At 42.6% G+C, this 72,089-nt stretch overlaps 2 protein-coding genes across 2 annotated transcripts; both read left to right on the forward strand.

Annotated features, from left to right (window-relative positions):
* Positions 1-680: 680 nt before the first annotated feature.
* On the forward strand, positions 681-31,465 carry ENTPD3 (ectonucleoside triphosphate diphosphohydrolase 3; the record flags this gene model as incomplete). The annotated part of the gene is made up of 10 exons (XM_079712196.1): positions 681-720; positions 4,072-4,199; positions 11,844-11,961; positions 18,002-18,152; positions 20,286-20,445; positions 21,373-21,606; positions 26,442-26,714; positions 26,912-27,022; positions 27,999-28,136; positions 31,229-31,465. 10 exons carry the CDS (start codon positions 681-683, stop codon positions 31,463-31,465), a joined length of 1,590 nt encoding a protein of 529 aa, XP_079568322.1.
* A 32,182-nt stretch (positions 31,466-63,647) lies between these two features.
* Positions 63,648-67,293, forward strand: RPL14 (ribosomal protein L14). Its single transcript, XM_079712544.1, has 6 exons — positions 63,648-63,685; positions 64,203-64,304; positions 64,888-64,982; positions 66,506-66,605; positions 66,697-66,750; positions 66,964-67,293. Exons 1-6 carry the CDS (start codon positions 63,683-63,685, stop codon positions 67,243-67,245), a joined length of 636 nt encoding a protein of 211 aa, XP_079568670.1. The 5' UTR covers positions 63,648-63,682; the 3' UTR covers positions 67,246-67,293.
* The last annotated feature ends 4,796 nt before the right edge of the window (positions 67,294-72,089 follow it).

A 72,089-nucleotide genomic window follows, 5' to 3' on the forward strand; every position in this document is an offset into this window, starting at 1 on the left:
GCGAGCCCCACATCCTCGGGCGGTGGGGAGGTGGTCCCCGCCGTGCCGGGAGAGGTGGACAAGTCTTTACCAAGCGCTTCCTCGGGTCCGGAGATGCGCTGGACGTTTGGATGCCTTGGCTGTGTGGAGACGCAGCCCAGCGTGGGGCCTCCCATATCCTGGGGCGCTGGATGCCGGGGGCCCCGACATCCTCTTGCAATGGTCGCCAGCCAGCAGCCACAGATAACCGTCCTGGGTCTTGAAAGGGCGACCTCGGGCTCGCGGGCCGCGGACACACACACAAGCCTCCCTTGCTGGTGTGCTTTGAAGAACAGCCCTTCCTCAGGTTGTGAATGTTCATAATAGGTGGAGAATTTGTTCTGCCCCGGGAGGTGTGTACAGGTGGGAAAATCTGCAGGAGAAGCTTGACTTCTTAGAAATCTTTTTGAGTTTAAAATTCAGCAAACCCGTTCTTCTTCCTTTCCTTGCATGGGGGGTGGGGGGAGTTGACCTTAGAATGTAAGCCCAGCTTTGGGTCTGTCTTGGAAGTTCTAGGTTCATCTGTCCCCCAGAAGGTTTTCCTTCGGTAGAAGTGAAGTGGCTTTGTGTTTTAACACGGTGCAAGTTTTTGGAACTTCGTAAGTCAGGGGCCACGGAAGCTCTGTCATTCTGTGTTCTCTCACCTGCAGCTGGAAGGAGAGATGTTCACGGTACTGACCCGCCAACCTTGTGAGCAAGCAGGTTAGTATCGCTCAGCAGGCAGCAAATGTGATTTTGTCACATCACCCAAGAATCCCAGCTTCAGCCCACAGCTCTTCATCCATGTCCCCAGCAAATGACGGTTTAACCTCTTTGGTGTGAGACTCAGTCTCTCACCGGGCTTTCACCACCGGCATTCCACAGATAAAAGTAATTCTTTTCGTCAAAGCAACACAAAACAAGGACTAATATGCTTGTTTCGCTTAAATGGTTTTTCCGGTTTGCATAATCCATTAATTTGGCCCTTGTCGTTTCCCTTACCCAGCTGTGTGTAAGGTCTGCTTTAGAATATTGTTGATTTTGTGATGAATTGTAAAGCGCTTGGAGTTTGCCTCTCTTTCCATCCAAGTGTTGTTTCTGGCAAGGCGCCTACAGCATCCCCCCCGCCCCCACCCCCGCCATGGGTCAGCGTTGTTACCGCTGATACTGCAGGCACATGTGTAGAATGCTCACACACACACTCACACACACACTTCCAAGCTTGCCCTGCCTGCCTGCCTCTGGAGCACATTTTGGAGTTGCTCATGTGGAAGCCCAGAAGGGTCTGGCCTCTCCACTTTCGGGAGGAACCTGGTAATTACAGTGTTTGTCCAGCCCTAAGGACAGCACAGCTCTAGGCTGCGTCCCCTAAATCAACGAGACCTGGTCTAGTCCATTTTGCTTTGTGATAGGCTTTTCTGCTGGGGCAAGGGTTTGCTTAAGGTAATCATAGCTTTTTACCTGAAAACTGCTGAAGCACAGAGGACTTAGGAGGCCAGCCTCCTGGCTGTGGTCAGGAGACTGCTTATATATCACCCCCACTCCCGCCCCATGGACAGATGTTCTTTAGTGGTGCCCCTAAATTGGGTATTCAAAACACTTTGAAATTTTAACACAATATACTGTAAGGTCACACATACAGACTAACTTGTTACATTCCTTCCAAAGGACAAGTTTAACATGGCAGATTAAACCTCTACCTTGTCTTGTTAGGGAAAAAAAAAATCCCTTAAACTGTAACTGACACTGGCATATGCATTGTTTAAAAGGTGATGCAAAAATTTGCCTCTGTGGATAAACCGGTTTCTGTCTGGGTCATATCCTTTGATCTGGAATCACAGAAAGGTGATCCAGGACCCCTTCAGGGGTTCTTAAGGTTAACTCCACAGTGGCTGGCCTCCCTCCAGGTGCTATGAGAAATGATTCTGCAATGAGTAACTTGGTGTACAAGTCATTTAACACACTCCGGGCTAGTTCTGTGGAATAAATTCCCAAAAGTGGGATTTTGAGGCAGATGGTATACACATTTGCAATTTTGATAAATACTGACAAGTCCCCCTCCAGTTCACTCCCAGTGACAAGGGAGGAGAATTAAGGTGTTACATGACCACTTTTGACATCAGGAAGTGTCTGTGGCAGCATCTATACTGCAGGGGAATCAGATGAGGTGGTAAGAGTTGGCTGTTCTGAGCTATTGAGACCCACTGCATGACTGGCCTCCCCAGGTAGGAAGCATTGTGATGAGATTGGATATTGAGGCTGAATCTAACTCTATATGGTAGTATATACATGCTCTTTTTTTTTTTTCTTCCAAGAAAATGTCTCCTAGAAATAATGAAGGAGTAGTAAAGCATAGGTTATGATGATCTAAAAGTATATGTTCTGGAATAGGACAGGATCTACCCCATTGCTATTCAGTTGAACTTTCTGTGATGGTAGAAATGTTGTGTAGCTACACCACCCAATATGGTAGCCACTTCAGGTTACTGAACACTTGGAATGTGGCTAGTGAAACTGAGGGACTGAGTTTTTAAATTTTATTTCATTTTAATTAATTTACATTTAAATACACAATTAGTGAGAGAAATATTTGGATTCTCTGAATTCAGTGATCTTCCTGTTATGCTAGTGTTTATCATATTTCAGCCATTTGAGTGTCACCACTTATGTTTATGCTATAATAGTTCTACCAAGACTATTATTTAGTCAATATTTTAATTAAATGTCTTTTTATCTTTTTAAAAAATTAGGTATAATTTATATACAGTGAAATGGATAGATCTTGTGTCCCTAAATTAGGTATTCTTGCCTTCTGAAAGGATTATGTTTTTAGAACAGGGACAATTTATAAGAATCTTTTTTTTAAAAAAGGGAAATTGTACCTAAGGAGCTGGTTTGCTTTGATTTTCAGTTTTTTTCCAAAGAACTTTGGAAAATTTGATAAATTTTGAAAAACGCACGCACCCATATACCCCACAATCCTATTAAGATGTAAGAGCATTTCCATTACCCCAGAAAGTGCCCACGTGTTCCTTCCCAGTGGACCCTTGCCCCAAACCCCCATGTAATCACTGTTCTGATTTCTGTCACCTGCCTGTTTTAGAACTTAACATAAATGGAATCATTTCAGAAAGTTTCTTTTCTTTTATTTTTTTTAGTAAGTATATTTGCTACTTTATGAAATTTTCACTAGCCCACTGATTTGTTAAGACCCAAGTAAATATTTGCTCATAATCATCTAGTTAAGAAATATTAGTTTAAATTTAATAAGTAGAAATAGTCCATTATGATACATTATATATTACTATATAATGCATATAATTATATAATTACCTTTATTCAGAAGCTATATATTTAGTTGAAGACTATTCATATGCTACATTTTTTCTTTTGCTTTTAAATGGATATAGTTTACATAGATAGATATAGTTATGATTAAAATACAAATACCAGAGATTATATGACCACTTTGGGAGGGAACACGTGGATTGGGGTCTAGTTACTCTTTGTTTGTGAAGATGTAGGGGAGACCCTATGCCTTTACTATAGACACAGGAAAAATGACTGAGGTTGAATTCTTACTGGGAACCCACATATCTTAGGAATTCAAACGTGTTACTATTTGCTTGATGGTAAGTCATCATGTACTGAACTTTATAATAATTGATTACATCTGAAATACAATATGAATTTCTTTGTATTTATCTGAGATTATTTTCAAATGAAATGTTATATCACCTGCTTTAATAGAAAACCCATAGTTTTCAAATCTACATTGAAACAAATGTTATTGTAAATCATCTCAGGGATGACCAGTAATACGCATAACACACTTTGGGAAATACCAGAGAACTAAACCATGCATACCCTCCCCGCAAACACTGGTTAGTCCACTCTTTGGAGGAAAGACAAATGGGTATTGAGCCCAGTTGCTGCTCTAAAAGTATTGGTCTCACTAAAGCCAGAGGAAGTGACATGCATGCGGTTAAGCACCCAGTCCACAGATTCTACAAAGAAGGCCAGGACCTTGTTCCCAATTCCCCCTCATGTGTCTTCCGGGTCTCCCCATTTTAGGCCTCAAGGCCCTCTCCCGAATTTCAGCCATCATCGCCTTGGTGGTCTTGCTTTTGAGCATTGTGGTGCTTGTAGCTGTCACACTCATCCAGATTCACCAGAAAGAGGTTCTCCTTCCAGGACTGAAGGTAGGTGTGAAGGGGTTGGCGTTGAAGGGAAGAAATGGGCTCTGACATCAATGATTCTAAACTCATGAGTTAGAAGAGAAGAAAATTCTTGCCCCTTACCTCTAGCTGGAGCCAGGGAAAGGTAGGGTAAGAACCCAGGGAGAAAGACTGGACATGCTGGGTTTGTGATGTTTGAGGTGAAAGACTGATAGTGGTGACACCTTCTCCTAGGACTGTGAGGTCTTGCTTTGACTCCTGAGTGTTAGAACCAAAGCTAGACTCTGTAGCCAAGAATTATAGATGGCTACCAAAGATTTACCAGCTTGTCAGTTCCTTCAGATGACACAAACTTGCTCATGAGTGAAGACCAGGAGACCCAGGCTCTTCTTCTGGCCTAGCCTGGGTAAACAAAATCAAGGACCTGAAAGGACTTCTTGAGTCGTGTTGTGCTACCTCTGTTGAGTCTAGAAGTATGCCATGATCCCTCTGACTCTTTCCCCCCCCCCCAAAAATTACTCAGGACCTTATGCTAAGTTCCAGAAGCCTCTCTCAGCTCTTGATAAGTCCATCCCCAAATGGATGGTCTCTGGTAGGCTGAGAATTGTATGTATCCCTTCTGCCTTGGCTATTAAGGGTGAGAGGAGGTGATCCCATGAGAGACTGTCAAATGAAAGGTGAAGAGAGTCAGTGAGTCCTTCAACCTTTTTGGGTAGAAGTCAGCAAACTTTCTCTGTAAAGGGCCAAACAGTACACATTTTAGGCTTTCAGAGCCGTTTATACTCTCTGTTGCATATCTTCTTTTTGTTTTTGTCTTCTTATGACTCTTTAAAAATATGAAAACCTCTCTTAGTTGGACAAGGGCCATAGGAGCCATGTTATTTGAATCTCATTTAGTATCTATCCTTGACCTTAGAGTCCTTTCTACATCTTCCTGCTGTTAGGGAGTGTTCAATGGCTATATCTGAAATAGAGGTTTTTAAAAGGTAAAAAAGAAACTAATATTGCCTTGGCTGCGTGGGTGAGTTTGCTCTACCATCCTGAGTTCACTTTTCTAAAGGATTAAAGTAAAATCTTTTTATTTATTTATTTTAATTAATTAATTTATTTTTTTTGCCTTCACCGTGCAGCTTGTGGGATCTTAATTCTCCGACCAGGGATCCAACCTGGGGCCCAGGCAGTGAGAGTGCCAAGTCCTAACCACTGGAACACCAGGAAATTTCCTAAAACAATTTTTTTAAATTTATTTATTGTTTTTGGCTGCGTTGGGTCTTCATTGCTGCTTGCAGGCTTTCTCTAGTTGTGGCGAGCAGGGCTACTCTTCATTGCAGTGCCGGGCTTCTCATTGCGGTGGCTTCCCCTGTTGTGGAGCATAGGCTCTAGGCATGCGGGCTTCAGCAGTTGCAACTCTCAGGCTTAGTAGTTGTGGCTCGCAGGCTCTAGAGCACAGTCTCAGTAGCTGTGGCACATGGGCTTAGTTGCTCCGCGGCATGTAGAATCTTCCTGGACCAGGGATTGAACCCATGTCCCCTGCATTGGCAGGTGGATTCTTAACCACTGTGCCACCAGGGAAGTCCCTAAAATATTTTTTAGATAATGGAATTTGGTTCTTTTATAAGGTATTTTACTTAAGAATCTCAGCCCCCCATGAATAGCATGAATAAAAAAGAAAAATAAAAAGCCTTATGCAGCTGTCTAATGGTGAGAGGAAAACAAATTATCTGGTTGTTCAAAGACATTAGCTAAGGCCTAGAGAATCTGTTTTGCCAAGTTCCAGGCACTGCCTTCTCCTATAAACTATATAAAATCAGGATTGCAACTAGGGGAAATACCATCCCCTTACACTTTGTAAATTGCTATTCAGTTGAGTGAGCATTTTCCCCTGAATTATCTCACTGAACTCTTATGCCTACTATGGAAGGTGGACAAGCACTGTCACCACCATTTTGCAAGTGAGGAAACATAGGTTTGACCAGTGGATGGCAGGACCAGAACTGAAACCCAGACCCTCTTGTTCCCACGGCTCTCTTCACTTACTTCCCCCTGTTCCTTGATCCTAAGTTCTGAACAGGGAACCCAGGAGGAGACATTGGCCTCTGCTGGGAAAACACATCCTCCTTTGCACAGGAGGGAAGGAGGGAGGATGGATGCAGAGGCAGGAAGGTGCTGAACTGGAGGAGGGACGTGCCTCCCAACTGGGAGGAAGGCTGGTTCCACTCTTAGACCCCAGTAACCATTCTTAGACCCCAGTACCACCCTTAGACCCCATAAGTCAAACGAACCAGCTCTAGCTGCGTTCCAGGTATATCTCTCCGTGGGACAAGGGAATGTACCCACCAAGAGTCGTGCTTCCCTTCCAGAACATGCTGTGGTGCCTGGGACCCCAGAATCCAGGGTCTGTGTGGGCCTCCTGCTGAGGGCAGACCTCACCACTGGTCTGAGGGGTGGCAAAGGGGCAGCTGCTTGCAGGGAAAGTAGACAGAGCATGGGTGTGGGGTCTGAGCTAGCCCACCCTCTACAGTCAACATATAGGTGCATGAGGCTGTTTACTCTATGGATTTGCCTGGGGATGGGAAGAGGACAGGTGGGGGTGGGGCAGAGCAGAAGTCTTCATTTATAAAATTTTCCCTCAGGCCCTTTAAAAGTGAGGGATGAGCTGGTTAAGGCAGTTGTTTTGGGAGATGAGAGGTAAATTCAAACTGGAGGGATATGGAGGAATTAGAAGACTTGAAGAGTAAACTGAGTACAGAAAAGTGGGTCCCCGAGCAGTATGGAGGGCAATGTTGAAGGAGGAGACCACACATGTTTAGTTCTGTGTCAGAGGGGTTCCCCTAGTCAAAGATGCCCATGCAAGATGGTCATCTGGGGGTGACCCCAGGAAGAACTGTGGGGGGATGGGAAGTGAGACAGAAGGGAAGGCAGCCAATGGAGGGGCTATTACCCATCAGGTTACCACTGTGGGCAGCTGGAGCTGTCCTGCTAGGGATTTCTGGGAGCCAGTGCAGAACTCTCACCTCAGGGGTGTCCTCTGCCATGGGCATATAGAACATCTGCCTCACAGTCATCCTACTCAAGGGTGTATTTACACACCAGCTTCCATTAGTCATTGGTTGAGGGCTGCTCCCTGGGGAACAGCTCTCTAGTATTTCTGGCATATTGTGGGCTCAGGTAGGTTCAGCCAATGGAGACAGCCTTCAGGCAGGTAGAAAGTGCATGGTTGGACATCACAGTGGTAAGGTCTGAGGGCTTGTAGGCAGGGAACCCTCAGTGACTGTTCCCTGTAGATAGATTATTATTATTCCCATTTTGAAGATGAGAAAACAGAGGAACAGAAAGGGCAAATAGCTTCCCACAGTTACACAGATTGGAAATAGCAGACTTGGCATAGAAGGAAGAAAAGAGAGCAGAGAACATTGGCCTTAGACAAGGGTTTGGAAGGGCCAGTAGACGTACCCTCACCAATTAGCAGACAGTTCAGAGAGGGGTTTTTTAATCTCTTCAGAATCTCGCTGTCAGGCCCCAGTTGTAGGGGGACAGGAAGTTGTATAACACAGGAATATTGGCCCAGAAGGCCCATTCTGCTTCACTGAGTGGGTTAGTTATAAGAAAAGACAGATGTCCTGGGCCAGTTGAAGCAGGAGCAGAATGACAGCTTGGAATGGGGCATTCCACATGCAGCTTTTCTCAGGCTGTCCAGAGACCTTTCCTTTTGTTTTGCAGTGTGTGCTAGGGGCAGGAAGGGCAGTGTGGAGGTGGAGACCAGTTAATATAAAGGCTTTTTCATTGTTTATGTTTTCAGACCTTGAGCCTTGTTTTGCCTTTTTGTGTGCTGCTGACAGTTGGTTTTGAGGGGCCAACTCCACAGTGGCCTATCTGAGGGGTCCTGGAATGTTCCTCAAGACCCACATGAAAAGTCATGATATCTGGCTATTAAATCCAACGTTGGCCTACCTAGCTTTGGTTTATCTGAGTGTAAGAGCGGAACTATTAAAACTTAGACAACGGTGGAAATATCCCCAGTCCCTTTTTCACTGTCACTGGTCTGACCTGTTCTATCAGCTTGAAGAGTAAACATGATGACGTCGCCTTTATTTTTCACTCAGCACCCCCCACCTCAACCCTGCCGCTTTATTATCATTAAGTCCAATATCTTCCTCTTGAGGTTTCGCCCTCCTAACCCCGTCACGGCTGTTTAGAAGCCCTGGAGCTTCTCAGACCCATCTGATCAATACCCCACTGCATTGCTGCTCGCAGCCACATGGTGCCACTGTTGAAGAGGGGCCTGCAGGGTCCCAGGTTTCAGGGACACTGCTTTTCTGCCAGTCAGATCCCCACCTTGGGTCACATGACTCTCCAAAGCACAACAACTGGGCCAGGCTGTGTTAAAACCATTTCCTTCTAACCCTCATCCATTCTCAGTCATCCGCCTGGATATCTGGTGGCCCACCTTGGTTTACCTCTTGGAGTACAAGAGTTGGGTAATTGGTTTTTTGCTTTCCAGAAGGCCCTGGCTCCTTATTCAAATTGGTGATTCTCCTCTCCAGCCAGATCTGCACACCACTTAACCAAGAGTTTGCTTCTGAGGGTCTTTTGTCTGAACAAAGAAAGTCTGCCGTACCATATCAGGCACCTTCTTATTAATCAGTCACCCTGTTAAGACTTGTTTTTCTTGGAACTCAGTGAAAGCACAGGGGCTATGAGTACGGGTTTGAGAGTCAGTTAGACCCCGGCTTGATCCCAAGTCTGTGACCTTGGCTAATTATTTAACCCCTGTGAGCCTCAGTTTCCCTATCTGTCAAGTGGGGATGATGATAACACCTGCCTTATAAATGCAAAACTAAAGCCCTTTGTGCAGTGCCTGGCATATTATAAGTGTTTGCCAAATGTTTATTACTACCACTATTCTCATTATTATAGTAAGAGTAATAATGATGATGATGATAATGATAATAAAAATAAGAATAAACACATCTAAGAAAGCTGACCTTATGACCTTTGCTTTTGCTTTTGTTAGAAGCTCACAAAGTTCTTGAGTTTTGGACAATGGGGTTCATGTTTCCTTTTGGTTCACCCACTGACTGTATCTTCAGTTCCACATTCAGACCATGTTTGTTTGTTTGTTTTTCTGACACTGCATTAAACAGAAGGTGACTTAACGCTTTTCATCCAAACATCACCCACCTAGCTGAACTGAATGTAATTCATTCTCCCCTTCCCCCTCCCTCCATGGAACCGCAGTGAGTTGTACTGATCTAGGCAAATGAGCTCTGAAAACTGATTAAAGATCAATTTTTTCACTTTTGAAAATGCCAGTGAACAATGGTGGGGTGGGGGTGGATCGTCTTAGTGCAAAGTAGCACTGGGCCTCAAGGCTGCCCCTGTCATCACATCAGCAGGCGCCCAAGGGGCCGCCATTTCTCCTGCAAATCTCAGAGCAAAGTCTCTGGCTGCTGCCCATTCTGGTGAAAACTGAATCCCATTTTCCTGGACTTACAAATGAGAATGGACATTCTTCATTCTTTCTGATCTTGGCCCAGCAGCCTCGAGCATTCTTCATGAAGGGTTGGGATAAAGAAGATTTGGGGACAGACAGGCACCCTCTGGAGTAGCTGCCCTCTCATGCTCTCTCTCCTCTTATCAGTACCAGGCATGGAGGGGCTGGTGAGCAGGTCAGCAGCAGAGGGAAGGAAAGAAAGCAGACTGATACAGAGGCTCAGACCTCTGGAGTGCCTGGTTTCCTTCAGTTTCAACCTGTGCTTTAATCTCACGGGGAGCCTCTGCCTGGAACAGATTGTGAACAATGCCTCCTCTGTTTGCCATGGGGGGAGTCATGTCAGGATCCCAGGCAACACGCATCAGACTGAAGAGCTGAGGTGAAGAGGCTATTCAAGTTCAAACACCAATGTACACAGGAGGTTCTATCTTAATAGAATGGAGAAGCTGGAATAACATTTTTTAATTTGCTCCTATTTCAAATGAAGCAAGCATTCGTGACAGAAAGTTTAGAATCAGGGGGTTGGTTAAATCAACTACTGTACATCTCATAGTGAATGTGATGAATGGCTTAAAAATCATGTCAGTATTTTTACTGGTAGGGAAAGATGTTCATGATATACTTTTATTTATTTATTTATTTATTTATTGGCCGCGCTGCACGGCATGCGGGATCTTAGTTCCCCAACCAAGGATCGAACCCGTGCCCCCTGCAGTGGAAACGCGGAGCCTTAACCACTGGACCACCAGGGAAGTCCCCCATGATATACTTTTTAAGTAAGAAAAGAGCATTGGAGATGATTATGTGTAGTGTAATCCTGTGTTGATTTAAAAACATATGTCTAAACACATATGTGTATATGTAGTTGTATGCACAGAAGACCACTGAAAAAGATATATAACAAGGTGTTAAAACAGTAGTTGGATTTGAGGGAAGTTATTCACTTTTTTCCCTCTTTTTCTTGCTTTGCAATTTTATTTATTTTGCTTCACTGATTTTTCTATATAGCCTGTATTTATTGAGCAGCCACTAAGCATCAGGCAAATGGTCTCCTATTTACTTCTGAAAGGAAGTTGCCTGAAGACGAGGGAATCCAGAGAGGTTAGGTCTCTTATGCAATATCGGAAAAGTAGGAATCCATCTGATGTGACCTGCCTCCAGAACCCAACGTCATCTTCCCCTCTGGGACAGGCTAGGCTAACTCAATGGTGGGAGAATTGGGGAAAAGGTGCCACCCAGAAGCCTCTGATGCCCTGGGCTGATTCCAAGCCCAACCAGATAGTGACCTAGGTCAGCATAACTCATTCCAGTTCCCCTAGGCTGCTAATGAATGCTCCTTCCTAGGCAGGCCTGGTCCAGGGCCTGGGCTGGGCCACAACTTCAAGCGAAGCTCCCTGGTACCTGCCTCAAGCTGTGTGAGATGGCTGGCAATACCCTCCTGTCCATTTGTTCACACACATGTCACCAAAGTGGGATAATATGTGAACATTCGTTTGTATTTTAGTTTTTTCCTCCTTAAGCAGGAATACTTTCATTCTGAAGGCCAATGCAGATATCAGTGTGTCACTTCCCTGTGAGAACTTCCTACCTATGGTTTCCTTTTGGTTGTTTATCCCAGGCTGATAGGCCTGGAAGTTTGGAGAATAGAGGGCAGCAGGTGACTGACTATTCATTGTACTCCTGAGACCAAGGTGGCTTCTGACCGCCTCCCCCCACCCTCCCCGCAGAGTCTGGATAAGGAGGAATCAGGAGACTGTCTTTGCATGCAAGATCTTTGGGGTACTCATCTTCAACCTTGGCTGCATACTGGAATCACCAAAGGAGCTTTAAAAACTGTTGGTGCCTGGGTCTACTGACAGATTCTGATTTAATGGGTCTCAGGTGCAGCCTTGGCATTGGGAGTTTCAAAAGCTCCCCAAGTGATTCTAATGTGAGGCCAAGGCTGAGAACTGCGGCCTAAAACACCTGACCCATCTCCCCCCCAACCCCTCCATCCAGAGTCCACGGAGACAAAGTTGGTTTAGAGAAAATAGTTTTTTCTTTTTGGTCAGCTCCCACCTAAATGAAGCAGTGTGGGTTAAGCTCTTGGGAGGACTCAGGGTTCTTGGTGGCCCCCTGGGAAAAGGGGTCCTCAGATGCCTGTCTCTGACTCTCCCTCCCCGCCTTTTATTCAGTATGGAATCGTGCTCGATGCCGGGTCTTCCAGAACCACAGTCTACGTGTATCAATGGCCAGCAGAGAAGGAGAATAATACTGGAGTAGTCAGTCAAACCTTCAAATGTAGCGTGAAAGGTAAGGCCCAAGGGAAGAAAGGGAATATCCTAATGTCTTTCAGAGGCCTGCAGGAGTCCTGAGATGCCGCCCAGAGGCAAGGACTGAGCACTGGGCTGGGTGTCAGGGAAATATGAGACCTTGAGATGGTGCTGCTACTCATCAGTACAGTGACCTCAGGCCAGTCCCTTCCCCTCTCTGGGTTTCAGATTTCTCATCTGTAAAATGGTGGGGGGCGGTGTCAAGAACTGTGAATGGTGTGAGATTCTACCCTGCCGCACTTTCATGGTTGCTGGTGGAAGACCCAAGACTCCTGGGTCAGAAACAAAGGAGAGTTTATTACTCACAGAAACAGTTGTAGCCCAAGTATCAGCGTTTTCTTGTGCTGGTTCTGAGCCCCAATTTGCACAGGATGATGTAAAAAGAGCCAGATGGTACCTGCTCACACAGTGGGTTATGTTACAGAAGAGGAACCCTGAGATTAGGGAATCTGAAACATTTATAATGGGTACCTGCCTTTTGCTCTGGAGGGAAACACTATATCTTCTGAGCCTGTTCATTATGCAAATATCCTTGAAAAAAATAGTCCAGAACAAAGGCAGTCAGTGCCTCTGCTCATAATACATAAACATGAGAAACTCAAGGAAAACTGTATTCCAATAGGAAAATTATATTCCAGTTGGCTGTATGTGGTGGGGAGGTGGGTAGAGAGAGATAGACAGAGATGGACAATCTGTAAACCAGTAGGCGTTTGTGGCTCCGTTCCAGTAAAGCTTTCTTTATGGACCCTGAAATTTTGAATTTCATATAATTCTCAAATGCCACAAAATATATTAAAAAAAGATCTTCCCCACCATTTAAAAATAATGTAAGAATATCTTAGCTCACAGGCTGTATAACAGAAGGTGGTGAACTGTATATGGCCAGTGAGCTGCCGACCCCTGACACAGAACAGCATCAACATCTTTAATGACCCTCCACGCACTCCCTGCCTCCTCCACAACATATTCGGAATGTTAGGTTGATGGTTTACTTGTTCTTCTTTAGTTTTGTCCTTATGCATTTAGTTTCTCCTGGTTTTGAAAATGGAATCAAGCACACATTTATTTAATTAGAAGCAAACATTTATTCTGTAATTTGCTTTGTTCACTACCACTGGGTTTTTAAGATTCATCTATGCTGCAATGAGTAGCAGTATCTGGCTCATTTTTACCTGTTGATGGATATTTGTATTTCCCTGGTAACTAATAAGGTTAAGTATCTTTTTATATATTTATGACTTTCTATTTATGTGAAATGCCTGTTCATGTCTTTTGCTCATTTTTCTACCAAATTGCTTGAATTTTTCCTTTTGAGTCCTAGGAATTCTTTATCTATATTCTGAATATGAATGCTTTGCTAGGATTATTATCATATTGTTGCTAATATCCTCTCACAGTTTATGGTTTGTCTTTTTAATTTCTTCATGGTATCTTCTGACGAACAGAAGTTCTTAATTTTCATGTAGGTACAATTATCAATCTTCTCCCTTTTGGTTTGCACTTTGTACGTTTTATTTAAGAAATCCTTCCCTATCCTGAGGTCATAAAGATATTCTTCTATCAAAAGTTTTGGACTTCCCTGGTGGTCCAGTGGTTAAGACTCCACGCTTCCACTGCAGCGAGCACGGATTCAATCCCTGGTCATGGAACTAAGATCCTGCATGCCGCATGGAGCAGCCAACAACAAAAAAAAGTTTTATAATTTTGCCTTTTACAATTAAGCCTTTAGTCCACATAGTCAAGCCCAGTTAGTGAGTGTGTATGTATGCACCACCCTCTTTAGAGCATTATGATCTTTGACTTGGCCTGGATCTTCCCAACCAGTATGTCCTGAATGGGTTACAGGGATACCCTCAGCCTATAGGAAAAGTTATAGACTCTGAACCAGTCCTCCCAACCCAAGAAACCTCCTTCATTTCCCTCAATGAGCTGCCCAAATAGAATACTTTGTTGCAGGTCATGGCATGGAAAAAGTTGGGAAGCAGAATTAGCCTTTCCCATAGGGAGACCAAGAGTCTTCTCTGTATAACCAGGGTGCGTTCTGATCATCTGCCCTTCCATGGAGGGCAGCCAGGAGCTCGCCTTCCCTGGGACATAGGTGTCACAGTTAAGATGTCCAGACAGAGTCTGGGATGCAAGGGAGTGATTAGCGATCCGCACCCATGGAAGGAAGGCGGAAGAAGGAGGATTGGACAAAAAGAGAAGTCAGATTGCAACCCAGGCCTGACAGAGCTCCAGCCAATTAGAGATGACCTGCATTGGGTATGAATGGCTGGGCTGTGATCCCCCCGTCACTGTCAGTCATTGGATGTTGCCATCCTGGGAAGAAGATGTTGAGCAAGGCAGCTCTCTGCAGCTGAGGCAAACCCCGAAGGAGCTAACCGCTGAGACACTAAGCCTTTCTTTGAAGAGGCATCTGCATGGCACCGCTCTGGGCTCCTCACAACAGGGGACTTCCATGTTTTCTGAGTACTGCTTGCATTGTTACCCACAATTCATAAGCGGCAGCACCGTCGCTCAAACTTCAGCCAGAGATCCCATCTCTGTTCTTCTAACTTCTGAGCCATTTCTTCACCCCCAAGCATGAAAGAGGATGCTTTCTTTAGGAAAGAGAGACCAGTCACTCCAAGTAGAGAGGATAGTGTAGGACAGTGATTAAGATGTCACCCTATCCCTACTGTGGGAACTCTAGAAAATTATCTAACCTCTCTGAGTCTTGACTCACTCATCTCTAAAATAAAAAGCATAATAATACTAATACCCACCCCAAAGGAATTATTTGAAGATTAAATGACATAATATATATAAAGCAGGTAGCAAATCCCTGGCATACAGTAGGCACTCAATAAGTGTTAGCTATTACTAATTATGGGGCACCACACTTTAGAGTTCCTGGTGGATATTCTTGCTAAAAGGTTATTCTAACATAGTTGTAAGATCTGCCTCTATACCCGGGAGGGCAATTCAGCCAAGTCAGTCCTGATGGCCTCGGGCTGTAGAAAGAGGTGGCACTTTCATGGGGAGGGACCCAGGCAGTCTCTCAGGGGTAGGGGCCCTTGGCCCACCCTGGATGTGATTTAGGGGAGGGGCAGGGTCACGGAGCCCATACCACATCCATAAATGGATCTTCCCTTTGATCACGGTAGCCTCAGGGATCCATATATACTCACAATGACCAGAAGACCACAAATTACAGCTCCAATTACAGAGTTAAAGTTTGGCAAGTGTCATCCCCTGAAACACAGGCAGCTTCGCCAAGCATAATTTGGGTTTCTAGTTTCTAAGTTGCAAACTTCCCCAGGTCTCCCCTGCCTTGGCCAGTTTGAGGGGTGGTGAATGCTTTTTTGCCCAACAGTGTTTCCCGAATGCCCAGGGCCTCAGAAATTTCTTTCTCAGGGGGTCCCTGGTGAGTATCCAGTCCTCAGGTGCTGTTTTCCGTGAGTTCACTGGGTGCTGCTTTAGCTGCTGGTCCACATGCTGGTGCCTGTTGCTCTGGCTGCTTGTTTTAAAGCCATTCCCTCAGGGTCACTGGTTCCTTGCCTGCCCCTCATCTCTTTTGCAGGAGGCACTGCTCATGGTTCCTGCTGCCTTCTCTCACAGGCGACATTCATGTTTTCCCTTTAAACCAGCAGTTAAAAATTCTTTAAACTCCACTAGAGCCTAAACTTAACCATCTCCTCCACTGAAATACCTTAAAGAGTTGCTCTAAGGACCAGGCCACTACAGTGTTGGAAAGCATCCCTTGCTCATGTCTTTTGCTTTTGTCCCCCCTCAAGTAAGTCTTGTGCCAGCTGTCCAACCCTCTCTTCCCAGATTGGAATAGCAGTTTTAGCTCTTTTCTTGTGGTTGTGAAGCCCAGTATCCCATGAACCTATGAATCCAATCTCCTTTTCCCTCTGGGAGGCTTTAGGAACCTTATACCATGGCAGGGATTAAGGAATTTGGTTTCAAATATATTAAGTTGGAGATGCCTATAAATCATCTAAGTCAATGGACAGCAAACGTTTCTTGTAAAGAGCTAGAGGATAAATATTTTTCATTTGTTGGCTATATGATCTCTGTTGTAACCATTTAACTCTCCCACTTTAGCATGAAAGCAGCCATAGACAATATGCAGACAAATTAGCATGTATGTATTTCAAGAAAGCTTCATTTATGGACACTTGTACATGCCTAATAGGATATACCCTAAGGACAAAAAGAACTTCAAAAAATCTTAAATTGTTTTCAATAATCCTATAATTGGTGGTAGTGCTGGTATTGTCATAGTCATACTGAGACTGTTGTGTGTGGATTGTGAAATAAAGCAAATGAGTTATTAAGTTGGAGAGGCTGGGAAACAGGCTAGTAAAAGGAAGGCAAAGATACAAGATCAATGAATTCAAGGAAGAACTTGAAGTTTTGAATTAGAAATACCACTAAGAATTTATGATGTGTTTTCTCTTGAAATAAAGTTTTCTCTAAGTCTGTCTTCTGGAAAGGCTTTCAGTAAGCAACCTAGCTTCCAAATTTTGAATGCTAAATACCATTACTCAATAAAAGAAACCAGGATTCCTTGGAGAAACAGGAGATTCCAGATCTGGGGCAGGAAATATATAGGTCATTGATACATCTCATCATATCAGAAAGCAGAAAAGTTCTTAAAGGTTTCTGGGATCATGTCAAAAGGATTCAGCTGCCAAATTGAAGAGAGCGCCCCTGGACAAGATAGGCCACCAATAAGAATAGTAACTGCAATGAATTGAAACATATCAAATATATCTTTAGATTCATATGCCATTAAAGAAACAAACGAACAAAATCCCTTATTGGTTAAATTAGGTAGATACTAGAGATGCAATCTATATATTTTAAGCTGGTAAATAAAGGGAAAGAATCAAGCACTTATCCACTGCCTTCCCTGTACAAACTGTACTGTAGGGTAATCAAATAGTTAACGATGAGGAAGTTTTCCTCTTATAAAAGCATTTTAGGTAAAAAGTGAAGCAAGAGTGATGGAAAGAAAATATCAGCATTTCGTAAACCCTAATGGAGTAATGAATGGATCTAAGCAATGATCATTGATGCCTGTTAACAGCACAAAGAGAGAAACAACCAGATGCTTGTGCGTCTTATTGGAAATGCACATCCCTATAAACTACTCTTTCTGAAAAAGTTCAAACCTGAATCTGATTAAACCTCTGCATTCAGTTACCAATTTATAGATAAAAACAGGGACCAAGTAACATGTTAAATGAATCACGGGGCGGCAATCAGCAAGTTCTAGACTGTGGGAAACTGTAAGACAAATGAAATTGCAAGGAAAAAAAATGTTTAATTACAAAGAAAAATTAGAAAGGGGGGGCAGAATCTATATATTAAAAGAGACTTAAGAGACATGCCAACCAATTATAATGGATGGAATTTATTTGGGCCCTAGTTCAAACAAACTAGATAGAAAGAGAGAGGTGGAGGGAGAGATAGGGAGAGAAAAAAATATGAATATGGAGGAAACGTGAACCTTAATTAGATATTTAGTTATATTAAGGGATTATTTTTAAGATTTTTAGGTAGAATAATGAGACTATGGTTATGTTTCTTTAAAAGAATTCTTATCTTTTAATGATACATACTGAAATATTTATAGAATGAAATGATACCATGTCTGCAGTTTGCTTCATGAGGAGAGAATGGGAGAGTGCAGATGGAGCAAGATTGATCATTGTTGAAACTGGAAGATGGGTGCATGGGTCTGTTATACTCTTCTCCCTACTTTTATTTATATTTGAAATCTCCATGATGAGAACTTTTTTTTTTAAAGCAGGTCTTGGCTCATTACTTTTTTCACTTTTGTAATTCTTTCCTTCCATATTTTGGGAATTCACTCATCTATGTGACCACATGGAACTTAGCACATACACAATTTTCAGCCCCCTACAAAAACCCATAATTTCCAGAGCTGATTTATTTTATATTTAAAAGTTGTACTGCTCTTGTTGGTTCCTGGGAAGGCTAAGAAGTGCTGACTGCTTGCTCTTCAGGCTCTGGGATCTCCAGCTATGGGGAAAACCCTCAAGATGCCCCCAAAGCCTTTGAGGACTGCATGCAAAAAGTCAAGGGGCACATTCCAGCCCACCTCCATGGATCCACCTGCATTTACCTGGGGGCCACAGCTGGGATGCGCTTGCTGAGGTAAGGGCTGGAATGGGAGCCCTTTGGACCAAAATAACCAGGAATGTGTTGAATTCTTTCCAAGAATGTAACTCTATTTCTGGGAATAAATCCAAAAGAAAGAAGCCCATATTCTGCCATAAATTTAGGCTTTAAAAGTTGGGAAACTTTTAGTCTTTATCTTAATACTCAGAAAGAAACAGTTCTATATTTGATTCCCTTCCCCATGGTGATTTTACCGAGAGCTCTGAAAATAAAGGAAAGTGACATGAAATCTAATCATGGGATGTACCTCTAGTTTTCTAGAAAAGTAGAAACTGTTTTTGACTCCTGGTATTTTAACACCTGTGGACAACCGGCTCCACTAAATGCAACTCACTATACTACTAAGCTGTGTAGCTTCTACCCATGTACAAAATGTCACTGAGATCTGCTTTCAAATAATGGGATTTCTGCTCCTCACCCCAAAGCCTTTGGCGTTACATAAAAACAAACATCTCATTTCATTCAATTAAGCAGTTCCTTCTAAATTTGTAGCCATGACTTTTAGCCCAGTTGCATTGTTTTTGAATGTCCTTTCTCTTCTTTTTTTCTCCATGATAATATTTCCTTGACCTTGAAATAAAAGAAAAATAGTTTTTAAAAAAACCCCATCAAACTTAAATCTACCTAAATTAAAGGGTAGATGCTGCCCTAAACTTTGAAAATAAGGCTTTCTCCCCAAAAGATGACACTCATTCTGTTTCAAAGCCACTTTGTCTGTGATCCCAGGAATGTAAAATTACATGTATTTTCTTCATGTGGGCATGAAGAAAATACAAAGGAACAACAGAGTCACTTTAAAATGATCATCAAAAAAAATCATGAAGCACTCTCAGTTGGACTGAGCCCTTTCCTTGTAGTTTTCCTCTCCTTTTTTCTATTCCTGTGTCCTGGTTGACCAAGTAGAATGCGGAAAGAAGTCAGATTTCTTTGCTTACTCTTGGAATCTGCAGTGTTTTCAAAATTATTGCGTTTACCTGAAATAGAAATGTCATAGAAATTCCCTTCTTCTGCCTTTTCTTTCTTATGGAAACAAAAAACCCAACTTTCTCTTGGTTGCTTTTTTCTCCCAGTCCTCTCGGTGAGAAATCATTTAAAGGCTCTGTAATTTATAGCCCATGACAAAAACCATGGAATACAAAAGTTTGCCAGTTGGGGAAAAAGTGAATGTCACATTTGAATAAATTAAATATTAATGCCTCCTTGTGAAACTTTCTGATGGTGATCCATTTCTTCTGAGGAACTAGTTGATATTTTAATTGCTAGAAAAGTCAAATACAAAAAAAACCAATAATTTGAGAATCTCTGGGATGGGAATTAATAAAACTAGGAAAATTCTTAATTATTTTCCAAGTGGTGATAATTTGCTACTGAACTGGAATGGACTTCTGCTTGTAGCATTTCTCTTTATTCTTCTTCAGCCAAGAGTGAGCCAGTGCCCCTGGCTTTCTTAACCCACTGATGAAAGGGAAAAGAGTCTCCCAAGTGAGCTTTCTTTCATAAAATGGCAGCAGATGAATGATATTATTACTCTACATCATGGGTGATATGAATGCTATGTTACCACTCCTCCATGGGTCAGCACACTAATGAATTTCAATTCAATGACAGCCATGATGGCCATCATATCCCCTCATGATGAAGCCCTCCCAAAGAGCAAAGCTGGGACAGCTGAAAACTCAACCCTCTTCCTTTCCCCCTCCCTCCTAAGCTCTCCTTCCTTCTGGCCTGATGAGGGCTTCTTTATATGGTGCCCCAAGACATCACTTATGCCACTCCTATGCCTTCACCGATCTCCTTTCCTCTGCTGATCTGAGACAGAGCAATGGTGACTGAGTAGGAGGCTCTTTTCATTAGCTGGTTGCTAGAGAGAGGGATAGGAACAGGTAGGGGAGGAGAGAACAAGTGGTATTTTTACTGGTAGCTATTTTCCTGCTTGGCAGTTTGACAGGTAACAATTGCATCCTGCCTTGCCTGGGAGGCTTCAACTTGTACAGGGGGTTGCCATGTCTTATTTACATCTGGAAAACTGTCCTGGCCTGAAGGGGGTGGGGGGTTATTTTAAGATTGTTGTCTGGGCACTCAGCCTTTTGTGTTCTGTGCCTTGCATAGGTTGCAAAACGAAACAGCAGCTAATGAAGTCCTTGCGAGCATCCAAAACTACTTCGAGTCTCAGCCCTTTGATTTTAGGGATGCTCAAATCATTTCTGGGCAAGAGGAAGGGATTTATGGATGGATTACAGCCAACTATTTAGTGGGAAATTTCCTGGAGGTGTGTGAAAACAAATGCATGGTTTTTAATCTTGCTGTTTATCCTGTCCCCTGTGGTTGGTAACTTAAGCAGAGGTACATGCCAACAGGGCCATCTGTCCTGCATTGTTTCTATCATGTAATGAAGTAGGGAAACATCTATGATACAACAGCTAAGAAAAGACATGTATAGCTAGGACAAAGCTGTGGATCCTAAACAGGACCAAATGCATGGGGGAGGGGGAATATCATCATTTTACTAGCTAATACGAAATTAGAGGCAGGGGAGGATCTAAATCTAGCAGTGGGCTATGAGTCTTTTGAAGGACACCTGGAAAATGACCCTTTCAAGAAGTCCCATAGCCATCTGGAATTTCCAGAGCCCTCAGGCAGCTTTCTTCCCAACTCATTCTGTGTCCTCAGGTCTCCTCGCATTCCAGTCTCCATACTCCGTGCTCCTTTGGTGCAGAGGACACCATACTATGTTCAGCCTAAGACCTATTTTCTTCCCCCTTGAAGATATTTTAAATAAAATTAAATTAAATTAGTTAATATTTTGGAAAATTCACATAAAAATCCACATTTCTAGCTTCTCCTGCCCCCCTCACTCCCCAAAAGTTGGAGGAGCTTGTCACAGCAGACTCACATTCCTGCATGGCAAGAACCAACTGGAACAGAGTATAGCTCATGCATTCCCCAGTTTGCCCCAGGCCCCATCATTCCCTACTGTTTACACCTCATTCCCTATTGCCTACTCACTCATTTATGTTGGCTGTACAGTCCCTGTAAGCATTTGAGTTCACCACCCCTGAAATAAAGGAGAGATCTGGCCCTGAATGCTTCCCATGTCATACTTCTTAGCAATAAGAGATGGGTCTTGCGTGAAGAACCGTACAATCAGAGATGGTACCTTTGGTCTTTTTTCTTGTTTCTTTTTCCCACTGTGTAGAAGAGCCTGTGGCATATGTGGGTGCATCCAAATGGAAAGGAGACCACAGGTGCCCTGGATTTAGGCGGTGCCTCCACGCAAATATCCTTCGCGGTGGAAGAGAATGTGGGGCTGAACACCAGCGACATCATGAAGGTGTCCCTGTATGGCTATGAGTACACACTCTACACACATAGCTTCCAGTGTTATGGCCGGAATGAGGCTGAGAAGAGGTTTCTGGCAATTCTCCTTCAGGTACCTGAGCCAGTGGGCAATGGGTATTCCCTTGGGGGTTTTAGCTGAGAGGAAGATGCCTTGCCTTCTGGGGTGTGTCCTTTTCACTCCAATTAGAAGATGGATGGAAACAGCAGCATTTTCCTCTTTACTTGTGGGCATCCAAGTTCTCTCTCTCTCTCTCTCTCTCTCTCTCTCTCTCACTCTCTCTGATGTGTTGACCATTTCCAGTGTATCTGAGTCAGAAGTCCAGGGAAATTCCAGAGCTCCAGATGTTTTATAAATGATTCAGGACTTGGGATCCCTTTATGGACACAAGCTGTTTTAAACCAGTAGCTAAATAAACCTGAGAATGTTGAGACTCTCCTGAGTGCAGACAAAATAATAAAAGTGGTCACATGGGAAATGCTTGCTGACAGAGGAGAGGGCAGAGCCCTCCCCAGGCTCAGGCTTCTTTTACATGAGCCTATATTAGGCAGATTTCATGCCCTTTATATGGTGGGGTCTTAGAGCAGCCGAATTCCATCACATCAGTCAGTAATTCATCTGGTAAATGTTCCATGGCACAGATGGCTACTTCAGGCATCAGCTAGAAGGCTGTCACTAATATGAACTTGACATTAGTACTGTATGTGTCAACAAGGGCACTAGCACCATGGATGCGACCCAAGATCCCAAACTCCAGTGCTAAGGGGACATCAATCTCAGCCATGGCTGAGAAGGGAAGATGAAGATGAAGGGAACACGAAGGGAAGGAGGCTTGATCACCTAGAGGGGCATGGGGCCAACCGGAGGCCACAGATCCTGGCTTCTAATGGGGCCCAGGGGAAGGAGACAAGAGCTGGGTCAGCTTATGAACATAGTGGACACAGCATCAGTAGCTTAACCCCCACCACTGCAACCTACTTTGTCATTGAAGAAGGAAGCAGTATTCCCCAGCCATTAGCCTGTAGAAAATTGGGTTGATTTACAAAAGTGTCATCAGCAGAAGTCACATCTTCAGATCCCCATATTTACTGAGTAGTCATGCAGGGTAGGTGGTGAGAATTCACCCTCCAGGTCTGGCCCTCTTTCCGAAACTTCTCTTTCAGCCTCACAGGAAAGGCTGGAGCCCCACTACACGTGCATGCCACATGTATTGTTGAGAGAGCCTGAGCACTCCTGGGAAGGACAGAGCGGGGACCCTGCAGGCAGCCCTGAGCTACACTTCCGTGGCTCAGGAGACTCAGTGCCCACCCCAGACTCTCATATCCACCCTACACTCAGCCAAACCAAACCCCACACCGAGCTTAACCAACCCTCGTTAACTGGGGCTCTTCTTTTCTCTCTCTCCTTTTATTTTTAGCAATACTTATTGCCCCTTCCTCCAGCTCTGGCCCTGGTGGGGGTGGAGGGTGGAGCAGGGGCTCCTCTGAACTTTAGACAGGAAAAGGGAAGCAGGTGAAATCACCCTTTTTCCAGAATGAGTGGAGGTTTGAGAAGCTAACCTCTTAAATTTGACTGACCCTGAGGAAGAGTGTGTGTGTGTGTTTATGCACACACTCCTACAATGTTTATTAAAGAATGTCTATGTACCCAACAGTCTACCATAGAGAAGTGAATACTCCACCTGGGTGAGGTCTCATTTGGGTTTGAGAATGCAGGTCTCAAGGTGTGAGCCCAGGACTGGGGGCAGAGGTGGGAGACCCCAGCCCCTCACTATAGATAGTCAGGTCACAGGGACAGGGTGTGTCTCCAACTTGCCTGATAACATCTGGATGCCTGAGAGGGTGGCTCTGCACTCTAAGCCTTCTGACTCAGATGAGGGGAAGGATCCAGGTGTGATGAGGATCACCCACAAATGCATGTCCCGACTTGCCTGACCAATACTTTCATGTCCCAAAGATGTGCTGCCAAGCCCCAACTTAGAAGGTTCCCAAAGATTACTGCATCATGAACTGGCTGAGTAAATGCCACCAGTCCAGGACTCGTTTCCCGGTCTGTAATACAGGGGCCTACAGAGTGTGGTGAGAGTGACACCTAGATATATACTTGGCAAATTATTTTCTTAAAAAGGAGTCTCCAGTCACCCCAGGGCTCAAGTCTCACTCTGAGAGCATGTTAGACATTAGGGACATGAATTCACGTTCTCTTCCTCTTTAAGTAAGATTTAAGTATTACTTAAGGTAATACTTAAGTAATACTTAAGTATTTATTTATTTTTGGCTGCGTTGAGTCTTCATTGCTGCATGTGGGCTTTCTCTAGCTGTGGTGGGCGGGGGCAACTCTTCGTTATGGTGTGCGGGCTTCTCACTGAGGTGGCCTCTCTTTGTTGCGGAGCCTGGGCTCTAGGCACGTGGGCTTCAGTATTTGTGGCTCGCGTGCTCTAGAGCTCAGGCTCAGTAGTTGTGCCTCATGGGCTTAGTTGCTCCGCAGCATGTGGGATCTTCCCGGACTAGGGCTTGAACCCGTGTCCCCTTGCATTGGCAGGTGGATTCTTAACCACTGCGCCACCAGGGAAGTCCTCTTCTGTTTTTAAAGTAACACATGTTCAGTGAAAAAAAATTGAGAAAATACAGACATAAAAAATATAATAAACAAACAAAACCTGGAATTAGCCACCATCAACACAGTATTGCATTTTCTTCCAGTTTTTTTTCATGCAGGAATATGTGTAGTATTTACAAATTTGGCTTCATATGGTTTACATATAATTTTATATCCAGCTTTTTTTTTAACCTAATATATTGTGAGCAGTTTCCTGTGTTGTTAAACATCTTTTGAAATTATTACTTTTATAGGTGCATAATATTCCAAATACCATTATTTAAAAAGAAAAACTATATTGGTCATTTTATTATAAAAAAAGTACATGACCCTTTCATGCCAGTGCCCTGCAAACACTAAATTCAGGGAAGATTTATTGAATGTTGAGGGCCTAAGCAACTTGGCACACTGGCAAATTATATTTAAGGAATGCCATAACAAATAATTCACACTCCAGAAAGAGAAGTGAAATAATCTTTACTGAGCTTCTTCTGCCAGAAATAATTTATATTATCTTGCTTCTTCTCCAAACCAAGCCAGAAATGATTTAATTATTTAAAAAGTATATGGCAGATTTGGAGGGAGAAACTAAATAATCATTTGGTTGATTTGATTTTTTTCTTTCAATGAATATTTCAGCCATAGGGTGACCATGGCATGATACGTTACAAATTAGACATAACGCCTTTTGAACACCATAGAATTTTTCACACTATTAAGGCAGAAGGGGGCCTGTTTGCTGCCTCCACAGAGTCATATGAAGATCTTTCTGCAGAACACTCATGTCAGTTATACTGGATGAGTGTTGGACTTCTGTAGGATTCTGTGTAGAATCCTACCACTGCCTTTTGTTAAATAATTACATTATTTTGATGTGTACCTCAGTTTCCTCAGCAGTAAAATGAAAGAGTTGGGCTGTTTTCTGGGTCAAGATTTTACTGTAGGGGGTAAAATATGCCTTCGTAGCTTTGAAATTAGAGTTTGAATCCAATTTCTTGGAAAAGAGAGTCCATAAATAGAACCAAACACATTTCGGAATTCAGCCTTTGATAAAGGGAACATTTTTGACCATAGATAAAAACTGGATAATCATCTGGAAAAAGTAAAATCACATCCCAATCTTAATACCAAATTAATTACAAATGGATTGAAGATTTCTATGTAATGTGATATTTATTACAGCATTGTTTTGTAAAGGCAAATGATTGGAAACTACCTAATTTTTCCTCTAGAGGGGACTACCTAAATAAATTATAGTTTATTTGTACAGTGGAGTGCTATGCAGCTGCTAAAAAGCCACTCTTACACTTACAATGAAAGGAAAATCTCAAAGATATATTTTTAAGTAAGAAAAGCAAGGGGCAGAACAGTGTGTATACAGTACTAGCATTTATGATTTAAAAATTTTAGGGACTTCCCTGGTGGTGCAGTGGTTAAGAATCCGCCTGCCAATACAGGAGACACGGGTTCGAGCCCTGGTTCGGGAAGATCCCACATGCCGCAGAGCAACTAAGCCCATGAGGCGCAACTACTGAGCCTGAGCTCTAGAGCCTGCGAGCCACAACTACTGAGCCCTCGTGCCACAACTACTGAAGCCTGCATGCCTACAGCCCGTGCTCAGCAACAAGAGTGAAGTCACCGCAATGAGAAGCCCGCGCACCGCAACGAAGAGTAGCCCCCGCTCGCCACAACTAGAGAAAGCCCGCATGCAGCAACGAAGACCCAATGCAGCCAAAAATAAATAAATAACTTTATTAAAAACAAAAAAATTTTTTTAAATTTCTTAAATTTTAAGAAGAAAGAGAGGGGAAAAGAAAATATATTTGCACATGCATACAAGAAGTATACACAGAATCTCTGGCAGAATACACAAAACTGGCAATAGTGGTTACTTCCAGGGAGGGAATAGGGTGGGGAAAGTGGGTGGGAGGGAGCCTTAATTTTCATAATATATTTATTTGTACCTTTTGAATTATTTTTTTAGGTGGATAGATAACATTCTCTTCAAAATGGTCAATGAATCTAAACATATCTTGTTTTCTCATCAAAATGGAGTTCATAAAACCTGCTTCACAGGGCTGTGGTAAGGGCTGGAGCAGACAGTGTAAGCAAGAGCCTAGTGTTGTGCCTGGTGCAGGGTGACCATGCTCCCACCCCGACTTGAGTTATCTAGACAACCTGGGAGTTCCCTTCTACACTGACGCAGAATGGCCTTTTTTCCGTTCCTCTCTTGGCATTGGCGGGGGACAACAGTAAGGATTTGCACTGAGGATCTGTACTTGGGCCTCCACAAAACAGTGATATCTAACACCTCACTCTTGTACCTACAGAATTATACCACTGAAACCACATTTGCCAACCCCTGTTACCCTCGGAATTACAACACCGCCTTCACTGAGGCACATGTGTTTGGCAGCCTGTGTACAGAGGACCTGAGACCTGAAAGTTATGATCCCAACAACATCATCACTTTTGAAGGAACCGGGGACCCATCACTGTGTAGGGAAAAGGTGGCTTCCCTATTTAACTTCAGTGCTTGCCATGACCAAGAAGTCTGTTCCTTCAATGGGGTATATCAGCCAAAAGTTAAAGGGTCATTTCTGGTAAGGGCAAAACTATGGAAAGATTCCTTTTTTTCCTCATTGAATATTTCTTTCTTACCTTTCTGTTTTTCCTCTGCTGAGCTGTTTCCCACTTTCTTATTCAGTACCCTGAAACCTCCATATTATATCCCATTCTGAAACCTCCGTATTATATCCCATTCTGAGAACTGATTTCCTTCTGCACGACTTCCTTACAGGCTTTTGCAGGATTCTACTACACAGCCAGTGCTTTCAACCTTTCGGGTAGCTTTTCCCTGCACACCTTCAACTCAAGGACCTGGAATTTCTGCTCACAGAATTGGGGTAAGGTCAGTATTTAAAGAGAAAGGATCCATATTGGTACGAAACAGTACAGCAGAGTAGATTCCATTTGTGTGCATGTGTGTGTATATTCTGAATTTGACTTTTATGCTGTCCTCCTTTCACCATATCCATAAGATGGGGATAGTAAGGGACCCCACCTCAGAGCTGCGTTGTGGATTAATGTTCTAACCATGGGCACAATGGTTATAACAGTGTTTGGCACGTCATAAGCACTCTATAAACTTATTCTTCTGTGATGTTGTATAGGGATTTTTTTTTGGAAATATAGGAGATATGGTGTATATGTACAATGGAATATCACTCAGCCATAAAGAAGAATGAAATATTGCCATTTGCAACAACATGAGTGGACCTGGAGGGTATTATGCTTAGTGAAATAAGTCAGATGGAGGAAGACAAATACTGTATGTTATCACGTATATGTGGAATCTCAAAAATAAAACAAATGAACATAAAACAGGGATATTTTTAATCATTGTATTATTTTATAGTAATTTTAATTATTAAATTCTGGGTGCTAAGATTCTTTAAAATATGACGGCTGACCTAAGCTGTTCTGAAATTTTTTTTTTTTTTTTTTTTTTTTGGCTGCGTTGGGTCTTCATTCCTGCGTGCAGGCTTTCTCTAGTTGCAGCGAGCGGGGGCTACTCTTCATTGCGGTGTGCAGGCTTCTCATTGCGGTGGCTTCTCTTGTTGTGGAGCATGGGCTCTAGGCACGTGGGCTTCAGTAACTGTGGCGCATGGACTCAGTAGTTGCGGCTCACGGGATCTAGAGCGCAGGCCCAATAGTTGTGGCACAGGGGCTTAGTTGCTCCACGGCATGTGGGATCTTCCCGGACCAGGGCTTGAACCCATGTCCCCTGCATTGGCAGGCGGATTCTTAACCACTGCGCCACCAGGGAAGTCCCTGAAATGTGTGTTTTAAAACCTGCCTCCTCCCTGTTTTGAACCTGCCTTCAGCTTCCACTGCTGCTCCCCCGGTTTGATGAGGAGTACGCTCGCTCCTACTGCTTCTCAGCCCACTATATCTACCACTTGCTTGTAAATGGATACAAATTCACCGAGAAGACCTGGCCCCAAATACATTTTAAAAAAGAGGTAAGTCAAAGCACAAACTGTTTCCTCCTCTCTCTCTCAAAATAGATGCTTGTGTGTATGTGTGTGAACGAAATGTAGAAGATAAGTGGGACTTGGGGATTTAACTTGCTAAATGGAGCCAACGAGACTTGATCCCTGGTGAGCTTATGAGATGAAATGATGGAGAATTCAGAGGAAGTGGTCATCAGAAACCTTCCACATGAGTTAAGGATTGGATGCCAAGAACCGTGGACTCTGAGCTCCGTGGCGGCAGCACTTGTTTTATCATCCTCATATTCCTAGCATTCAGCACAGGGCCGAGAACATGGAAGGTGCTTAGTAAATGTTGTTGAGTGAATACATAAATATGTTAAAGAACAGAGACTTTTCATCCTGACAAGAAGCTTCAAATGTAACAATTTTGTTAAGAGAATAGTAACTTATTGCTCTCCATTTTACACAAATGTCAGAGTGAGATCTATGCTTCAGAGAATAGGGATTAAATAAGCAGCATTAAATAAGAATTGGATCTTAGAATGAGTCTGAGGTCACTGTATTCACTCTCAAGTGTCCAGAATGGTCCAATGCTGGAATGACAGCTCTTACCAGGTGACTATTTGGTGAGGGGCCTCTGTACCTTGCTTTCAGGACTCAGCCTTGTTGATATTTTCATCCAGCACTCTGTTCCCCAGATTCTGGGAGGGATTTCTCATTTCAGGAATAGCAGATGTAAAGCCTGAAGTACGTCTGGAGTCAGTCTGTTCGATGTTAGCTTCGGCAATAATTAGATTAAAGCAAGCAATATCCAGCATTAGGCCTGTGACTGTTTACTTTTACATAGATAAAACTGAGTCATCTATAAAAATTAAGGATGTCTGGAGATGTTTAAGGACTGTTGGTGGCATGTACTCTCCAAGCTTTGTTTCTAATTAATCTAATTACCAGGAAAGTACATTATGAGAATGGGGAATGACTTTCCATTATATACCAATTTGGGGGGATACAGAATTCCAGGTTTCAAGTTCCTTTCCTTTATTTATAAAGAATTTAATACTCAGTCAAATTAGTATTCAAATGTGAGGGTATAAATAGACTTCAGAAGATTGGCCATGCAAAGATTTATATCCAAAATATTTTTGGAGGAAGTGATCAAATAAGAAGAGAAATAAATCCAGATGTATAAAAATATAGGAAGTAAGAATAAATGATGTTGTGGCTTAAAATTTATATTAAAAAAGAAAAAAGAAAACTAACACCAAAGAAAAGTAAAAGAGAAGAACCATTTATAACAACCCAGAATTCTACTATAGCTAATATCCAATGTGATGGGGGTATGGTTGAGGGTCATAGGATACAGAGACATAAGAGTGGCCTAAAATGCTCATCTTGTAAAGTGGAACATATTTATATCCTTTTTAAGGCAATAAAGGAAAAAAATAAACATAGGGAAATAGCACTTATTGAAAATTTAAAACTAAGGTATTAGAAAGCAGTCCAAATATATCAATAATCACAATAATCATAAACGGACTAAACCTACCAGTTAAAAGGCACTGTCAGATTGGACTTTTTAAAATGAAGTATATGTTGTTTATAAGAGAAACAGTCTTTAAGGACATGGAACGTTTTTTGGGTTTTTTAAAATTTTTATTGAAGTATAGTTGATATACAATGTGTTAATTTCTGCTGTACAGCAAAATGATTGTTATACATATATATATTCTCTTTCGTATTTGTTTCCATTATGGTGTATCACAGGATATTGAATATAGTTCCCTGTACTCTACAGTAGGACCTTGTTGTTCACCCATCCTATATATAATAGTTTTCATCTGCTAATCCCAAACTCCCACTCCATCCCTCCCCCACCTCCCTCTCCCTTGGCAACCACAAATCTCTTCTCTATGTCTGTGAGTCTGTTTCTGTTTTGTTCATTTGCAAAGGACATGGAAAGCTTGAAAGTTAAAAAAAAAAATTTTAACTATCAGGCAAATACTACACAAAAGAAAATTGGTGTAGCTTTTTAATATCTGACAAAATAGTCTAAGATAAAGAGCATCATTTGAGATAGAGAGGATAGAAGATTGCAAATTTGAAACATTTATACATCTAATAAAATAGCCAAAAAACATGTGAACAAAAATTGATGGAACTACCAGATGAAACTGACGAAGTCTGCTTCCCACTTAAACTGACCTTCTTTTCTTTTTTTTAATGTTTTTTTTTTTTTGTGGTACGTGGGCCTCTCACTGTTGTGGCCTTTCCCGTTGTGGAGCACAGGCTCCGGACGCGCAGGCTCAGCGGCCATGGCTCACGGGCCTAGCCACTCCACGGCATGTGGGATCTTCCTGGACCGGGGCACGAACCCGTGTCCCCTGCATTGGCAGGCGGACTCTCAACCACTGCGCCACCAGGGAAGCCCTATGTTTTTTTTGTTTGTTTGTTTGTTTGTTTTTGATATTTATTTGGCTGCACCAGGTCTTAATTGCGGCACACGGGACTTCATTGCTGTGTGCGGGATCTTAGTTGCAGTGTGCGGGATCTTTAGTTATGACATGCGGGATCTTTTTTTGGCTTTGGCATGTGGGATCTTTTTTTTAGTTGTGGCCCGCGGGCTCTTAGTTGCTGCATGCAGGATCTAGTCCCCTGACCAGGGACTGAACCTGGGCCGCCTGCATTCAGTGTGGAGCCTTAATCGCTGGACCACCAGGGAAGTCCCCTGACCATCTTTTCTTAGAAACTGGTCCTGGGTTCAGTAAAACATGCATCACCCTCTTTCTTTAGCTATAGACACTTCTGTACCCAATGACAGAAAAACTTTCACTGTTATTAACTGTGCCCTCTTCATGCTTGGCTGTGACGAGGCTGTGAGGATTAGTTCTTCTGGCTGTTTTCTCTGCAATGTAGGAGATTGGGCCCTCGAGCCTTTGTGGTCACAGTGACCTGGGTTCTAGCCCAGTCTCTGCAGTGTCTGAAATTAGGCAAGTCCTTTGACCTCCTTAGGCCACAGTTTCCTGGGGGTGTCTCAGGAGGGTGACCATGGTGTGCCCTGGGGATGTAATCCATGCCTCAAGCCCAGCCCTGAGAACTGAGCCGTCTCCTCTACTCCACAGGTGGGGAACAGCAGCATAACCTGGTCTCTTGGCTACATGCTCAGCCTGACCAACCAGATCCCAGCCGAAAGCCCCCTGATTCGCCTGCCCATCAAGCCGTCTGCCTTTATGGGCACCCTCGCCTTCTTCACAGCAGTGGCCTTGCTGTGTCTGACATATCTTGTGTACCTGTGTGTGTCATCCAGGAATCAGAGGCGCTCCCAGCATGCCTTGGACAACACAGTGGACTCTGAGTGAGCCTCACAATGTGGCTCCTGGAGCCTGAGGGCTGCCCATAACCAGCCTGGGGGGCACCAAACAATGCAAGCAAAATGTCCATCTTCAGGAAACACAGCTGAAGTCCAATGCCTGTGTGCCTCTCAGATACTGATTTATGCCAAAGCACCTCTTGGGGAGTCTCTCAACTGTTCTGTGTACATTGCTCCGCCAGAGACCCCACCACCCACTAGCTGACCTATTGGGGAACAGAGGAGAGACAGGCCATCAAGGTCAGGCTCTTTCATCCAAGTGCCCCAGAGGAAGAGTAAGTTGAGAATATGACAGTTTAATGTTGAAGAATATGCCAGTTTAACGTTGAAGAATTGACCTCAGGGCTCAGTTTGCATTTTCCCTCCTTCAAAAATGCTGTATTTCTCCCAGCGGGTTTGGAAGCTGGCAGGTGTCTAGTAAGCATCTGGCCCCGTCAGATATCTCATTTTATGGCTTCCTCTCATTGGTCCTTAACTAAGACTTTCCTTAACAACCCCCAAAACATTGAGCTCCCTCAGACTGGGAGAACACTGTATCTGGGGGAAAAGCCTCCTTTACCCCAAGGACAGTGGCCCCAGCCAAGCTTCTGTCATGTAGGCAGAACCTGAAGGACAGAGACATGCAGAATGTCTACCAGAAAACTACAGGCCGTTCCTGAAGTGGGATTCCCTCTCAGGGCTCTGGTCATTAGATCGCCACCTGTGTGTGGATCATCCTCCTTGCCTCCCCTTCCCATTGCTGTGTCCCCCTGTAAAACGTTTATTCCTAGCAAGGCTATCATATTCCAGATCATTCTACCTTTGCTAGGCTTTTGCTTACGGTTGGCTTTCCATCGTTAGCACCGTATGCATTTCACCCACCATTCCGACAGGTACACCTGATGCTGTCACAAGACATCCTCTTCTATGATTTGCTTACCAATTATCAGTACTTTCCTAGATGGTAGGCCTCTGCATAGTAGCCACAGTTCTTGCCTTTGGGAAAAGAAAAGGAAGCTGTGGGGACATTTAACTCCAAAGTGGGATGGGAAAGAGCTCTAGCAAGTCCAATGGCTACAAATTAAAAATAAACATTCTTTCAGATTATAGTTTGTTCACTGAATACAGAATAAAAGACTTATTTTATTGTGACTTGCAGTGTGTGTGTTTGTTACCTTGCATATGGTACTCTTTCTCCTAAGAACCCAAGGTGGCATTTATGAAAGGAAGCTTTAAAAACTAAAAAAATTTTCTTAAGGAAATGTCCCTAGTGCATTAAGAAAGTCATGCATTAAGATGACATGATACTATACATAGAGAATCCTAAAGATGCTACCAGAAAACTACTAGAGCTAATCAATGAATTTGGTAAAGTAGCAGGATACAAAATTAATGCACAGAAATCTCTGGCATTCCTGTACACCAATGATGAAAAATCTGAAAGTGAAATCAAGAAAACACTCCCATTTACCATTGCAACAAAAAGAATAAAATATCTAGGAATAAACCTACCTAAGGAGACAAAAGACCTGTATGCAGAAAATTATAAGACACTGATGAAAGAAATTAAAGATGATACAAATAGATGGAGAGATATACCATGTTCCTGGATTGGAAGAATCAATATTGTGAAAATGACTCTACTACCCAAAGCAATCTACAGATTCAATGCAATCCCTATCAAACTACCACTGGCATTTTTCACAGAACTAGAACAAAAAATTTCAAAATTTGTTTGGAAAAACAAAAGACCCCGAATAGCCAAAGCAATCTTGAGAACGAAAAATGGAGCTGGAGGAATCAGGCTCCCTGACTTCAGACTATACTACAAAGCTACAGTAATTAAGACAGTGTGGTACTGGCACAAAAACAGAAAGATAGATCAATGGAACAGGATAGAAAGCCCAGAGATAAACCCACGCACATATGGTCAACTTATCTTTGATAAAGGAGGCAGGAATGTACAATGGAGAAAGGACAGCCTCTTCAATAAGTGGTGCTGGGAAAACTGGACAGGGACATGTAAAAGTATGAGATTAGATCATTCCCTAACACCATACACAAAAATAAGCTCAAAATGGATTAAAGACCTAAATATAAGGCCAGAAACTACCAAACTCTTGGAGGAAAACATAGGCAGAACACTCTATGACATAAATCACAGCAAGATCCTTTTGGACCCACCTCCTAGAGAAATGGAAATAAAAACAAAGATAAACAAATGGGACCTAATGAAACTGAAAAGCTTTTGCACAGCAAAGGAAACCATAAACAAGACCAAAAGACAACCCTCAGAATGGGAGAAAATATTTGCAAATGAAGCAACTGACAAAGGATTAATCTCCAAAATTTATAAGCAGCTCATGCAGCTCAATAACAAAAAAACAAACAACCCAATCCAAAAATGGGCAGAAGACTTAAATAGGCATTTCTCCAAAGAAGATATACAGACTGCCAACAAACACATGAAAGAATGCTCAACATCATTAATCATTAGAGAAATGCAAATCAAAACTACAATGAGATATCATCTCACACCAGTCAGAATGGCCATCATCAAAAAATCTAGAAACAATAAGTGCTGGAAAGGGTGTGGAGAAAAGGGAACACTCTTGCACTGCTGGTGGGAATGTGAATTGGTACAGCCACTATGGAGAACAGTATGGAGGTTCCTTAAAAAACTAAAAATAGAAATACCATATGACCCAGCAATCCCACTACTAGGCATATACCCTGAGAAAACCATAATTCAAAAAGAGACATGTACCAAAATGTTCACTGCAGCTCTATTTACAATAGCCCGGAGATGGAAACAACCTAAGTGTCCATCATCGGATGAATGGATAAAGAAGATGTGGCACATATATACAATGGAATATTACTCAGCCATAAAAAGAAACGAAATTGAGCTATTTGTAATGAGGTGGATAGACCTAGAGTCTGTCATACAGAGTGAAGTAAGTCAGAAAGAGAAAGACAAATACCGTATGCTAACACATATATATGGAATTTAAGGGAAAAAAATGTTATGAAGAACCTAGGGGTAAAACAGGAATAAAGACACAGACCTACTTGAGAATGGACTTGAGGATATGGGGAGGGGGAAGGGTAAGCTGTGACAAAGCGAGAGAGAGGCATGGACATATATACAGTACCAAATGTAAGGTAGATAGATAGTGGGAAGCAGCCGCATAGCACAGGGAGATCAGCTTGGTGCTTTGTGACCTCCTGGAGGGTGGGATAGGGAGGGTGGGAGGGAGGGAGACGCAAGAGGGAAGGGATGTGGAAACAGATGTATATGTATGACTGATTCACTTTGTTATAAAGCAGAAACTAATAATAAAAAAATAACTAAACTGAAAATAAAATAAATAAAAAAAGAAAGTCATGCATTAATATCACCTTTATTCCAGAGAGTTCAAAGTGCTTCACTTTAATAAATCTTTGTTTCCTTGAGATAACTGAGTCAAACATTTCTTTACTTTTTTTGACATTGCAAAGCTTCTGTGAGGCTACAACCTGCCACTCAGATCTTGATTCCCACCCAGAATGGCTGCTCCCATCCCAAAGTGCACCTTTGTTCACACAGTTCTTCCTACCTAGACTGTGGGTCATCCTCCCACCCATCTAAATAATCATTATTTCTAAAGGCCCAATCCTAGCTCTACTTCTTCCACAAAGCATTCCTTGCACACAAACGTGCACGTGCACACACAATGATCTACCTCTTGGACTACTTTTAAAAAACTAACTACATAAATTCTTATATTGTTGCTTATCTTTGTGTGTGCACATGGCTTATTCTAAAATACACAGTAGGCTACATAAGGGCAATTTATCACTCACACATTCATTCAACAGATATTTAAGAAATATCTACTATGGGCCTGAAACCTTGCCAAGTGTGATCTCAGATTTGGATAAGCACTATGACTGTATTATGTACTCAACATATTTGTTGATTGATGGTTCCATAAATGAATGAGGGGTGGGCAATAAGCTCTAGAGATACCAGATAAAATAGCATCCAAGTCACCAAGAGTTTGCAAATAAAAAGATATGTCTGTGCAGGAAAGAGGGTCAAAGCTCCATGAAGACAAGTTGTAGTCAACATTTCTAGCCGATTTGGGAATTTGGAATGAACTGATGAAGTATTTTGAGTTTTCTGACATATACCAAAGAATTATTTTCAGACAGACCATCTCAAAATCTGCAGGCTAAGTAATGTATCTGGTACTACTGTGGTAGGCAAAAGTCTAAGATGGTCCCCATCACCTTCACCCTCTGGTGTTACTCCTGAGATTACATCATTACATGGCACAAGGGATGTGCAGATATTAATGAGTTGACCTTAAAATGGAGAGATTATCCAGGTAGGCCTAATCGTATCACATGAGCTCTTTAAAGGCAGAGTATTTTCTCCAGAAAAGGAAGTCATATTCAAAGCATGAGGAGGATTTGACTATTGCTAACTTGAAGATGAAGAAAGGTAGGTAGAAAGGGCCTGAGAGCAGCCCCTAGGAACTAAGAGCAACCCCTGGCTGACAGCCAGCAAGGAAGAGGGACCTCAGTCCTACAACTGCAAAGAACAGGGTTCAGTCAACAACCTAAATGAACTTGGAAGCAGGTCTCCCCAGAGCCTCCAAATAAGAGATTGACCCAGTTGACATGTTCATTTCAGCCTGTGAGCCCCTAAGCAGAGAACCCACCCATAATTCTGAACTCCAGAGTTGCAAGGTCAGAAATGGGTGCTGTTGTAGGCCACTAAGTTTGTGGCCACTTGTAACACAGCCATAGAAAATTAATAAAACTACAGAACTCCAAGCCCCAAGGCTCCAAACAGAGCAAGTGCTTACATTTGAAATATGTAGTAATGATAAAGTGATTAGGTGTCACAAATTGTGCCTATTCCTTACAATAACCATGCAAGAAAAACATGGGCTCAGAGGTAAAATAACATGCCAGCATCACCAGCTGGAAGCATTTTTGGAGATGGAGATTGTGAGTTCAGATTCTAGTTAAGTCTAAAATGCATTATGTCCATCATATTTCCTTTCACAGACAAAGACAGTATCGTGGCACTTAGGAGTTCGACTTTAGAATTTTGTAGTCCAACATACCAATTCACATACAATTGCATGATTTATGACAGAGATGTCACATCACAGCACTAGTGAAAACTGTGGGACAATTGGATTTCCATATGGAGAAAAAAGGAAATTCAACCCCTTCCTCTTACATTTTCAAAAATCATTCCCAGGTAGTAAGTGTGAAAGATAAACCTACAAAGGTTTTAGGATAGAATGGCGGAAAAAAATTTAAGATCTTGAATAAGGGAAGGGTTTCTCAAACACTACATAAAAAGCATTAACCATAAGAGAATACTGGGTATGGTTGATTACATTAGATTAAGAACTTCTGTTCATCAAAAAACACCATTAAAAGAGTAAAAAGACAAGCCATAGAGTGGAAGAAGGTATTTGCAACATATATAATGGATAAAGGACCAAATTGTACGAAGAACTATAAATCAGTGAGAAGAAGGCAGATGATCCAGTTTTTCTCAGTGGGAAAAAGGCTTGAAAAGACATTTTACAAAAGAAGAAATCTAAATGTCCAATAAATATAAAAAGGTGCTCAATCTCATTAAATAGATAAGGGCAATGCAAATTAAAACTATAACAAAATAGCACAATAAACCCATTAGTCTGGCAAAATATAAAAGCCTGACAATACCAAGTGCTAGTGAAAGTATAGAAAAATGGAACTCTCTTACAGCAGGTGGGAATGTAAGTTAGTGCAACCACTCTGGGAACCTGTGCTATTGTCTAATAATGTTGAAGATATGCATACCAGATAGCCCAGAAATTCCAGGCCAAGGTATATATCTTTGAGATGTGTGTTCTAATGTACATTAGGATACATGCCTAAGAATGTTCTTACCAGCAACCAAGACGCCCATTCCATAAAATGGAAGAATAAATAGTAATATATTTGTACTAGAAAATACCATACAGCATAAAAACGAAAGAACTACAAATATATGCTTAATGTGGATGGATCTTAGAAACATAATGTTGAGGTTAAAAAGCAAGTCATAAAGTAGGTAGGTAGATAGATAGAATAATTCCATTTATATAAAGTTCACAAACAGATAAAACTAAATAAAGAAGGTAAACTCTAAGGAAAAGCAAGGAAATTATTACTCTTAAATTTGGGGGAAGATAGGGGTTGTGTTTGGAAAGAGATAAACAGATGTCTTAGTCGGCTAGGGCTGTTATAATAAACTACCATAGACTGGGTTGCTTAAACAACAGAAATTTATTTTCTCACTGTGCTGGAAGCTGGGAAGTCCAGGATCAAGGTGCTGGCCAATTCAGGTCCTGGTGAGAGCTCTCTGGTTTGTATACAGCTACCTTCTCGCTGACCTTTTTCCTCTTTGCTTATGCAGAAAGGGAGAGTGAGCGCTCTCTTTTTATAAGGGCACTAATCCCGTCATGATCAGTGGACTCCCCTTATAACCACCTCATCTAACCCTAATTACCTCCCAAAGGCCCCATACCCAAACACTACCACATTAGGGGTATGCTTTCAGCATATGAATATTGGCGGCACACAACCATTCAGTCCATAACAACAAGACTTCCAGGGTGACAGTGATGTTCTATAACTGGGTATAGTTACAGGTGTTCTCTTTTTTCAACCATTCATACACTTTCTGTATGTCCTATATGGCATTTACAAATAAAATATAGATCTGGGGTAACTCAAGGATTTGCTACTTGCTACCTCTATGATCTTCACAAAGTCTTTCAATCTCTTTGACCCTTAGATTTCTTCATGTATAATGGGGATAATAGGTACCTCATGGTAAATTTTTTTAAAAGAGAAAATTTAGCACTCAGCTAGTACCTGGCACAGAGTATAGCCAATGAATAAAAGTATAAAAAAGTATTTCCTTCACCCATTTATTTATTCACTCATCATACATTTACCAAAAGTGTATCATGTGCTAAGTAAGCCCTGGGCTGGGAGATTAAGGCTGGGAGAGAAATGATACAAGTTACTTTCCTCTTGAAACATGAGACACTACCACCCCCTGCTGGAGCCATGGAGAAAATCCTTCCTGGTTGTGCACTTTTTTTCCCTCCATAACTAAAATGCTGAAAAAAACTCATAGTTCAAAAACATTTTCAGGGACTTCCCTGGTGGTCCAGTGGTTAAGACTCTGTGCTTCCACTGCAGGGAGCACAGGTTCGATTTCTGGCCAGGGAACTAAGATCCCACATGCCATGTGGCGTGGCCAAAAAAAAGTTCTTTTTAAATTTTATAAAATAATGAGACAATTCAAAATTTAAACATTTGATATTATCAATGAACTGCCGTTAATTTTTGTTTAGGTAAGATAATGGTATTGTGGATTTTTTTCAAGAATCCTTACTGTTTAGAAACTTGCTAAACTATTTCAGATGAAATGATGTATGTGCAGCATAGCAGTCAGGATTTAATCTGAGAAATAGAACCAATAGGAGATACATTGATACATATAATTTCAATTTCATAAGAAATTGTTTTTGCAAGAAATTGGATTATGTGATTGCTGGGGCTAGTGAGGCAAGTATGAAACTCACAGGGCAGCTTCACCTAGATTACGTAGGATAATCTCCCTTACTTAAAAATGACTGATTATGGTTTTAATCACATTAGATTAATGAATAATGGAGGACTGTAGCTTAGCCAAGGTGACACATAAAATTGACCATCACAGCTGTGAATTGATTCAAAATAACATGGAAGGGAGAATGCAGATGGGACAAGACTAGTTCATGGTTTGATGGTCCTTGAGGCTGGGGTGATGGGTACATGGAGGTTTGCTATAGTTTCTGTCTGCTTTGTGTATTTCACAATTTTATACAATAAGAGGGTTTTAAAATATACTTTAAAAGCACTCAGGAACTCTCTGCTTTATATTTGATATCTTTCTTTCTGGATCTTTTTCTCTATACGTTTTCACATAGTTAAGATCATGCTTAACTATGAGTTACATCTTTATATCTACTTCTTTCATAGCATTATACAATTAGCACTTTCACATCTTATTAAAAATTCTTCCCAAATATCAAATAAAATGATTAATAACTCAGGCTCTGACATCACACAAACCTGGTATGAATCCCAGTTCTGCTATTTGTTGCTGAGTGACCTTGGTCTAAACTTCTTAGGCTCTCTATTCCTCAGTTTCTTTTAATATATTCATTCATTTAGCTAATATTGTGAGCGTCCTGTGAGCCAGATCCTGTTCTTGGTGCTGTGGCTACACTAATAAACAAAATAGACAAAGTCCTTGCCATCATGAACTGACATCTGTGGAGGAAACTGACACTAAGAAACTAAATACATATTGTATAGGGAGGGGGTCCCAACTAATCCAGAGAAAAATGAAGCATAGTAAAGGGGATAGGGAGTGCAGGGATTGCTACTTCATACAAATAAGTCAGCAAAGTCTTTTCTGATAAGGTGACATTTGAACAAAGACTACTTCATACAAATTGCTACTTCATACAAATAAGTCAGCAAAGTCTTTTCTGATAAGGTGACATTTGAACAAAGACTTGAAGAAAGTGAAGGTGTCAGCCATTTGAATATTTGTTAGAAGAGCATTCTAAGGAAAGGAAACGGCATATGCAAAGGCCCTGAGGTAGGAGCACAAGGTACAGAGAGGAGGCCAAAGTGATTGGAGCGGAATGAAAAACTAGAAGATGTGGGAAATGAGGTCAGAGAGTTAGCAGGAAGTAGACAGTGCAAGATAGAGTCATTAGGGGGTTTTGAACAAAGGAGGGACATCTATCTGGCTTCTGGTTTAGAGGGTTTACTCTCTAGCTGCAGTGACAAAAATAAAGTGAAAGGGGCAAGGGCAGAAACAAGAAAACCAATTGGTAGCCTATTAGAATCACCCAGACAAAAGATGATGGTAGTATAGACCAGGGTGGTAATGCTAGAGGCTTTGAGCAACCGTTAGATCCTGCATGTATTTGAAAATAGAGCCCACAAGATTTGCTGATGTGTGTATGTGGGGTGAGAGAGGGGAGGAGTCTAGGATTATTCTAAAATTTTTGCCTGAGCAACTGGAAATATGCGGTTGCCATTAACTGAGCAGTGAATGCAGCAAAGGGAGAGAGTTTAATAAGGAGGAGGTTAGGATCCAGACTGCTTTAAAAAAGTCTGCTTCTACCAGCACAAATCCATAAGCATGGAAGAACAGGAGAGAAGAAAATGGCAACAACATATCTGACACATAAAAAACACACACACACACACACACACACACACAAAAAGCTGATGGACCAGGGTTAATGGGTTAGCAAACCAAGAAAGCCTAATCCTAAATCAATGAGGAAATTGAGAATCAACCATTTTAAACAGCAGCATCTTCAGAAAGCTCAGGAGTTCATGGTATCATGTACAGCTGGAAGCTGGGTTGGTGGGTATAAAATAAGGATGATCAAAAGATTAAAGATTAAAACAGTTTAAAGTTGTTTAAGAATTAGTAGCTCCCTAATCCCTTCTCCCACTCTTTGCTAATGGATGACTACCTCTCCCTAACTCAGGAAGAGGACTGGAAAGCACAAGTTACAGTTGAGGTTGGAGGTGTCATACCCAAAACAGCAAGATTTAGAGAACCAGAGCATATTCAGTGTTTAGACCTCAAGCCCACTAACCCCATCAACCCTCAGGTTCTGGCTAACTCTCCCTCCAAACAGGCCTTTAGAAGAGTTTTCTATTATGGGGAACCCAAACAGCCCAGGAGAAAGGACAAAATGTGCTGACATTTGGAGTTCCACAGTCAGGTCATCCGATAGTGAAGCTTGAGTCAACAACTCAGAACTTACATCACCTTTTTATCCTACCCACGCTTAAAAATGAGATGATAAACAAGGATTGCCAAGTATCTAAGCAGAGCCTTATTTTACTTTTACTGGAGTGTCAGGAAAAAATACAATTAGCTATTTGTGTTCTATCACACAACTTTACCCAGAGTCTGTCTGTCTGTTGTCATTCTTACCACCCCTCTACCTTTTGTCCTTTGCCCTATTCTTTCCTTAAAAAAAAAAAAGAAGTGATATTCCAAGAGGCCCCTGGTTTTGTTCCTTTGTCCTTGTCTGCCTAAAACTCACCTCTGAATCATCTTAGAACTTGACCTTTCTTCAGGGGGAAAGTAACATTGCTTTTCTCTGGATTTCAGAACCATGGTCAGGGATAAAAACACACTCCATGGGGTGATGTGGGCTCCATCAAGCACTCCTGATGGGATGTAAATTGGTGTCAACATTCTGGAAAATTATTGGTAACATGCTGCAAGATTTTTTTTTTTTTTTTTTGCAGTACGCAGGCCTCTCACTGCTGTGGCCTCTCCCGTTGCGAAGCACAGGCTCTGGACACGCAGGCTCAGCGTCCGTGGCTCACGGGCCTAGACACTCCACAGCATCTGGGATCTTTCCGGACCGAGGCACGAACCCCTGTCCCCTGGATCGGCAGGCGGGCTCTCAACCACTGCGCCACCAGGGAAGCCCCAAGCTGCAAGATTTTAAATGAGCAACCCAACAATTTCTAACTTCTAGAAATTTATACTAAGGAAATTTTTTAATGTGAACATTATTATTAGTGATACATACTGAAGTGTTTATGGATATATTGATACAATGTCTAAAGCTTGCTTCAAAATAATATTTTGCGGGTATGTATACATTTTCTCATATGGAAGCCACTAAGTACATAGTCCCATTTAAATGTGCTATAAATGTATAACACACTGGATTTTTAAAAAAATATTTATTTATTTGGTTGCACTGGGTCTTAGTTGTGGCACGCAGGACCTTCACTGCCACGCACAGCATCTTTGTTGTAGCATGCAGGATCTAGTTCCCTGACCGGAGATTGAACCCTGGCCCCCTGCATTGGGAGCGGAGAGTCTTAACCACTGGACCACCATACTAGATTTTGAAGACTTGATACCAAAAAGAAAAGGTAAAATATGTCATTAATAACTTGCATATTGGTTATATATTGAAATAATATTTTGGATATATTGGAAAAATAAAATATATCATTAAAATTAATTTCACTTATTTCTTTTCTTTTTCAAATGTAGCTACTAGAAAATTTTAAATCACATTTAAGTAACATTTTTAATTATAACTGTGGCTTGCGTTTGTGGTTTACATTATGTTTCTATTGGACAGCACTGGTATAAAATCTATATACAGTCAGCTCTCCATATCTGCAGGTTCCAACATCCTGCAGATTTCACCAATCTCAGATCAAAAATATTCAGGAAAAACAAAATTCCAGAAAGTTCCAAAAAGCAAACTTGAATTTGACATGTGCTATTAATGATTTACATAGAACAGTTGACCCTTCAACAACCCTAGAGTTAGGAGTGCCAACCCTCCGAGCAGTGGAAAATCTGAGTACTGTATAACTTAGAGTTGGCCCTCCACATCCATGATTATTGCATATTTGACGTCCCCAGCTATGGATTCAACCAACTGTGAATCGTGCGGTACTGTAGTATTTACTATTGAAAAATATTCAAATATAAGTATACCCCTGCAGTTCAAACTCATGTTGTTCAAGGGTCAAATGTATTTACAACCGTTTACATAGCATTTACATTGTGTTAGGTATTATAAGTAATCTAGGGATACTTTAAAGTATACATACAGGAAGATGTACGTAAGTTATATGCAAATCTACATCATTTTTTAAAAGGTACTTGAACCTTTGCAGATTTTGGTATCTGTGGAGGTCCTGGAACCAATCCCCCATGGATACCAAGGGATGACTGTATACTATCAATAAAATAAAACTTTCCATTAAACATGAACATGTTTGGATGACTGACCATAAAGGGGTAATTACTGAAACTAGGTGATGGGTACACAGGAGTTCATTATATCATTTTCTATACTTTTGTATATGATTGAAATTTTCCATAATAAAAGTTTTAAAATATATGAATAAAGCTGTTTTCAAAAAGGTGTTCATTCCTGTTTATAGTAAAAACTGAGGAAAAAAGGTCCAGTGCTGATAATAGAGGACAGAGGACTGGTTAAGTTAATTATGTTCATCTATGTGCTGTATGCAGTCACTAAATAGTAAAATAAAAGTAACATCTAACATTTGAAGTCTAATTATATTCCTGGCTCTGTGCTAATATTCACAACAGCTATATGAGGTTGATAAAATTTGTATCCTCTGACCTCTCCCATTGACTCCAGATTTATTTATCTAATAGCCTGCCAATTGACATCTATTAGCTGGAATATAAGGATAAAGAACAAAACAAATTAACAGGAGAAAGTGAATTGAAAGAAATAGAAACTATGCACGGAACAGAAAATTTTAAACAAAAAAGGAAATTCTGATTAATATCCTCAGAGAAATAAAAGATATTGCTTCTATGAAATAGCAAAAATTTTTTCAAAATATGCATTTATTGTGACTTCCCTGGTGGCACAGTGGTTAAGAATGTGCCTGTCAATGCAGGGGACATGGGTTTGAGCCCTGGTCTGGGAAGAGCCCACATGCCATGGAGCAACTAAGCCCGTGTGCCACAACTACTGAGCCTGCACTCTAGAGCCTGCGAGCCACAACCACTGAGCCCATGCATCACAACTATTGAAGCCTGTGCACCTAGAGCCCATGCTCCGCAACAAGAGAAGCCACTGCAATGAGAAGCCCGTGCACCACAACAAAGAGTAGACCCGGCTCGCCACAACTAGAGAAAGCCTGCGCACAGTAACGAAGGCCCAATGCAGCCAAAAGTAAATAAATAAAATAAATAAATTTTAAATAAATGTATTTATTTACTGATTTGGCTGCATCAGATCTTCATTGCGGCATGAGGGAATCTTTTGTTGCAGTGTGCGGGCTCCAGAGCGCTTGGGCTCTCTAGTTGTGGCACGCGGGCTCAGTAGTTGCAGCATGCACGGGCTTAGTTGCCCTGCGGCATGTGGGATCTTAGTTCCCCGACCAGGGATCAAACCCACATCCCCTGCACTGGAACGGAGATTCTTAACTACTGGATCACCAGGAAGTCCTGTGACAGATTTTTTAAAAAGGTAGGTGGGATTCAGAAGAAATAACTCTTGAAAATTAAAAACCTGATAGCAGACATTAAAAGCTAACTAGAAGGGTTGGAAGATAACATTGAGGCAAACCCTCGAAAGTAGAGAAAAGACAAAGGAATGGTCTCACACCAGCCAGAATGGCCATCATTAAAAACTCCTCAAATAACAAATGCTGGAGAGGACATGGAGAAAAGGAAACCCTCCTACACTGTTGGCGAGAAGGTAAGTGGGTACAGCTATTATGGAAAACAGTATGGAAGTTCCTCAGAAAACCAAAAATAAAATTACCGTATGATCCAGCAATCCCTCTCCTGGGCATATATCTAGACAAAACTCTAATCCAAAAAGATACATGCACTCCTATGTTCATAGAGGCACTATTCACAATAGCCAAGACATGAAAACAACCTAAATGTCCACTGACAGAAGAACGAATAGAAAAAATGGTGGAAATAACTGCCAAGGAACAGAATAAAGAAAAAAGAATGAAAAGAATTGAAGACAATCTCAGAGACCTCTGGGACAACACTAAACACACCAACATTCGAATTATAGGGGTCCCAGAGAAGAAGAGAAAAAGAAAGGGTCTAAGAAAATATTTGAAGAGATTATAGTCAAAAACTGCCCTAACATAAGAAAGGAAATAGTTACCCAAGTCCAGGAAGCACAGAGAGTCCCATACAGGATGAACCCCAGGAAAAACACACCAAGACATATATTAATCAAACTACCAAAAATTAACTTCAAAGAAAAAATATTAAAAGCAGCAAAGGAAAACAAAAATAACATACAAAGGAATCCCCATAAGGTTATCAGCTGATTTTTCATCAGAAACTCTGCAGGCCAGAAGGGAGTGGCAGGATATACTTAATGTGATGAAAGAGAAAAACCTACAACCAAGATTACTCTACCCAGCAAGGATCTCATTCAGATTCGATGGAGAAGTCAAAAGGTTTTCAGACAAGCAAAAGCTAACAGAATTCAGCACCACCAAACCAGCTTTACAACAAATGCTAAAGAAACTTCTCTAGGTGGGAAACACAAGAGAAGAAAAAGACCCACAAAAACAAACCCAAAGCAATTAAGAAAATGGTAATAGGAACATACATATCGATAAACACCTTGAATGTAAATGGATTAAATGCCCCAACCAAAAGACACACACTAGCTGAATGGATACAAAAACACGACCCATATACATTCTGTCTACAAGAGACCCACTTCAGACCTAGGAACACATATAGACTGAAAGTGAAGGGATGGAAAAAGATATTCCATGCAAATGGAAATCAAAAGAAAGCTGGAGTAGCAATACTCATATCAGATGAAATAGACTTTAAAGACTGTTACAAGACATAAGGAAGGACACTATATAATGATCAAGGGAATCAATCCAAGAAGAAGATATAACAGTTATAAATGTTTATGCACCCCACATAGGAGCACCTCAATATGTAAGGCAAATGCTAACAACCATGAAAGGAGAAATCGACAGTAACACAATAATGGTAGGCGACTTTAACACCCCACTCACACCAATGGACAGATCATCCAAACAGAAAAAAATTAAGGAAACACAAGCTTTAAATGACACAATAGACCAGATAGATCTAATTGATATTTATAGAACATTCCACCCAAAAGTGGCAGAATACACTTTCTTCTCAAGGGCACATGGAACATCCTCCAGGATAGATCACATTCTGGGTCACAAATAAAGCCTCAGAAAATTTAAGAAAATTGAAATTGTATCAAGCATCTTTTCTGACCACAACATTATGAGATTGGAAATCAATTACAGGAAAAAAAAAACTGTAAAAAACACAAATACATGGGGGCTAAACAGTGCACTACTAAATAACCAGATCACTGAAGAAATCAAAGAAGAAATTAAAAAATACATAGAAACAAATGACAATGAAAACACGACAACCCCAAACCTATGGGATGCAGCAAAAGCAGTTCTAAGAGGAAAGTTTATGGCAATACAATCTCACCTCAAGAAACAAGAAAAATCTCAAATAAACAATCTAACCCTACACTTAAAACCACTAGAGAAAGAAGAACAAAGAAAACCCAAAGTCAGTAGAAGGAAAGAAATCATAAAGATCAGAGCAGAAATAAATGAAATAGAAACAAAGAAAACAATAGCAAAGATCAATAAAACTAAAAGCTGGTTCTTTGAGAAGATAAACAAAATCGATAAACCCTTAGCCAGACTCATCAAGAAAAAGAGGGAGAGAATGAAAATCAATGAGCTTAGAAATGAAAAAAGAGAAATCACAACTGACACTGCAGAAATACAAAGGATTACATGAGACTACTACAAACAAGTATATGCCAATAAAATGCACAACCATGGAGAAATGGACAAATTCTTGGAAAGGTACAATTTTCCAAGACTGAACCAAGAAGAATTAGAAAATATAAACAGATCTATCACAAGTAATGAAATTGAAACTGTCATTTAAAATCTTCCAACAAACAAAAGTCCAGGACCAGATGGCTTCACAGGCGAATTCTATCAAACATTTAGAGAAGAACTAATACCAATCCTTCTCAAACTCTTCCAAAAAATTGCAGAGGGAGAAACACTCCCAAATTCATTCTACGAAGCCACCATCACCCTGATACCAAAACCAGAAAAAGATATCACAAAAAAAGAAAACTATAGACCAACATCACTGATGAACATAGATGCAAAAATCCTGAACAAAATACTAGCAAACAGAATCCAACAGCACATTAGAAGGATCTTACACCATGATCAAGTGGGATTTATCTCAGGGATGCAAGGATTCTTCAATATATGCAAATCAATCAATGTGATACACTATATTAACAAATTAAGGAATAAAAACCATATGATCATCTCAATAGATGCAGAAAAAGCTTTTGACAAAATTCAACACCCATTTATGACAAAAACTCTCCAGAAAATGGGCATAGAGGGAACCTACCTCAACATAATAAAGGTTATATATGACAAACCCACAGCAAACATCATTCTCAATGGTGAAAAACTAAAAGTATTTCCACTAAAATCAGGAGCAAGACAAGGATGTCCACTCTCACCACTCTTATTCAACATAGTTTTAGAAGTCCTAGCCACAGCAATCAGAGAAGAAAAAGAAATAAAAGGAATACAAGTTGGAAAACAAGAAGTAAAACTGTCACTTTGCTGATGACATGATACTATACATAGAAAATCCTAAAGATGCCACCAGAAAACTACTAGAACTAATCAATGAATTGGGTAATGTTGCAGAATACAAAATTAATGTACAGAAATCTCTGGCATTCCTATATACCAGCAACAAAAAATCAGAAAGAGAAATTAAGGAAATACTCCCATTTACCATTGTAACAAAAAGAATAAAATACCTAGGAATAAACCTCCCTAAGGAGGCAAAAGACTTGTACTGAGAAAACTATAAAACACTGATGAAAGAAATCAAAGATGACATAAACAGATGGAGAAATATACCATGTTCTTCGATTGGAAGAATCAATATTGTGAAAATGACCATACTACTCAAAGCAATCTACAGATTCAATGCAATCCCTATCAAACTACCAATGGCATTCTTCACAGAATTGGAACAAAAAATTTTACAATTCGTATGGAAACACAAAAGACCCCGAAGAGCCAAAGGAATCTTGAGAAACAAAAACGGAGTTGGAGGAATCAGGCTCTCCGAATTCAAACTATACCATAAAGCTACAGTAATCAAGACAGTATTGTACTGGCACAAAAACAGAAACATAGATCAATGGTACAGGACAGAATGCCCAGAGGTAAACCCACGCACATATGGGCACCTAATTTATGACAAAGGAGGCAAGAACATACAATGGAGAAAAGACAGTCTCTTCAATAAGTGGTGCTGGGAAAACTGGACAGCTGCATGTAAAAGAATGAAATTAGAACACTCCCTAACACCATACACAAAAATAAACTCCAAATGGATTAAAGACTTAAATGTAAGACCAGACACTATAAAACTCTTAGAGGAAAAACACTCTTTGACATAAACCACAGCAAGATCTTTTTTGACCCACTTCCTAGAGTAATGGAAATAAAAACAAAAATAAACAAATGGGACTTAAAGAAACTTAAAAGCTTTTGCACAGCAAAGGAAACTATAAATAAGACAAAAAGACAACCCTCAGAACTGGAGAAAATATTTGCAAATGAAACAACAGACAAAGGACTAATCTGAAAAATACATAAACGGCTCATGGAGCTCAATATCAAAAAAACAAACAATCCAGTTAAAAAATGGGCAGAAGACCTAAATAGACATTTCACCAAAGAAGACATACAGATGGCCAAGAGGCACATGAAAAGATGCTTAACATTACTAATTATTAGAGAAATGCAAATCAAAACTACAATGAGGTATCACCTCACACTGGTCAGAATGGCCATTATCAAAAAATCTACAAACAATAAATGCTGGAAAGGGTGTGGTGAAAAGGGAACCATCCTGAACTGTTGGTGGGAATGTAAATGGATACAGCCACTATGGAGAACAGTATGGAGGTTCCTTAAAAAACTAAAAATAGAACTACCATATGACCCAGCAATCCCACTACCAGGCATATACCCTGAGAAAACCATAATTCAAAAAGAGACATGTACCACAATGTTCATTGCAGCTCTATTTACAATAGCCAGGACATGGCAGCAACCTAAATGTCCATAGACAGATGAATGGCTAAAGAAGATGTGGCACATATATACAATGGAATATTACTCAGCCATACAAAGAAACGAAATTGAGTTATTTGTAGTGAAGTGGATGAACCTAGAGTCTGTCATACAGAGTGAAGTAAGTCAGAAAGAGAAAAACAAATACCATATCCTAATACATATATATGGAATCTAAAAAAAAAAAAAGGTACTGATGAACCTAGTCTCAGGGCAGGAATAAAGAGGTAGACATAGAAAATGGACTTGAGGACATGGGATGGGAGGGTGAAGGTGGAGCGAAGTGAGAGTAGCATTGACATATATACACTACTGAATGCCAAGTATTTGGCTAGTGGGAAGAAGCAGCATAGCACAGGGAGGTTGGTTTGGTGCTTTGTGATGACCTAGAGGGGTGGGATGGGGGGGATGGGAGGGAGGCTCAAGAGGGAGGGAATATGGGGACATGTGTATACATATGGCTGATTTGCTTTGTTGTGCAACAGAAACTAACACAGTATTGTGAAGCAATTATACTCCAATAAAGATCTATTAAAAAAAAAGATACATGCACCCCTATATTCATAGCGGCACTATTCACAATAGCCAAGACATGGAAACAACCTAAATGTCAATCAACAGATGAATGCATAAAGAAGATGTGGTACATATATACAATGGAATACTACTCAGCCATAAAAAAGAATGAAATAATGCCATTTGCAGCAACATGGATGCAACTAGAGAGTACCATACTAAGTGAAGTAAGTCAGAAAGAGAAAGACAAATACCATATGATATCACTTATATGTGGAATCTAAAATATGACACAAAGGAACATATTTACAAAACAGAAACAGACTCACGGACATAGAGAACAGACTTGTGGTCGCCAAGGGGGAGGGAGTTGGGGGGGAAATGGAGTGGAAGGTTGGGGTTAGCAGATGTAAGTTATTATATATGGAATAGATAAACAACAAAGTCCTACTGTATAGCACAGAGATTTATATTCAGTATCCTATGATAAACAATGCTGGAAAAGAACACTAAAAAAAAAAGAATGTATATATAGGGACTTCTCTGGTGGCACAGTGGTTAAGAATCCTGCCAATGCAGGAGACACAGGTTCAAGCCCTGGTCTGGGAAGATCCCACATGCCACAGAGCAACTAAGCCCATGCGCCACAACTACTGAGCCTGCGCTCTAGAGCCCGCGAGCCACAACTACTGAGCCCGTGTGCTGTAACTAGTGAAGCCCATTCACCTAGAGCCCATGCTCTGCAACAAGAGAAGCCACCGCAATGAGAAACCCGCTCACCGCAACAAAGAATAGCCCCTGCTTGCCTCAACTAGAGAAAGCCCGGCGCATCAGTGAAGACCCAACACAGCCAAAAATAAAATAAATAAACAAACAAACAAATAAATAAATATTTTAAAAAGAATGTATATATATATGTATAACTGAATCACTTTGCTGTACAGCAGAAATTAGCACAACATTGTAAATCAACTATACCTCAATTTAAAAAGAGGAGGGGAGAGAAAGGAATGGGGAAAAGGAGCGAAAAGACAAAAGAATCCGCCTGCCAACACGGGTTCGAGCCCTGGTCTGGAAAGATCCCACTTGCCACGGAGCAACTAAGCCTGTGTGCCACAACTACTGAGCCTGCGCTCTAGAGCCCACATGCTACAACTACTGAAGCCCGCGCACCTAGAGCCCATGCTCTGCAACAAGAGGAGCCACCACAATGAGAATCCCGCACACCACAACGAAGAGTAGCCCCCGCTTGCTGCAACTAGAGAAAGCCTGAGCGCAGCAATGAAGACCCAACACAGCCAAAAATTAATTAATAATTAATTAATTAATTTTTTTAAAAGCTCTTAGAACATCCACCTGGCACACACTTAATTATTCAATACATTATTACAGAGACTAATTGAAGATGGATTCTGTGATAGGTTAAGGACCTCATCTAGACCAGGGGTTGGCAGACCATGGCCCATGGGTCAATTCCAGCCACTGCACTGTTTTGGTAAATAGCTTATAGGAGCAGAGCCACACCCATTCATTTTTGTGTTATCTATGGCTGCTTTTGCACTAAAACGAATGAGATGAATAGTTGTGGCTGAGATTCTATGGCCAAAAAGTCTAACATATTCACTATGACGCCCTTTACAAGGAAAGTTTGCTGATTCCTGATACAGATTATTCCTTTTAGTCCTAACAGCCCTTGGAAGTTGACATTTTTCACCCTTATTTTACCACAAGGGAAACTGAGGTTTAGAGAAGGCAGATGACTTGCCCAGATTCACAGACGTTAAGTATTGGGAACATGATAAAACTGTCTTTTGACAATAACGTATGGTCTCCTGTTAAGAGTCATTTCCCCACCTCATGGGAACTTTGTCTTGTAAGGAATCAATGAGAGGACACAGTAGGTCATAGAATTCCAAGGTATTTAAGTATTGAGCCAGCCAAGATATCATGAGTACTCTCACTGGAGCTAAAGGCCATCCCATGTATCTTTGTCCCCTTACTTTTTCAGAAGTGACCCTGTCCACTGGTGCAGGAGCACCAACCTTGTTCTGGGATCCCAGCCAACACTCTACTCCCTCCCACAAATTCCCCCTACATCTCTATCACCCCTTCCTCCAGCAGAAAGCCTGACCTTCTGAGGTAAATTCATTCTACAGTTGGTTCAACACAGCCATCATAAAGGACACTCTTGTCCGTCTCTGCCAGAGTTCTGCCAGCCCACACTGAGGAAAAGCCCTCATTCCCAGGCTCAAATGAGCACAGAGGCGAGAATAAACCAGATCCAACTCTCCAGAGGGAAAGGCAGTCCCAAGCTAGGATACAGGGTCCAGTCAGGTGAATTCATCCCAGGCTGCAGCACTGAGCTATCAGAGGCTAGAGCAAAGAGTCATCCCAGGATAGAGTTTTTTGAGGGCAGGGCATGTCTTATTGCCCACAGGGCCTACTTAGCACAGGGTTTGGCACAAAAAAAATATGTCCAACAAATAAGAGCTATGATCGTTAAGTGTTCATAAGCGTTTGTTAAATAAATTAATCAAAAAACAATGGTCTCGTTACAAACCTTTCAGCACCAGGGTAGTTAAACACATATACAGTCTTATAATTTACAAATTATTTTTCACGTCCCCTATATAAATTCACCCTACCAACAATGTTTAGGGAAATAGAGAAAGCTTTTAAACCCCATTTCACAGAGGAAAGGAGATTAAGAGATTAAGTAACTCAGACCAACATCACACTGCCAGGGGGAGGGGGTGAACCCAGAGAGGACTCAACAGCCTGTGTTTCTACCAGAGAACCAGAAGCAATGACTGAATGTGTCTGCTCTCTCCTTGCCACGCCACAGGCATGCCCTTCTTTTTTCTCTCTCTTCCCTTCTCCCTAAAGGTCTCATTTTTCCTCCCTCTCCCCTGTCTCAGGTTCCATAAAAAGGATTCCTTGACTGTACTAATGATTCTATACTAGATACTGTTGCCTTTTTAACAAGTGTGTCTCAGTTTCTACCCAAGGTTTCTCTGCAAAGTTTCATGTTCTAATAACAGAAGGTAAGGAAAATTTAAAAGGCCACTTGCATTTAAGAGATCTGCACACAACTCTGTTTTCTTTACTGAACCACAGTGATTGGATTTCAAATGTATTGAACATCCCTGCCTGCCTCTTATGCTATTGTCTTTCAACCTAACTGCACTAAAGGTTTGCAGGATCTACTGTTAAGTAGTTAGTCAGACATGAGCAGGTCCCCACCCCGTCCTGGACAGGGTCATCGTTCCCTCCCCCCACCTGGACACTGGTGATCAGAACACACCCAGAGATCCTCCATTTTGTGGTCAAGGACCGCTAAGTTTCCAACCTCATCAGGATCAAGCAAGATAAAACCAGCAGCACAGGTTGGCGCAGGTGCACCAAAAACTAAAAAGTAGCACAAAGTAACCTGGGGTTCATGATGCCATATTTGTAATAAATTAACATTGCAGTTTTGCACACACCCCCAACCCCATGGGTTTCACTTGGGTAAGCGCCTGCGCACAGGAGAAAAGTTATATATGCTAAAGCTGTCAGTCAATCAACTTGTCAAATAACACAGGACACAGGGAGGGACCATCACCCTAAAAAACCCAACCCTATTCCCACTGCGAGGCTGCTTCTGGTTTCCAGACAGCCTGATCTCCTTTCCCGGGAACATACTTTCATTTTGCTTAACAAAACTCTTGCTGCTTAAAAACTGCTCTACGTCTCTCGATTGCATTCTTTTCTTCGGGAGGACAAGAACCGAGGATGCCATTTCCTTGGTGAAACTACTTCCCCTAGTACAAGTACAAACTCCATTTACTGGAAAGCCTTTTTAAAACGTTTTTTTTTTTTTGACCGCACTGCGCAGCTTGTGGGATCTTAGTTCCCCAACCAGGGATTGAACCCTGGCCACAGCAGTGAAATCATGGAGTCCTAACCACTGGACTACCAGGGAATTCCCTAAAACAATCTTATAAAACAGACAGCAAATCCCAAAAACATGTTCAGCAGACACATTTGCCCTGGGGCAAGTTCCAAGTACCCGTATATTCAGCAACTCAGAAAACATTCCAACCACGGTCAGTGTGAATATGGGTCAAAGTCAACCAAGACCTCATGCATATCAGCTGTCCTGAGGAATACATGTCAGGGGCAGCCCAGGCAAGCTCTTGCTTCCTTCCAGAGTGCTTCTTTCAGATTCTGATACTCTCCACCCTCCAGGAGGAACATGGACAGGTATAGTGGCCAGAATGGAGAGGGCTGCATTAATGCTGGGGTAGGAGATGAGGTTCAAGTGTTACAGTGCAGCAAGGTTATTATTTGGCTGTTCTTGCCTGGGAACATCCATCTACCCACCCATCTACCTCTGCAGCTGTGCTCTACACCTGGCCATGTAGGGAGTATATCTCCCTTGAAAGCCTCATACAGTGACACCTCGGCCTCACCATTCTCCAGCAAACACAGATTGCTTGGAATGAGGGACTAAGTAATTAATCACAGCAAGAACTTTGCTGTTCCTGCACTTCAAAAATGACATGGTTCAGAAGGGGAACGAACAAGGCCTTTCTGGGGCTCTGCTGGAGGCCCGTGGCTGTGAAGACATTGTGGGGAAATTTTTGGCCACACAACATGGGCAGAGTAGGAGGAGATTCTTCTATTCCCATGCTTTACTTCATTGTACAAGGACATCAAGCCTGGGTCTCACTGTCCTTCATTTTCAGGAACCTCTGGATTACAAGGTGGCTTCATTAAACAAGTGAATGAGGTCAGTATCAGCCTGCTGCATGTCCTGAGGCAAGGAGTTGGTATGTGAAAGGGTTTATTCAACACACCATCATCACTAGGAAGTCAAACTTGGTGATGGAATAAAAAAAAAGGTCTTTCAGCACCCTTGTGCGTGCCTATTTCCTGAAAAACTTTGAGGATGATTGTACACTTAGCCTTGAAAAGACACAGACACTGAGATGCTGTCCACCTGGTATTTTCTCTGATACTACTCTGTTCCTCCTTGAAAAGGGTTCCCAGAATCAATTCCAACATGTGTGTGTATGGAGGCTTCCCCACACCAACAAGAAATTCTTAGACACCAGCAGGTGTCTGAGAAATCAACTCAGTTCTGACAGTAGATACCCAGGTAAAGGGCTCCGTCTCACAAGACCACCCTTCACTTCAGACGCCAGTCTTAAGCCCAGGTCCTTACCTGTGCTTCTGACCAACTGGCTACAAATCAGAGGTTCCCAGGACATCCTCCTCGGGTCCAACTGACCTGCTAGAATGACTCACAGAACTCAGGAAAACCCATGTACTCATCAGATTACTGATTTATTATAAAAGGATATTAAAGGATACAAATTAACAGCCAGATGAAAAGACATACGGCGAGGTACCGAACAAAGGCACTTCTGGCCTCTTAGAGCATGGGGCCCTCATGTGAGCATGAGGAAGCACTGTCGCTCTCCAGGTGGAAGCTCTCCAAAAATGGGACCAAAAGCTGTCCTTTTGGGTTTTTATAGAGGCTTCATTACATACCTACAATTGACTAAATCATTGGCCAACGGCAACTGAGTCAATCTCAGGCTCCTCTCCCCTCTTCCTGAAAATCAGGGGGTGGGACTGAGAGTTCCAACCCTCTAATCACAGAGTTGGTTCTCCTGGCAACCCACCCCCATCCTACTTCTAAAAGTCACCTCATTAACACAACAAGAGACACCTTTACCACTCTGAACATTTAGGAAATTCCAAGGGTTCTGGCCATCTGGATGACCAAATATATATTTTCCTTATAAATCACAACATCCCACTCCTCTTCCTCCTCCCAGTGTTCACCCCATTCACTCAGGAATGCCTGCAGCAAACCCAGCTGAGCTGTGAAGTGCTCTGAGAATGCCTTTAGCGTACCATGACTTTGTCCACAGCGTCTAGAAGTTTGGCGACTGGCTCCACTGCACAGGACCAAATAATAGCTGAGACCAGCTCCTGCATCTTAGAAGCCAAGAACAAATCCTTCCAGCTGGCCATTCATGGGATCACCCTCTGATCACAGAAACCCTGCAGTAATTCCTTTGGTAAACCGCAGACTGCTATTCTCTGCAAGAAGCATTCCGTCGGGAGATTCTCAGTCATGTCAACAGCCTCACAAAATCAACCAGATATTAAACAAAACTCCACTTACCTTCTTCACTCTGGTGAAAACGGCACACGAAGAGGGAGAGATTTTCTTTTGAAGAGACACCGGTGTTCCCATCTATGATCACACTCAAGAATTCGGCTGCTTTTACTGGCTCCAGGAACTTGTTCTGGGTTTGGAGCCCTGTTAGTTTATCAGTTCATTCTGCATTTGTTCAGCTATTTCGAGCACCATGTGGTACGTAGTTAATTTTCTCTTTCAAAACTGGGTCCAGTTCTGTAATATAATGTGAGAATGCATATATAACCTTGGTGTTAGTGAGCCTTCTATGCAACAGAATATTCTGTGTTCCACAGAAAATGAGGAGTTTAATGATCTGTTTTAGAGCATGACAATTGTTTGTCAACAGCTTCTAATACTCAAAGGCAACAAAAGCCACCAACTTTGCTGTGGCCTCACCATGTTCCTTAGATCTGATATGTTTCCCAAGTATTTTTTAAAATTTATTTTATTGAAGTATAGTTGATTTACAGTGTTGTGTTAACTTCTGCTGTACAGCAAAGTGATAGTTCCCTGTGCTATACAATAGGACCTTGTTGCTTATCCATTCTATGTATAATAGTTAGCATATGCTAATCCCCTTGTTCTATCACCATATTTCCTCAAATATTTTCTTGACACTGGACTAATCTGTATTGGCACAGAAACCAACACTAACTCCTTGGTTGTTAAACAGAAAAGACAAACCACAAAATACCCCATCCAGGCATTTGGAGTATTAGACAAACTTGCACTACTGAAAGAAACTGGGCACTGCCTCCCAAGAGTCCTGACCCATTTCAGGGTCCATCAGCCTCTTTGGAAAATGAAGCTGGAAGTGAGCAACCACTGGCTTGCTAAGTAAGCTTCATTTGATCTCACTCAGGTTCCTGTGATTTAATAGGCCAATGTCCTCCTCATGATGGACATTTTGCTCATCCAAGTTTGTCATCACCTGTGGTGAGTTTACCTCCCGCTTTGCAACAGAAAAGATCTAAAATTTCCCCATTGATGAAACCCTCAGGGTACCTTCCTGCTATATCGTCAACATTTGTTAAGTAAAAATTAGCTCTGGGGACTTCCCTGGTGGTCCAGTGGGTAAGACTCTGTGCTCCCAACGCAGAGGGCCTGGGTTCAACCCCTAGTGGGGGAACTAGATCCCACATGCCACAACTAAGTCCGCGTAATGCAACTAATATCCGGCACAGCCAAAATAAATTAATTAATTAATACATTTTTAAAAAAAGTTAGCTCTGAGAAAGTAAAACCTGCATGGCTAGTCACTGGGCAGGAAAAACAGATACAAATAAAGACAACTGTAAAGTTAACAGGAAACAATATTTCTGCCAATGAATGCTACATCTATGAAGGGTCATAATAACCCTCTTCTTTGAGTGACTACTGATTTCTTACTCATTGAGAAAATTTGTTCTCTAAAATCAATGATTCTCAGAAACTTTGATGTTTTACATTTTATCAGTAAGAATGAAACAGTTTCAATTTACAACCCAGGGGCAAAGCCTCAGAAAAGGGGTTTCTGGACAACATTTTCAAAGAAACAGGACCATGGGTTCATTTTGCTGTCTAGGGCTGATATTGACCACTTTAGAAAGTCCTGCTTTCCTTTGAGTCTATCAAAACAATGTTTCATTTAAATTTCATCTGAACTTCACATCTCCCCACAATCCTATAACCCTCTCTCTTCTTAGTGGTCTTAGGTTGATTGGGCTTGGACCCTGACACGTTCAGCTTCCAGGCTCCCAAGATGAAAATTTTGAAAATAGATGTGTGAATGAAAAATGTTGCCTGACATATCAGTAAACAAAGGCTATTGCGGCCATCAACCCATCAACCACTAAAGCCACCCCAACTGTGCACTCTGAGGGGATTCAGGATGGAAAAAAGAACAATATATTGGTCCTAGATAGCTAAGGTGCATATCAAAGGAATAATTTCAATGAGTCCAGACTCTTGCAACTTCCCATACACAGAAAAGCCCTAAATTCATTAACTTGAGATGTCTGTTTTTTTTTTTTTTAATTGGGGTATAGTTGTTTTTGGTTTTATTAACAGTAATCTTTTGATGTTCCACTACCTGGTTTTTGTTGGAAAACTCGTATATATCCTGGCTCCTCCCTTGCCTCTTTGGAGCAGTCCCCCAAAGCCATCTGAGAGGCTGTCTTCCTGGCTTAGGTCCTCAGAAAAGCCACGAAATAAAAAATAATTCTCTACTTTTAGGTTGTGCAGTTTCTTCACTTCACAGATGTAACGTGCATTTTTCATTCCTAAATATATCATGCCAGGTAGGCATACATATGACGGCCATGCCAGTTCCATCATAACCGGGATTGGCTCATAACTCAGAAAGGTTACAGGAGCAAAGGATGTCAGGGTTCTGCGTAGCTTTTGCTTCACTTCTTGAACAGGCTTAGATTTTTTTCTCTTTTGGGCTCCAGACAAACAGTTTGCTAAACTGAAGCCTCCATCCCTCATGACTGAGGGGGAAAAAAAAAAAACCCGAGATACATCTACTCAGCTGAAGCTGACAGGTATACTGGGCTCCAGCGTGTACAGGTGGACAGCTCTGGCCACGCTGACACCCGCAGGGATTCTGGAAACAGCGGGGAAGGGGGCGAGCTGCTGCCCTCCCCCGCATCGCCCGGCCTGGAGCCGACACCAGCGCTACTCCTCTGCTCGGAGCCTCAACGCTGAAACCCGAAGCAGGACGTCCGCCCTGCCCTTCACATCCACTTCTTGCCACAGACAGGCGCTACGGCGCGCGGCTTCAGGGGAACATAATTTCCAACACAGCTCACGGTAACAGCTGACGAAACACCTCAGCTCTAGAGCGTTCTGCGGGCGCCATGTTTGTAGCAGGCACGAACCTTGACCCGCCTTTCCTCTGTGATTGGACGCGAAGGGACGGCGTACAGCAGGGGCGTGGCTCCGCAGGGAGAGGACCGCCCTAAAACCGGATGGGGCCAGGACGCCATCTTGGATCCTGGCGTCGTCCCCGACTTGCCCTTCCTCCCGGTGATTGGACGAGCCGGTTGGGTGTCCTGGAAGGGGCGTAGCCGGCCAACCAGACCTGGGCGTGTGCTTTGTCTGGTTCCCTTGCGTTAGAACTGGATAGATGCTTAAGATGCTCTTGCTTATTACTGGGCGCCGGCGATGTAGCGAGGTAGAGAAGGCTTGCTTGGAGAATTATCTTGCCATTATAATGAAGCTTTGAAGAACTCTGAAAACCGCCTGGGGCTGCTTTGAAAGGTGTCTTAAGATGCTTCTTCAGGGACTTCCCTGGTGGTCCACTGGCTAAAACTCCGCAATCCCAATGCAGGGGGCCTGGGTTCCATCCCTGGTCAGGAATCTAGATCCCACATGCTGCAGCTAAGAGTTAGCATGCTGCAACTAAAGATCCTGCATGCAGCAACGAAGATCCCGCATGCCGCAACTAAGACCTGATGCAGCCAAATAAATATATTTTTAAAAATTTATTTATTTTTATTTTTGGCTACGTTGGGTCTTTGTTGCTGTGTGAGGGCTTTCTCTAGTTGCGACGAGCGGGGGGCTACTCTTCGTTGCGGTGTGCGGGCTTCTCATCGAGGTGGCTTCTCTTATTGTGGAGCACGGGCTCTAGGGGCGTGGGCTTCAGTAGTTGTGGCTCACGGGCTCTAGAGCGCAGGCTCAGTTGTAGCACACGGGCTTAGTTGCTCCGCGGCATGTGGGATCTTCCCGAACCAGGGCTCGAACCCGTGTGCCCTGCACTGGAAGCCCTTAAAAAAAAAAAAAAAAAAAAGATGCTTCTTCAAGGATGGGCTTCCCGGGTGGCGCAGTGGTTAAGAATCGGCCTGCCAGTGCAGGGGACATGAGTTCAAGCCATGGTCCAGGAAAATCCCACATGCCACGGAGCAACTAAGCCCATGCGCCACAACTACTGAGCCTGTGCTCTAGAGCCCGAGAGCCACAACTACTGAAGCCCACGCGCCTAGAGCCTGTGCTCCGCAACAAAGAAAAGTCACCCAATGAGAAGCCCGTGCACCGCAACGAAAAGTATCCCTGCTCACCACAACTAGAGATAGCCTGTGCACAGCAACAAAGACCTAATGCAGCCAAAAATAAAATTAAAAAATAAAATAAATTTAAAAAGAAAAGAAGGGCTTCCCTGGTGGCGCAGTGGTTGAGAGTCCTCCTGTCGATGCAGGGGACACGGGTTCGTGCCCCGGTCTGGGAAGATCCCACATGCCGCAGAGCGGCTAGGCCCGTGAGCCATGGCCGCTATGCCTGCGCGTCCAGAGCCTGTGCTCCACAACGGGAGAAGCCACAACAGTGAGAGGCCTACGTACCAAAAAAAAAAAAAAAAAGAAGAAGAAAAAGAAAAGGAAAGAAAATCCTGGTTTCCTTTAAAAAAAAAAAAAGATGCTTCTTCAAGGATGCAGTCACCTTTCAGGGAGAAAGATGGGGAGCACATTCTAGGAAGAGGGGTGCTGACTGCATGAAAAGCCACGAAATGTAGCTCTAGCGGGATTAGGGGAGAGGGGCGCAGAATGGCCAGAGAGAAGAAGCTAGGAAGGGGTTGGGGTGAGATTATGGAGGGCTTGAATGGCTAAGGAGTTTGGACTTTATCCTGTAGATTAGGTGATAAAAATGGACTTTTGGAGGACTTTAAACCAGTGTGACATAACCATTTAGTGAACTCTAGAAAAATAATTCTGTAACTGGAGAATCCCAGTCTTTCCCAAAGTGTGTTCAGTGAACCACTTGGGGAGCTTGTTTATTACATGCAGATTCTTGCCCCTCCGCAGACCTGCAAATCAAGATTCTCTGGTTGTACAGCCAGGAAACACATTTGGGGGAAAGAAATGCACAAATCATAAAGGGAGAGATTTGAAAGTTCACAAGCTGGACACATTCGTATAACTAACACCCAGACGAAGAAACTCTCCAGCAGCTCAGAAACCCCCCTTCCCCCTCCAGCCATTGCTGACTGCACCAGGGGTAAAAGTGACTACTTCTAATATCTTAGATTAGTTTGCCTGTTTTGAATTTTCTATAAATGAAATCACAGAGTATATACTCTGTCTGGTTTATTTTTCCCAGTGTTGGGTATAAATTCATCCATGCTGTTCCCATGTAGTTGCTGTTGACTCCATCACTGCAAACTTCCACAATTTATCCATTCTCTTGTTTATGGCCTTTGGGTAGTTTCTAGTTTGGGGCTGTTACCAAGAAAGTGCTGCTATGAATATTTTTATTCACGCCTTCTGCTTTATAAATTATAAAGCAGGATACCAAGGCCTAAAGACTACCCAATTACTGAGCCCCTCCCTATTCAGGTACTGTACCAAGAAAAGATTTCAAGGTTCTGCTTTTATGGAACTTATGTCAATTGGCACAAAACTACAACCTAAGTGAACGGAAAAATCAGTCGAACAATTGCCATTATGATAATAGCTCTAAGGAAAACAAAAAGCTGAGCTAGAAAAGGGAGAAGTAGAACAACTGCAATTTTTTTATGTGGTAGTCAGGTTAAGTCTCAGAAGAGGTATCTAGAAAAAAATACAAGACATAAGTTGCTACTGCTATTCAATGAGTATGAAGAGGGAAGGGCATTCCTGGCAGAGGAGACAAAAGTCACAGCACAAGACAGTTCTTGGTGGCCTGGTCAAGATCAGTGTGGCTGAAGAAGCACAATGGTGAAGGAGGGATGACATAAGATGTGTTTGGATATAGGAACACATGATGCAGGGGCCTTGTAGGCCAGAGTAAGGAGTTTAGATTTTATTCTAAATACTGTAGAAAGCCACTAAAGTATTTTATTTTATTTATTTATTTATTTATTTATTTATACATATTCTGGACACAAGTCCCTTATCAGATATTTGATGTGCAAATATTTTCTCCTATTCTGTGGGTTGTCTTTTCATTTTCTCTCTGTTTTGGCTGTGCAGCGTGGCTTGTAGGATCTTAGTTCCCCCACCAGGGATCAAACCTGTGGCCCCTGCAGTGGAAGCGTGGAGCCCTAACCACTGGACCACCAGGGAATTCCCTGAAGTACTTTAAAAAGAAAGTGATGTTATCCAATTTACTTTTTAAAAAGACCCCTCTGACTGGTGAGCAGAGAACAGAGTAAAGGGAGCAATGGAGAAGGCAGGTCACTTAGAAGGCTGCTAGAACAGTCCTGGGAATATACACTGGCAGAGAGCTTAGAGGAAAGGACTGAAATACATTTGGGAATTGTCAGCACAATGATCAACACCTTAAGGATGAAAGTTAACATTGCCATATTGGGACAAAGATATATTCTGCGGGTGTTCTGATGTGATGCATCAAGGGCACGGCATTTCTACGAAAAAATGCATAATCTGAATCTAATCATGATGAAAAATACAACAAATAAACATTGAGAGACCGTCTACAAAACAACTAGCCTGTATTTTTAAATGTCAGTACTATGAAAGACAAGAAAAGGTTTACTACAGCTTTTAAAAGACTAGACGTTATAACTAAATACATTGTAACCCTTCATGAGATCATAGACCAGGAAGATTTTTTTTCATTTGCTGGAAATGACATAAATGGAACAACTGATAATATTTGAATAAGGGGTGCAGATTAAATAATAGACTATGTAGGAATTCCCTGGCTGATGAGGATTCTGGGATTTCACTGCCGGGCCGGATTCGATCACTGGTCGTGGAATAAGATCCCGCAAGCTGTGCCGTGGCCAAAAAAAAAGACTATGTTATTATTAATTTCATGAGTTCGACCACTGAACTGATTATGTAGAATAATGTCCTTGTTTTTAGGAAATATCACATTTAAGTGTGTAGAGATAAAGGAACATCATGTCTGCAATTTCCTCTCAAATGGTTCAAAAAAAAAAAAAGATTAAGGGCTTCCCTGGTGGCGCAGTGGTTGAGAGTCCGCCTGCCGATGCGGGGGACGCGGGTTCGTGCCCCGATCCGGGAGGATCCCATGTGCCGCGGAGCGGCTGGGCCCGTGAGCCGTGGCCGCTGGGCCTGCGCGTCCGGAGCCTGTGCTCCGCAACGGGAGAGGCCACAACAGTCAGAGGCCCGCGTACTGCAAAAAAAAAAAAAATAAATAAATAAATAAATAAAAGATAAAGCAATGGTAAAATGTTACCACTTGGGGAATGTAAGTGAAACGTTTATGGGAATTATTTGTACCAGTTTTGTAACTTTTCTGTAAAGTCTGAATTATTTTAAGATGAAAGGTTAATAAAATTACTGGAGTCACTTACGGAAAGAAAAAATCTAGTATTAAGCCATTGGTAACATTTAGACAAAAATCGGGAGAGAACGTACTGAGTAGCGGAAGGAAAGATGGAAGAACGTTAAAATAGGAAGTCGAAAGGAATGAGGACAGAGTCACAACGGAAAGCACAGTTTCTGTGCCTTCACCCTCAAGCCTTAAGAGACAACCTTCCTACAAATTACCCGCGGTATCAACTAAGCCAATCCAGCGATTCCAAGTCCGGGAAAAGGAGCGCGGCTTCCGCACGCTCCGGCGAGCTCCGACTTGTTTTCCCAGTGAGCATGCGTGCTCGTACGGGCGAACGTCCCAACCAATCGGTGCCCACGTCGGCGTCTCGTTCATCGCAGGGGCGGGGCCGCCTTCTACACATGCGCACAGTCGGGTGGGCTTTCTTTTTTTCCGCCGAACGCCGCCAATATGGTGAGTGTCCTACCCGTGGGCTCCAGGTCTGCCTGCCATGCTGTTCCATCTCTGCTTGGGTTGGGGAGTGGAGGCGCGGAATGGCGCCCAGTGGGTCTTAGGTAGCGCGCGGTGAGGGTCCTCGCGTGGGCAGGACATGGAGTTGGGAGCTTTCCGGATGCGTGCCCGACGAGCGCGTGTGGGGCGCGGTAGGCCTGGCGCTGCCTGGGCCACGCGTGCGCGCTTCGTCCTCCTGCGCCGGACCGCTGGGGTGGCCAGTCGCTTGCCCCGGCCGCTGGGGCCAAGCTGGGATGGGGCTGGTGATCCGGCGTGCAGGCCCCGTAGGCCAGCGGGAACTTGGCTTTTGCCGCCGCCGCCTCTGCGGATTTCGTCTATCTAGGTTGTTCCATGGCACCTGGGCGTGTTACCCTCAACATTCTTTTTCCCTGTTCTTAGCCACGCTACCTTTAAGCTGCAAAGCCTTGCAAACTAGAGAGTATGTTTAATCATTTTTTTCTCCCCCACCTCTCAATTTTAGGTGTTCAGGCGATTCGTGGAGGTTGGCCGGGTGGCCTACGTCTCCTTTGGGCCTCATGCCGGGAGGCTGGTCGCGATTGTAGATGTTATTGATCAGAACAGGGTAAGTACAAAGGAAGAGTGTCACAGCTTCACATGGCAGTGGATGATATGCAGTGTAGGTGATAATGGTAATTGTCCCAACAGACGTCTTAGGATAGGAGTACTACGGGTGGTAGCTTTATTTTAGGAAACAGCCAATGCAGATAGGGGTTAGGAGTATGGACTTGAATTGGCGGGTACTGCTGGGTATGCTCCTTCAGCTAGGCAGAGTTTTTAACTAATTATGGGCTAAAACGTAGGTGAGGTTTAAATCAGTTGTTATGTTTAAAGCAAGTTTAGAACAAAGCCAGGCACACAGAATGCCATTATTTGCTATTGTCACTATTAGAACACCACAACTGAGGGATTGACCAAAGGCCGTGAATAATCATAAAGTTATTTGTTGGGAATGCAAGGGTTAACGATTTTAAGTTATATGTAATTGGGTTTTATGCTGTGCTACTATTGCTAAGTCTTTTTAACCTTTAAAGAAAAGCATTTAAATATAAGGATTTGATGATTCTGAAAGGAATAATATATAGAGTATCTGCAGTTTGAATGCTGTTACATTTTTACACTGAGATCCTTGATTTTACGTCTTCTAGGCATTGGTGGATGGACCTTGCACTCAAGTAAGGAGACAGGCTATGCCTTTCAAATGCATGCAGCTCACTGACTTCATCCTCAAGTTCCCACACAGGTGACTATCCACCAACCGTTACCGCTCCCCTAGTTTTGTTAATGCTAGCAAAAGTTTGCTTAGTTTAATTTAAAAATGTTTTTGCTATTTTGTTGTTTTTCTCTTGAGAACATAGTAAGCAGTGTGAAAGTGAGAGCAGTTTAGAAAAGGGATTTACATCGTAGAAGTGGACAGGCATTATTCTAAAATTCCCTGCGGTCCAGTAGTTCTCTGGCTTTCCCTTTATCCAGATTTCCCATTCTTTTTCTCTTGTTCCCCTTTCTTTCAGGTTTTACACAACAAAAGCCTCCCTATATATGTGGTTCCCACAACATATGTTAGTCCATTTTAGCTTCAGAACAAAACTACCGATTGTCTCTTGCAAGTCTATCATTAGTTGAGCTTTTCGTATGTGTCGGCTATTAAATATTTAATATACATCATCTCCTTATGACAGCCACAAAGAGGTTCTATTCCCAGTTTATAAAGGATTAAGGCAGTTATTCTGTGATTCTTGACATGATTTAGGTTATAGAAGTTAAACACTATGGTGTGTTGCTGCGCAGTGACAGTTGTTTGCAATGGAACATGCGCTGTGACATATTACTAGTTTATTTTCTAAGCATACTGGGTTTTGATATTTGAAAGGAATTTCAAAATGATTATAATTCCATTTTATATGGTGTTTGAACACAAATCTTTATAAGCGTTATTGTACAAAATAAAGGCATAAGGCATAAGGAGTTACTTTATGTCATTTATGAAAAGGAAAATGCTTTCTACACATCCACTATTTGAGTGATATTGTATACATGATCAGGTGATTTTTAAACCCAGAAAGTGGAATGGTTTGCATATTTTTATTAAAATTGTGTGGGGCTTCCCTGGTGGTGCAGTGGTTGAGAGTCTGCCTGCCGATGCAGGGGACACGGGTTCGTGCCCCGGTCCGGGAAGATCCCACGTGCCGCGGAGCGGCTGGGCCTGTGAGCCATGGTCACTGAGCCTGTGCGTCCGGAGCCTGCGCGTCCGGAGCCTGTGCTCCGCAACGGCAGAGGCCACAACAGTGAAAGGCCCACGTACCACAAAAAAAATAAATAAATAAAATTAAAAAATAAATAAAAGTGTGTGTTTGAGATTATAAGACATCCTGGCTTAGTGAACACCGTTCAAACAAGTAAAAGATATTGATACATTGTGCCAGGTGGTGTGTTTTCTATGGAGACAACTAGAGCTGGAAGTAGAAAAAATGAGAAGGGTTCTTTTGGCATTTTCCTTATGCTTTTTTAATTTGAGGGGTATAAATTGTGCTTTTTCAGAGGATGAAAAGCTGTCCTTGGATCTATGTGGCTTCAAAGATGATATCTGTTTATTTATTTATTTTTTGGCTATACCAGGTGTTAGCTGTGGCATGCGTGTGGGATCTAGTTCCCCGAGCAGGAATCGAACCTGGGCCCCCCTGCGTTGGGAGCACGGAGACTTAGCCACTGGGCCACCAGGAATGTCCCAAAGATGGTTTCTTAATCTATGGTCTTGGCTCTTTCTAGTGCCCGCCAGAAGTATGTCCGAAAAGCCTGGGAGAAGGCAGATATCAATGCAAAGTGGGCAGCCACAAGGTGGGCCAAGAAGATTGAAGCCAGAGAAAAGGTAATGATTTAGAGTCATTTGAATTTGGACCTTTTCTGGGGAGGATTAGAAGGTGGTATGACAGAGGTTGTTTTATTTATTTTTTAAACAGAAAGCCAAGATGACAGATTTTGATCGTTATAAAGTCATGAAGGCAAGGAAAATGGTAAGTTTTTAATTAATTCAGGATTGTTGTATTCCAACCCTAAACTTGTTTGTCTGGTTAATTCTGCTTGCCTAAGCTTATAGACCAAAGTTGACTTCATAGGAGTCTTAGACATCATAAGGGTTGTCTTCTGTACATATATATTCCATACATACAAGATGGACATGTGTTTTGTATGCATATATGATAACCATTTCTATTGAAATTTTTCAGAGGAACAGACTAATCAAGCTTGAAGTTAAGAAACTTCAAAAGGCAGCTCTCCTGAAGGCTTCTCCCAAGAAAGCACTTGCTACTAAGGGGGCAGCTACAGCAGCTGCTGCAAAGGTTCCAGCAAAAAAGATGACTGCTACGGGTAAGAAGGCTCCAGCCCAGAAGGTTCCTGCCCAGAAAGCTGCAGGCCAGAAGGCAGCACCTCCTCCAAAGGCTCAGAAGGGTCAGAAAGCTCCAGCCCAGAAAGCACCTGCTCCAAAGGCATCTGGCAAGAAAGCATGAGAGCATAAGAGGCTGTTATAAACAGAATAAAGGTTCTTTTTGACATGCTGGCAAATCTGTTTAATGTATGGATTAAAGTCTGTTACTGGGGCCGGGATTATGAGGCAGATGATGGTAGGGCTGTTAATGTTGTCATTGGAGAATCAGTTCCTTAGTCCCACTCTGCCCAGACTCAAAGTCATCACACAAAAGTTGTAAGTAATGTTCTCATGGGAAATCATGATAATTAGACCACTGGGTTAATTTTTTTTCCCTTGTACAAATATATTTCCCATAAATAAGTAAAATCCCAGCTGCTTTTGATGCTCGAGTTTAGTAAATTTTCTTATAAAAATAAACTAGGAAAACAAATACATTATACATTGGTTCCTTAAAGTTTCTGGTCCACAATCATTTCTAATCAAAAGCTGCCTTCTGGGCTTCCCTGGTGGCACAGTGGTTGAGAGTCTGCCGATGCAGGGGACATGGGTTCATGACCCGGTCCGGGAAGATCCCACATGCTGCGGAGCAGCTGGGCCCGTGAGCCATGGCCGCTGAGCCTGCATGTCCAGAGCCTGTGCTCCGCAACGGGAGAGGTCACAACAGTGAGAGGCCCGTGTACCGCAAAAAAAAAAAAAGGCTGGCTTCTGAGCCTCACTGGGACAAGGAGGACAGCTCATTTTTGCTTGGTGGTATTAATAGGCAGGTGATACAGTGTAATAGTTTCTGTGATAGAAGAAATGCAGGCAATTTTGGGTTACCTGCCCTTGTCTGAGGGGGTTTTCTAAAGTGGAATCTTCAGCTTCCACCCAAAAGAAAGATGGTGTAAGGAGAAGGGTGGTATGAACCTCAGGAATATAGAGGACTGGCCAGAGACCACTGGACCCAGAAGCCAGTTGTTCGGTCTGTGTTGGGCAGGTGGGGTGTAAGAAGCCATAGGGTGTTTTTAAATGGAGTGATACCTGAGATTCAGATCGTGTGCTGTTGAACTGAATGAAACGAGGAACAAGAGTGGGAAGGTCAGATGGTGTCAAGCTTGGCCGTATTCCTTACCTTGACAAGAGTCCAAAACAAAGTGGTGATGCCATTTGGTAGTCTTGATAATTAAATAAGTGATGTCTTCTACTAGTCTCTTGGTTTACCACTGGTTCTTCTGTCCCACCTTTTCTTCTTGGATTAATTTTTTTTTTTTTAAGTTTCATGAACTGCATTCTCTAGTATTCCAGGTAGCGTTCATGAGTAATAAACTTTTGAATGCTTGCTTGTCAAAGTTTTTTTTTTTTTTTGCGGTACGCGGGCCTCTCACTGTTGTGGCCTCTCCTGTTGCGGAGCACAGGCTCCGGATGCGCAGGCCCAGCGGCCATGGCTCACGGGCCCAGCCGCTCCGCGGCATGTGGGATCCTCCTGGACCGGGGCACGAACCCGTGTCGCCTGCATCGGCGGGCGGACTCTCAACCACTACGCCACCAGGGAAGCCCCCAAAGTATTTTTATTGTGTGCTTATGAGTTTTTACAGCACATCTGAGAGCGAATGTATGGGTTTTTTTGTTTTGTTTTTTCCCCCACACTATTTCTGTAACTCTCCATGCTTCAGTTAAATTCTGGCCCTTAACTACCCAGGTGAGCCTCAGGTTAAGGGGTCTGCCCAGACTTCAGACGTCAATTGCAAGTCCCAGGCCTCCTGTACTTCTCACTGTGCAGCTGAAAATTGGAGTTCCCATGACTCCTTCCTTAGGTTTAACAGTTTATTAGAGCTAAGGCTCCTTGCAGAACTGGGAAATACTTTGTTACCAGTTTGTCACGAAAGATAAAACTAGGGAACAGCCAAGTGAAGTGTATGGGTCAAGATGTGGGGGGAGGGGCATACAGCTTCCGTGTCCTCACTAGCTTACCACCCTGCCAGCACCTTCATGTATTCATCCTGGAAGCTCTCTGAGCCCCCCATCCCTTGAGAGTTTTTATGGAGGGTCATTAGGTAGGCACGTTTGTTAAAATATTGGCCATTGGTGATTAGCTGGATCTCCAGCCCCTCTCTGCTCCAGGCGGTGGGGGTTAGCATTCAAGCCACGTGGTCCCAATCCCCTGGTGGATTCCTCTGGTGACGAGGCCCCCCCAACTGTCACCCCCGAAGTTAGGAGCCCCCAGCTGCTGACTTATCAGAAAACACAAAGTCAGTCTCACTACTCCGGAGACTCCAAGGATTTTAGAAACTTGTGTCAGAAAGAAGTGAAGACCAAACTTTTTTTAACTTGTTTAATTTTTAAATTTTTTTGGCCGCGTGGCATACGGTATCTTAGTTCCCCAACCAGGGATGAACCTGCGCCCCCTGCAGTGGAAGCGAGGAGTCGTAACCACTGGACCACCAGGGAATTCCCCAAATATGTATTTCTTAATTCACAGTATTACAGCCTGTATCTGTGTGATAAGTTTAGCATCAGAAGTTGTTATAAGTGCTTTGCATGAATTGACTGAGTCAGTTAATCCATTGAATTTATGAGTTTGAAACTATTACCATTCTCAACTGAAAAACTGAGGAAAAGGTTGGTACTTAGCACAAGGCCATACAGTGAATAAATGGTGGAGACAGGATTTGAACCTGGATAGTCAGACCCCTGACTTCATGATTTTAGGTCACGGTCCAGGCCATCAGCCACTAAGCGGGAGAATGGGGCTTTATATTCATTAGGTTAAGTTGCTGCTAGCAAACCTTAGCGCCAGAACTCGAAGCATCACAAGAAGTATAACGTGGTAACTGTCCTTGAGGAAGTGATCGTCAACTTGGGGTGAGCAGCCATAGGGAAGAGCCGGTGCGGGAGCAGTAGTCTGGGGTCTGGCTTGGGGGAACCATGGAGAAGGGCCAGCCTCCCGGCTTCCTAGAGAGGCGCCCAGGGCGCCGGCCGGGAGCGCTTCCGCCTTGGCTCAGTTCGGCTGGGCTGCCGGCACTCAGGGAGCGGCTGGGGATTCCGCGACCCTGCTCCCCAGTGGCCCACCCCTCCCCATCCGGAGCTCGGGCGTCAGGGCCTGGCACTCACTGCGGAGGGGCCCTCGGGGCGCCACGAGCCTGGTCCCAGCCTTCTGCCGGAGAAGCGCGATAGACCTTCCTGCCTCGAAGATCCGGCCGGATCTCCTCTGATTCGCGGTACTCAAGGTGGGGTCAGGTGACGTTTGGGGTCGCCTACTTCCCAGTGTTGAGTGTTCAGATGTGGATGTGGTCTCCGGTCCGCATCGCCCACTGGGACGTTGAGCGTCTTACCTTTTCCTCCCGGGGTCAGAACACCCCTTGCATTTTTTTCTGCAGCCGGTGCAGAGGTCCATGGACCCCTTTTACCCTACTTTCTCTCTAGAAGCTTGTTTAGAGTCTGCCATTCATGATCAGTAGAAGCATTCAGTGCAGACTACTTAGTAATGCATTCACAGTGGGTCAGGGATTTTCTTAAAAACCATGAATACACTGCAGTCCTTGACTCTTGCTTCAGAGATTCTTTCTAGGAATTTACATCCTCACCAGGCACATTTGTAGAGTGTACAAAGGAGCAGTTGTAGCACACAATGAATCCTTAGCGAGGGTGCAGTGAGGCCATCAACAGTGTCCTAAGAGTATGTTTCCAAGGATAGTGGCGAGGAGACTGAGGGAGGAAGAGTTGGCAAGTGTGGGAAACAAGACAGGGTCAGTCTCATTGTGGTTCTTTCTCCTCTTAGCTATGAAGGTTCTTGCTTTTCCAAACAAAGAGGGCACCGCGCGAAGCCAGGGGTCATCAGCCATGCTCCAGACATGGTCCCAGGTGAGCTGAGCTTTCTTCCAGCTTTCCATATTCAAAACAGATATGAAAGGGCTTTACAGGACCCGTAGCCTGCCTTGGACAGTCCTGTGCTTAGCTTTGCATCCATCAAAGAATATGGCAAAGGAGTGTGTTAGGGGAGTTGATGAGGGAGAGTAGGATAAACTTGGGAGGATCAGGTTGGGAAAGAGGGGAGCATCAGCCAATAAATTCTCCTAGAAGCTGAGAATCTATGTCCATGCAAACTGCAAGTACGGTGCACAGATGAGCAGCTTTGGTCTCACTAGGGGGCTCATTAGAAAGGCAGAACCTCAGATCTCCTGAATCAGAAGATACATTTGTACAGTATCTGGGGAATTAATGGGCAAGTTAAAATTTGGGGAGTGCTAGTCTGCGTGACAATACACAGAGGAATGCTGCCACCTAAGATTAAACAGGCACGCCCATAGGAGGAGTTTACTATGCAGACCACGGAGTCAGGGTACAATGAAGCCCAAACAGGGAGCATTGGAGGGTGTGGATTGATGAAGGAGGTGAATTCTTGGAGAAATGCTGAGTTTGGAGCTGAAGCCAGTGCCTCTAGCCCATTGCAAAGACTGCAGCTTAACCTGCGTAAGAGGCTGTATGCATTGTTGGCACAAATTCATGCAGTACTGGAGGAAGTTTTCCCTCCAGAGTTTTCTTAGTGGTACAGGATAATTTCAGTAAATTTTTCTCCAGAGTCCTACATCATGTAATGAGAAAGCTGGGTATATCATGTAATGGATGTATCATATAATGAGAAAGGTCCATCCCAGAAACTTAAGAGCAATGTGTACTTGGTTCATTTTTCTGGACACTGGACCATGCACTTCTGTTTCAGCACTTAAGCCAACATTACTTCTGTGTCAGGAAATGTTTAAACATCTTTGGGGACAGTCTGTTCTCTCCAAGGGCTTTGCCTGGACTATAGTAGTCATGGGGGATTATGTTCCACTAAGAGAACCCAAGCGACAGTCGCTTAAACAAGATAGAAGCTTCTCTCTCACAGCAAAGAAGTCTGGGAGAAGCAGCCTAGGGCTAGTGTGGCAGCTCCACTGTCATCAC

This window comes from Hyperoodon ampullatus, assembly GCF_949752795.1.
Source record: "Hyperoodon ampullatus genome assembly, chromosome: 10".
NCBI lineage: Eukaryota > Metazoa > Chordata > Mammalia > Artiodactyla > Ziphiidae > Hyperoodon > Hyperoodon ampullatus.

Coding starts and splice junctions, on each gene's coding strand:
- RPL14 (XM_079712544.1), top strand. Junction 64,305..64,887: donor ATGTTATTGATCAGAACAGG/GTAAGTACAAAG, acceptor TACGTCTTCTAG/GCATTGGTGGATGGACCTTG. Junction 66,606..66,696: donor AGATTGAAGCCAGAGAAAAG/GTAATGATTTAG, acceptor TTTTTTAAACAG/AAAGCCAAGATGACAGATTT.